The sequence below is a fragment of the Rattus rattus genome, chromosome 3 (assembly GCF_011064425.1).
Source record: "Rattus rattus isolate New Zealand chromosome 3, Rrattus_CSIRO_v1, whole genome shotgun sequence".
Lineage (NCBI taxonomy): Eukaryota > Metazoa > Chordata > Mammalia > Rodentia > Muridae > Rattus > Rattus rattus.
This window is the reverse complement of record NC_046156.1, coordinates 37,366,067-37,437,635: the sequence shown is the minus strand read 5'-3', so window position 1 is coordinate 37,437,635 and position 71,569 is coordinate 37,366,067. Positions and strand designations below refer to the sequence as shown.

At 46.7% G+C, this 71,569-nt stretch overlaps 1 protein-coding gene across 1 annotated transcript; it reads left to right on the top strand.

Annotated features, from left to right (window-relative positions):
* Positions 1-17,161: 17,161 nt before the first annotated feature.
* On the top strand, positions 17,162-52,434 carry LOC116895753 (breast cancer anti-estrogen resistance protein 3-like). Its single transcript, XM_032896920.1, has 3 exons — positions 17,162-17,353; positions 24,144-24,470; positions 52,287-52,434. The coding sequence occupies exons 2-3, from the start codon at positions 24,154-24,156 to the stop codon at positions 52,432-52,434; spliced, it is 465 nt and encodes a 154-aa protein (XP_032752811.1). The 5' UTR covers positions 17,162-17,353; positions 24,144-24,153.
* The last annotated feature ends 19,135 nt before the right edge of the window (positions 52,435-71,569 follow it).

Sequence of the window (71,569 nt, the reverse complement as noted above, 5' to 3'; positions counted from 1 at the left end):
TGAGTGGCAGGAAAGCTTCTAGAAACCAGATTGTCCAAGTTCCTTCCCTTCACAAGGGGTGAAAGACCCCATATGAGTTTCACTCTCCTTTTATGTATTTATGTACACATGTGCATGCTGTGAGTGCCTGTGTCTGTGGGTGTGTAGTGTATGTCTGTGTGTAGTATGTGTCTGTATGTAGTATGTGTGTATAGTTTTTGTGTATATTTGCCTATGTGTGTATGTGTCTGTGTATAGTGTGTCTGTGTGTATGTGTCTGTGTGCAATGTGTCTGTATGTGTTTGTGTACTGTGTGTATAGTTTGTGTATGTGTAGTGTGTCTGTGTCTATGTGTGTACATATGTGTGTATAGTTTGTACATGTATATTTGCCTATGTGTGTATGTGTCTGTGTGTAGTATCTGTGTGTACAGTGTGTCTGTGTGTGTATGTCTATGTCTATGTGTATGTTTGTAAGCATGTGTGTACATGGTGTGTGTGTAGTTTTGTGTCTATGTATGTATGTGTAGTTTGTGTATGTGTATTTGCCTGTGTGTATGTGTCTATGTAAAGTGTGTCCGTGTGTGTAGTGTGTCTGTGTGTGTAGTGTGTCTGTATGTATATGTATGTGTGTATGTGGTATGTATGTAATTTTTGTGTGTGTTGTTTGTATGAGTATTTGTCTGTGTCTATGTGTGTATGTATGTGTGTGTAGTGGATATGGAGTTTGTGTATGTGTGTGTGTATGTGTGAATAGTGTGTCTGTGTATAGTGTGTCTGTGTCTGTGTGAATAGTGTGTCTGTGTGTATAGTGTGTCTCTGTCTGTGTCTATGTGAATAGTGTGTCTGTGTATATAGTGCGTATGTGTCTGTGTGTATAGTGTGTCTGTGTGTATAGTGTGTCTGTGTGTATAGTGTGCCTTATCTGTATGTGTGTTTAGTGTCTGTGTGTATCTTCGTGTACGGTGTGGTGTGGAATGTCTCTTAGGTAGTGTTTCACTATGATACAGCAAGCATTCAGTGAACATGGGCTATAATTTTGGCCCTTCCCACTCTCGCACATTATGACTACAGTGTAGATCTTGGCAGTCATTCTCATCAGGATGATGCTTTGAACAATGGACTGAGAAATTGGCTGGAGAAAAAGAAGATTCTTCCAGGGATTTAAAAATGGGGAAGGGAGGGCTAGGAAATTACTGAGGCCCGTATGTCATCTGTTCGTGAGCATCTTCTGCTGGCCCCGCGGAACCTCCCATGCTACATCTTCAGTGCAGTAACATTACCTGCATGGGAATTCTCAAGGAATGGAGAGAGGCAAGGAGTCTAATTTTCTACAGAACCTAGCTTCCCTGAAGTTGGCCCAAAGTGATCTTCAGGAGCGGAGAGATGGCAGGAAGAGTGGCTTCGGCTACTCAGGGGGAACTCCACGATGTTTTCTGCTCCTTTAAACTATTTTGTGTTTCTTCCTCCCAGAGAAGGTATTTTGCATGTGACACAGTGTGAGTGAAAGACAAGCAGACTGACAAACAAACAAATCAGCCAGAAACCATGTCCGAGACAGTCAACTTGGGATTTCAGATAGAAATTCCCTACAGCTCAAACTGGCCAAGGATGTCTCTTCACAGCAGGGTTCAGTGTAGTGAGACGTCCTCTCAGGGGTGTTGTGGGACTGAGGGTTCCCCCACATACAGCACAGCACAGGCCTCCCCTTCATGCTAGAGACAGCACTCTGCTTCCCTGCCTGCATTCTGTACCCGGCCAAAAGGCAGGAACAAGGATTCCTCCTGTTAGATAAACCTCTTTCAGAGGTTCAGCTTGGCTGTAATCTTCCTAGAGGTTTGGGGCAGGTTAGAACCCCTGGTCTGTCATCAGCACTGACGCTTCTGAAGAGAAACTCTAAAGAGGGAAGAACCCAAAGAAAAAACGCAATAGTCCCTTCTCACCTGCTCTTCTGCCACAACGTGGTTCATAAGGTCTTGGCTAGGGAATAAACAGCAGGGGCGTTCGCTGGCGGGCTGAGGATGACTCTGTATCCTCATCTGAGAATCTGCTGATCCAGCGTATCTTCCGCCCTGTTCAGAGAAGGGAGCCCCAGTTGCCCCCTTGGCTGGGCACCCTCATAACCATCGGGCCACTCTGCCTCCCACTCTGTTTACTGATCACTCTGTTCTTGAGTTACCTCTCCTGAGTTCATTACTCCTGACCCCTCTGAGGCCTTTCCTCTCTGCAGGGTCAGCTTTATAGTTTGGAAAGATAGCTCAACACTGTTCACTTCCAAGGCCGCTTTTGAAGTGGCTGGTGACCCAGTCCAGGAGTTGGGCATCGGCAGGGCCCCACAGAATGTAGCTCAATTGCTCAACAAGATCTTTCTAACATCAGTCACTACTCCAGAGCAGGTAAAGGGCTATTTGGTCTCCCATAGGAAGACATTTACGGGAGTCCCCTCTCTTACCCAGAGACTGAGGGCAGCATCTTCGCCATTGTAGGTAGAGGGGGCATCCTAGAGTCATGGAGGTGCTCCTACCCATCCTGGGCTGTTCATCTTTTCACCCAGAGCTTTTTAGGTGGTTTGTAACATGTCCCTTGAAGGCCTGTTCAGATGCCTCAGGACTCCCAAGGTGGGTGGCTAAGCAGATTACTGTCCACCCCCCCCAACTGCTCCTCCACTCATGCCGACCTGACTCCTGGGGCACAGGGTGGTCCGAGAGCACAGCATTTCTCTGATTCCGTCTCTTCCCCTTTTGAAGCTCACAGTTCCTGTCAGAGTATCTGGACCACCTGTTTAGACGTGAATGATTTGAAGCCAAGTTTCTGGTAGCTTTGCCAATAACCAGGAGGGCCACTCCCCCAGGGAACATAGCTAGAGCTGCACTGATTCCTGGGTGGTCCTAAGGCTTCACCGTGAGAGGCCCAGGGAGTAGGGGTTGGTGTCAGGCACCATCTTCCCAGGAGCCAGTTCTAGACACTGATGATAACCAGGACTGAAGGAAGATACAACAATGAAAAAAATCCACAGACCCTCAGTTCACGCTGAATTCATCCTTACAACCCAGTCATCGAAGGTAGTTACAAAAATACCTTTGAGGATCACAAACTTAGGTAGATAGAGCCAGAGAACTGGTGTGTGTGTGTGTGTGTGTGAGTGTGTGTGTGTGTGTGTGTGTGTCTGTGTTGTGTGTGTGTGTGTGTGTATCTGGTGTGTGTGTGTGTGTATCTGGTGTGTGTGTGTATCTGGTGTGTGTGTGTGTGTGTGTGTCTGTATCTGGTGTGTGTGTGTGTGTGTGTGTGAATCTGGTGTGTGTGTGTGTCTGGTGTGTGTGTATCTGGTGTGTGTGTGTGTGTCTGGTGTGTGTGTGTGTGTGTATCTGGGGTGTGTGTGTGTATCTGGTGTGTGTGTATCTGGTGTGTGTGTTTGTGTATCTGGGGTGTGTGTGTGTGTGTGTGTGTGTGTGTGTGTGTGTATCTCTTGTATATATGGGTATGTGGTGTGTGTGTATCTGGTGTGTGTGTATCTGGTGTGTGTGTGTGTATCTGGTGTGTGTGTGTGTGTGTGTGTCTGGTATGTGTGTGTCTCTGGTGTGTGTGTGTGTGTGTGTGTGTCTGGTGTGTGTGTGTGTGTGTGTGTGTGTGTGTGTGACTGTGTGACTGTGTGTCTTTGTGTGATGCCAGAGTTCGGAAGAGGGATAGAAGCAACAGTGGCACTAGAACAATGAGTGCTGAGTTCAAGGGGCCACTCTAAGGTGTTTGAGTTTCAGCCTGTGGGACAAGAAGCACTTGAAAAGCTTTACCTAGCAGAAAGGTGGAAACTGGGCTTGCACTTTAGAAACATTGCTCAGGTAACTGAACGAAAGATAGATTGAAGATGAGCGGGACAGGAGAGGAGTCTAGTTGGGAAGTCACAGATAGCCTAGGGTGACAGGGGATGAATGATTGTCCTGGAAGAGATATAAGAACAGGGGAAGAGGCCCAGTTTTTTGAGGACTAATTAGGGATAAAAATACTCAGGCCCTCAGTGAACAATTTAAGGGAGGAGAATGTGGTGTGTGTGTGTGTGTGTGTGGGAGGTGGAGAGGGTGGCTGAGGGGTATATATATGTAAGGGAGTGGTGTGTGTGTGTGTGTGTGTGTGTGTGTGTGCATGCGTGTTTGAACACAGAGATGGAGTGAAAGCAGGATTTAGAGGAATCAGTCAGGAGTTCCAGTTTGGAATCAGCTGGATGGAGGATCCATCCTGGCACAGGGAAACACATCTAGTTTTGGGTGAGTTGGGTTTAAGATGTGCCAATTTTGAACTGTCTGTGCCATAATCAACATCTCCCAGACCATTTGAATATTAAAAACTAAACCTCAGAAAGCAATTTTCATTACCAATACGGCCATGTATGTGGTGACCAGAGACATTGGACCGAGTTCAGGACCAGATATGCTCACTTGCAAAATGGTTGGGGGAAAAGAACCCACAAGGAAAATGAACTGGAAACTCATGAGCCTCCTGAGGAAACCGTGTCTCAGAGGTCACAAGACTAAGAAGATTCACAAGGGAGGAAGTGAGTAGCAGTGTTCAGTGAAGCAGACAGACCAGGTGGCCCAGTTCTGCACTGCACAAATAACTCACCGGGTGATTCTACAGGGCTGAAAGTTTCAGAGCCTGTATCAGAAAAAAGAAGACAGGAAAGAGAAATGGTAGACAGAGGGGGACAGTGACCAAAGCAAGACATCTAGGGTACAGGAAGCATGCCGGCATACATGGCCAAGCTGGGCTAGCTAGCCAAGGAGAAGAAATCATAGACACAGAAGTCAGAGAGGGGGTTGGAGGCTGCTAGGGTGAGATAGGACATATTGATGCACATCAGGAGTGAGGCCTGGTCCTCTCAGGTGGGAGGAGCATGTGGTAAGGATCACTGTGCTGTTGGGTCTACTGCGGGGGGAAAAGAGGATGAAGAGTTGAAGGCTTGCTGGACTCAACAGCTAGATCAAGTAGGGTTCAGCTAAGGTTGTAGATCTTGGATTTGTGGTAGACTAAGCTTGCAGGATTGTGAAGCATTTCCAAAGATCTTAGTTCTGGAGAAGATGAAGGAATCTGAGACCATTGGAGAAATATAGCAGAAAGATATGGATGAATTCAGACTGGCAAAAAGACTAGCTCATATGATCGATCAACCGTGAGTTCTGAATGCCCAGGAAAGGCACAAAGAAAGCTCAGGAAGAGACTGATAGACCATGAAGATGTCTGCTCGTGGAGGAACAGCATGTAGGGGTAGGGAATGCAAATGCTAGGGAGGGGGGCATGGAGGCAAAAGGAGGTGATTGGAATGCGTTGTCAGAGCCAGGTGATAGCAAGGTCCAAGTGGCACCATGTAAGGAACACAGGCATAGGTTGCTGACTCGGGAGTGAGTTTATACTAAGTCTGGTGCTTTGGGAGATATTGTTACAGGCTGAAAGGAGACGGCTTTGAAGAGTACAGCCACCTCCAGGTGGGAGAGTAGTAGCGGTTATTCCTTGAGTAGCAGCAGATCAGTCCAGCAGTCCACAAATGTGGGATCTTGTCACCTGTAGGCTCTGCGGTTGAAGCTCTCAGTTTAGTTAGATAAGTAGGAGAGGAGCCTGGGAATGTGCATATTCAAGCTTCCCATTGGCTTTCATGACCAGGCAAGTTGGAGACTAAAGCTATGAGAAAGAGGAAAGCTTCCACGGAAGGACAATTGGGCTGGGCAGAAGAATAGATGGAGAAGGATGGAAACGTAGGAAGAAGAGAACAGGAGCGGCATGGGTAGGTTAGAGAGGGCATCCATGCCCTTAGGATGGGAGCAAGGATATCAGAGGTAAGACTCTGGGGCCATGATTGGGCTATGGCCAGGCGCCAATGATGACGGAGACACCATCAGTCCCTGGGGAGTTCTGTTGTACAAAATAGCAGCCAACTCAATTGCATGGTGTTCTCATGGGCAGGCTGACTGTGTGTCCTTGAACAAGTAAGGTTGAGTTATTTGTGGCTTTGGGTCCTTTGTTCTCTGAAGAGCTGTCTCACGTGTGAGTAGGGTAGTTAATACTTAGTCAAACTCCATTCCCGAGGTTTCTTTGAGCACCTTCTTTTTCTGTGCCCTCACGCTCCTGGTTCAAACGAACAAATGGCCAGTACCCCATTGTCCCAGTCTTCAGTCTTGCCTTTCAGCAACTCATGAGATTCAGGAATGTAGACCTGGCACTAGGCAGACACTTATGTGGAGTGGGGAGTGATCAGGGTGATGGGACGTTCACGAACCAGGGAAACCCTACCTGTTCCTGTACTCTCCGCATGCATTTCTTACCTAAATCCCAGAGTTGAAACAATTGAGCATCAGGGGATAGACCTGCACTGGAGGATCTGTGTCAGATCTGCGTCCTGACCAACACTGTTCAGACCCACACAGTCTCAGAGCTTCAGCTCTCTTGTCCATGAGATAGAGATAATGACACCTGGCTCGAGCTGTCTCAAGGGTTTAGGAGGCAAAGCAACGGGATTCCTGTGATCTGTGCTGAAGCAATGGGCGGAACCATGATCATGGGGTCAACATCATCTGCACTCTGCACTGGGAGACTGGGATAAATGGGGTTAGTAGGAGAGGTTAGGGTCCTGGAGCTGCTGTTGAATTCTTTCCCCAGAGTTAACACACTCACAGCATCGGTGTGCACAGAGGCACCTTACCTGTCTTACGTTTCGATTTTGTAAGCAGTGTGGTGACAGTGAATTTTTGTACGGAGTGATTCAAGGTCAGAGACCTAGACACAGGGAGACACTACCAAGTGTTTGTGAGTCGGATACTCAGAGCTAAGAAACAGAAACTAGAAATTTAATCATCCGACTCACAGTCCACTGTGAGTCACTGCAGAATGTGTGGGGATTGTTCACTGACTTCCTTCCATTGGGCACTGAGGAAGTAGGCTCTCACTCCCTCCATGTTCACGAACCTGAGACATACAAGGTCACATGGAGATCACACAGGGGTCAGTCTTCCTGGAAATGCTGACAACTGAGAAGTCTGCCTCCCACACCCACCGGGACAAGTTCTTTGAGGGGGCAGAAGCCTGGGTAGAGGTACTTTTAGTCCCCAAGTGCAGGAAGAAGGACTTTCCCTCACAACGCCTGAGGGGATCACTGGGACATTCCTTCACAGAACAGAACATTGCCAAGCCTTGGCAGTGCCACTGAACACAACTCACCTGGGACATTGCTGACGTGAGGGTTCTTGGGCAGTGCCCTTGGGTGGGGCTGGGCTTTGGCATTTCTGACAAATGCCTGGGTGATGGAGGTTGACTGCAATTGAGCTGCTTTGTTGCTCTTGGGGGAAGAACAGGCCGGAGAATCACCTCTGTGAGCCATCTATGTGCTATGTGGTGTTTACCACGGAGGAGGCTTGGGTGAGGTTCTGACCATTAGATTCAACGCTCTCCCCACCTCACCCCACCCACCCCACCCCCATCCTCCTGTCTAAAACCCCTTTGAAAAGTTCCATTCACAAATATTACTGAGTCCTTCCCTGACATCGTCCACTTTGTGAATGATCTCTGTACCTGACTTACTTCAGTTTCAGTGCAGGGGTTGAACCTCAGCGCTGTGTGAAAGGGGCCCACGTTCCTTCACTGAGCCCTATCCTCATTCTGCTAGACTCTTTGAAGATTCACTTTGCCATTCCCCATGCTACTCAGGCAGTTTGAACAGAACTTCTCTGCTCCCTCTGAAGAGCAAGGACTCACACAGAGAGATGGTGAAGGGCACGGTGTCAGGCACTGCAGTTTGGGGACCTCTGATCTCAGCTATGCTGTGACTGGTCACTCGGCCTTTTTGTGCCTGTATCTTCCCAGCTTTGAAACAGGCTTCACAACTCCTCCTTCGCACCCCTCTGGATATCTGGAGAGACGGATGAAATGGTACGTGCTAAGGTCTGAGCTCACTGATGGTAAACATAGCTGTTATTCACAAATCAGTCTGTTTTTTCCCCCTCAGGACATTCTATGCTCTGTTCCTTGTCACACACATGTAGAGCGTGACATTCTGAGGATTACACTCTTTGCATCTGACTCTGTCAGCCTTTGAAAACTTTAGTATTGTCCAAATGGCCACAACCTAAGAGGAATGTCCCACACGAACCTGAGTGCACATGCACACTCACTCACACACACTTGGGATGAGAGGGGAGGGGCTCCTATGGAGAAACCAGAGAGGAAACGATCAAACTGGCAACCTTGCCCAGGCTGTCCCAGTTGTATTTGCGCTGGCATTTTGGCACTTACCACAAGGGGCTCCAGGTTAAAATTCATTATTCTTTGAGAATTTCATACATGCATGCAATGAAAACTTACTTTAAGAAATGAATCAGCAGACACAGCATTGTCTCCATCCCGATGCCATTTTGCTCACTTGTCTTCCAAAGGACTTTTTAAACGTTTGTGTTAACTGTTCACTGTGGTGTCTTCAAAGCTTATTCAAAAAAGAGCACAACAAACTTTTTATCCCAGGAGGATTTTATTTTATTTATGTGCATGGGTGTTTTGACTGCATGTAAGTCTGTGCAACATGGATACTTAGTGCCTGCAGAGGCCAGAAGAGAGCACTGTAGCCCCTGGAACTAGAGTTATGGATGGCTGTGAGCCACTATGTGGATACTGGGAGGAACTGAACTCAGGTCCTCTGAAAGGGCAGTAAATGCTCGTAAGCACGAAGCCCTTCTTTCCAGGTCCCTAGAATGACTTTAAATGTCATGAGGTATCACTGTACTACCTTAACCAGACTGGTTTCAGACAAAACTGTGGAATGAGATCATTGACATTTCTACTTTCTTGGTCATATCACTATTTCCCAAAGCAGTCTTTGTGAGTTTACCTCTTTAAGTATTTCAAACACAGTGTGTGTTAGGGTGAGAGTGGGTACCTCAGGTATCCACATACGCTAACACTTGCTCCATCATAGGACACCACAGAGATGTTCATAGGTGTGACCTTTAGGGTATTAAGAGTCAATGACCGAGGTGTAGGATGCTCTCTGTGACCTTGGATTGTATCCTGTGGCACTTACATCAGAGTTAATACATCAGAGGTACAATATTCATGCTTTATTGGAAAAAAGAACTGAAGACTCTGGGACTCACAGACCCCAGCAGATGCGTTAATTCTGTGGCTCCCATTTTCTCATCACGTCATTGCTTTCCCCACTCCCCGTTTCCACTCATGCTTGAAGCACCAGGTGCTGTTGGGATATCTATCAAAAAAAAATAGCCAATGAAATGAATGTGTCAAAGAGGTAATAGTTCAATTCAAATGGAGAAAACGGATTGTCGAATGCTCACTAACTAGCATTGAAGATGTCATGCATAGTTGTCACAGAGTGTCACAAAGGATATGACTATGGTCATCAAGTTACAGGTAGAGAAACTGAGAAGAAGTAAGGAAGTCACTAAGAATTTCACAGTTAAGTAGCAGATACTCAGATTCAAAACCAGATGTGTCCAGTTTTGAAAGTATGTCATTATTTATCTTGAGACCTTACAACCTAGTCAGTTAAAGAGCACAAAGTCTGGGTCCCATTGTTTCTGTTCAAAGTTCAATCCCTTTACCTTCTGCTCTCCTACCTGGACAGAAACTGTCCTCGGCTCTGAGAAGGAGACAAGAATACTTCTGCCTTGCCAGGCTTGGTGGTTCAGGCTAGCAATTCCAGATACTTAGGAGGCTGAGGCAGGAGGATCACAAATTCAAGGTCTGCTCCAGTTACAGAGCAAGTTCATGGTCAGCAAAATACCTTGGATGAGATCCTCCATCATAAAAATGGGGAGAGGGCTCTGTACATAAGTGAGAGGTGAAGCACTGGGGTAGCCAACTCAGAGGGATATTTTCATAATCCAAAGAGTTAGTTTATGTAAGGTTCTTAGAGCCGTATCTGTGCAAGGTGTGTTGTGTGCATTGTGTTTAACTATGAGAGCTTGGTATCCGTTGTGGGGAGGAATCAAATGGCCTAGAAAAACATGAAGGGAATAGGAAAGTCCCTTTCGCTTTCTCAGACTCTCTGATGGAAGATTTCTCAGGCTATCTGAATATCTAGATGCACTTTACACACTCCCACTCAAGTGCACACCCATACGGAAAATTGATCTTTAGATATTAAAAAGGTGTTAAGAAAAATAAGACAGAGTCTTGTTATATTCCTGAGGTGCACTGCAAAATGCTGGGTTCAAGTTAGTATCCTGCCTCTGCCTGCCATGTAGAGGGAATTACAGATATGTGCTGGGTAGCCCTGGATAGCCCTAGATAGCCCTGGATAGCCCTGGATAGCCCCTGGTCTAAGAGGGCAGTGCCTTTCTGTCTTCTTTGCTTTTCGTTTCATACTGCATGACGGACTCTCCTCAGAGCACTCTCGTCAGCTGCAGTCCGCTCGAGCCATAGTGTGGATGAACTGTAATTTAATTGTTGCAGACACCCTGCAAATGAAGCTGCTGCAAATCTCTTCACATTTAAACCTCAGTATGCTCAGGTAAGTGAAAAATACTTCAACTTCGCTCTTGAGAATTGCTTAGCACCTCTACACAGGTCAGGCACTAAGGCTGTCCGCCTGGCATTTCTGTATTTGGGGAGAAGTTGGCTGCATTTCCCCCGGCTACCCATATTCCTTGTGTCTCAGAACTGAGCAGTTCATCTCACTCCCACACACCCTGTCTCTCCATGGGGTAACTTGGCTTAAACTGAGTCCTTTCCGGTCAGATGGTCAAGAGCGTCACAGAGTTTACCTACGTTAATTCCTCTGGTTTTCCATAGTTACGTGGATATGTACGTGTGTATTATATGCATATCTGAAATTCCATCCTCTCCTTCATTTTCATGAGCATCACCGGTCATGACTGGTTTGACCATAGTCTCTAAGCCCCACAGTACAGTGATCCTCTGCTAGAGCCCCTTTTCTTGCTCGCTGAGGATCTGCACTGCTTCTAGATAGGAAGTCCTAGTAACTGTGTTCACCTTCCTACCTCCCAGATTCAAAATGCTTCCCAATGGAATACAAATAACGAATTTGCTTCTTAAGTAATGTTTCAATAAAAATGCTTACTAGAAGAGAAAAAAAATTAAAAAGGGAGGGCTATATAAAAGAAAAGGTTTAAGGCATTTAGAATTCCATAATTACCCAGAGACAGTTTTATTTTATTTCCCTTCCAAATGTTGAATTAGTTAAGAAGCAAATTAAAGAGAAGAGAGTAAAAAGACCAAGACAGTAAATGACAACCCTGTATGGGGGCAAGGTCTCATAACCCCAGCACTCAGGAGGCCAAGGCAGGAAGAGCATATTTAGGCCAGCCTGGGCTACACAGCAAGATTGTATCTCAAAACCAACAGCAGTGAGAAAGAGAGGAAGAGAGGGAGAAGGAGGAGGAGGAGGGGAAGAGGGGAAGAGAGAAGGGAAGGGGAAGAGAAGGAGGGAGGGAGAGGGAGAGATGGAGGGAGGGAGGGAAAGAGAAGGAGCGGGGGAGAGGGAGAGAGGAAGGGAAATTGGAGAGGCAGAGGGAGAGAGGGAGGGGGAGGGAGGGGAAGAGAAAGGGGGAGAGGGAGGAGAGGGGAAGAGGGAGAGGGAGACGGAGAGGGAGAGGGAGAGGGAGAGAGGGAGAGGGAGAGGGAGAGGGAAATAGGATGCAGACTTTGGTGATGAGGACAAGTCCTGAAGCGACCGATCGGGTCAAATACGGACAAGCAGGTTTAAATGGACCTTTAATAGAAAACGAGCCGGTGTTGCTAGGCACATTTCTTTCACCCCCTCACTATTCAGCAAGTACTGAGCGGGGCCCATTAAACCATAGCCCTCATGCCATGAATTCTCTAGCCAATGTGGCAATGAGTAAACAGCTGTTCTGCCAGCCTCTTGGAAGCAGACTGACGGACTGCCCGGCTTACTAGCCAGGATTGCCATGACACCAACTCCATGGCAGGAACCTAGAGGGGAATGTTCTGGAAAACACTGCGAGCCTTCCTGCCATGGTCTGCCTCAGAGCTGATATGCCTGTGTCGCCGATTTATTGTACCTTAAGTTCAGGGACCTATGAAGTATTATGCACTTCAGGGACTTTTAGGACTCTGCTATTGCTGCAGCTGCGCATGCCCAGGTTGTCTGGTTGGGCCCCGTCGTCACAGCTGTGTGCCGCACTTGTTTCTTGGTTGGGACTCTGCAAACCTGGAACTTCAGGGATCCTTTTAGCTTAATGTGCAGTTCGCCCAGCGCCTGCTGCAGCTGCCGTCAACACATGATGTCACAGGACAGGACTCAACAAATTCCTTTGCGGATCCACAAAGTTGTGGATCAACTCCTGGCTGAGTACTCCCCGACCGAGTTTTCTGCTCAGCTCTGAAGTCATTAGAGCGCTGTCCTTTCATACCTTTGCTCAACCAAGTCAGCTGAGGGCTTCCCTGTCTAAAACTGCAAGCAAAGGCTAGCAGCACACGGCCTGAAGAAGTAGGAATCTGAAGACTGTTTATGGTACAACCAACATAGCATTCCAATTATTTAGCCTGCAGGGAGCTTTGGATTGGGGAATAAGGATAAAAGGACAAAGGACCTGGAGGTCTGGAGTTCATTTATTCGTTTAGTAAGCACTGGGTAATAATTCTACACCAGGCCCCTTACTAAGAACAAAACAAAGCCCAATCCAGACAAGGCACACATTCTACAGAGCAATAAATATTAAACGCCAATAACAAAAACAAACGTGTGATTAGCAACAGCAGCAAATACAAGAGGAGCGGGGAGCTCTTGTGTATAAGTGGGGACCCGGACCCACGGGAAGAGCAAAGGCAGGCTTTCTGAAGAGCAGGATATCTGAGCTGAGACCTGCTACTTAATCTGCTTTCACCTCAGCAACAAGGGGGCAACGACGCCCCCTTGGGCCCATAGAAATGTAGGGAGAAACAAACTTTGTGGCTCATGGAACGAACTTTGAAAAACACCCAGCGTTCCTAAAACTAAGCACATGTCTCTATGGCCAGAGGCAGCTGTTCCCAGGCGTCTGCATCTGTCATCAGGCTCGGAGTTACTCACGTGGACTGAAGACTTTGATCACATTCCCTTCCCCTGCCAGGAGCTGGGGTTGGGCAGATGAGGCGTTAGCCTCATTCCACCATGTACCTCTCACTTCACTGCTTAAAGTAACCTTTCTGCAATCCCAAATGGATCCGGGTTAGGACCGGATCTGGGTTCAACGCTTCTGAAGCACTCAGAACAGGATTTGGGTGTCGTCACCCCTAGACCCATTGTAGCTGTGACCATTACAGATTCTGGATGCTTGTCCGTTTATCTCTTGGTAATAACTTTGGCCCTTCACTCTTCTTTCCACTGCCACCAGCCAAGTGAAAGCCCTTATCATGTGACAGTAAGACTATTGCTTCCTGATCAGCATCTACACGGAGACCCCAGAGGCTTTAGCTGCCAGTGTGAGCTTCTAAGAGAACCGTGCTCTGTTTGCATCCCGTCCGTAAAAGGTTCTCATAGAAAACATCATTTACAGCTCATACCATGAAAGCCAAACTTCCCTATATGGAAAGAGACCCTAGAAAATGGGTAGGGAAAGACCTCACAGATGGAATTTTTAATGGAAATCTAAGGATCTGGAGAATTGTTGGTTTGGCTGCTAAAAGCACTTGTTGCTCCTGCAGAGGACCTGGGTTCAATTCCCAGCACACTCATCATGGCTTTTAACTCCAGTTCCAGGGGATCTAACCACCCTCTTCTGACCTCCGTGGGCACCAGGCCAGCACATGTGCACAGACAAACACTCAATACACATAAAGTAAAATAACTCTTTAAAAAAAAAAAGGAAATATAAACTCAAACAGAAAAACAAGATTAGAAAACATGAAAATGCAAGCAGCCTCATTTCTTATAAGAGAAATGCAAATTAGAAACGACCTAAATTCATATTTTACTTGATAAGTTAATGAAAATCCCAGAGTTAAATAACATCTTCTGACCAGGCTGGGTGAAATCAGGTTGGCCTTTTTTCTGTCATTTATAAATTGACATAATTCCTACAGACAACAAATTGTCATTATTTATCACAATTAAGAACGTATATACTCTTTACATCAGTAATTTTCAATTGTGGAAATTTGTTGCATGGAATAAACTTGCAGATTTTATTCATTGCAGTATTCTTTGTACCAGGTAAGACTTGAAAACAGATAAATGTCCAGAAAATCCAGGGCCTTCTTCTTATATAGCAGAGCATCAGACATAAAACACATACAGGCAGGCAAAGGCTTCATATACATAAAAATAAATACATTTAAATTTTAAGGAAAAAATGCCTCTGGGTGAGTTAAGGATGTGCTGACTTGGGAGAGTTCTTGCTCGAAGCCCTGCACTCAATTCCCAGCCCTGCATAAACCAGGCGTGGTGATGCACACCTGCGATCCCAGCGCTGACTGGAGGCAGGACACACATAGCAAATTCCAAGCGGGCCTGGACTACGTGAGACCCCGACTTTAGGAAAAAGCATCTGTAGTTGGGAAGTAGGAGGGACCAGTGGGAAGTAAAGGGTTAAAGGGGGAGGTGAATGTGATTATTATATTCACATATGAAAATGTCATAATGAAGCTCGTTATTTTATATAATTAATATGTGCTAATAAAATAGATGAGACTGTGTCCTTATTCTCGTAGCAATACAACTTAAGTGTATGCAAAACATTCGCATTATATTAGATATAGGAGCTAGAGAGGATTTGCAGCACACGGATATATGTAAATACCACACCATTTTCTATAGGGGACTTGAGCGTCTATGGATTCGGTGTTTGTGTGTTTTCTCAGAGTGTTTCTCACGTGGGAAGTGAAGAACATCTTTGTGTGTGCGTGTGTGTGAGTAAGTGAGAGAGAGAGAGAGAGACAGAAAGAGAGAGAGAGAGAGAGAGAGAGAGAGAGAGAGAGAGAGAGAGAGAGAGAGAGAGACACGCACAGTTTTATTTTGTGGCTTAGGTGAATAGCACCCAACCAAATATTATATTACTTTTTCATTCCATTAAATTGCACTTGTATTAATTCCTATTACCATGTGGTAATCCACACATACTCACAATAAGATGAATGGGAAGCATCTGATCAATAAAATGTTCTTATAGCTTGAAGGGAAAAGAAAACTTAGTAAAGGTATATGTAAGGTCTTATGAAATAGTATTTACATCTTTGAGGCCAGTCACTTGACACTTAGCCAGACAGTTATCATTTGAATCTACTGTTTGTCAGAAAACAGTAAACAAAACAGAAGGTCCCTGCTCTGGTGGAGCTCAGAGCCCAGCAGAGCTGAGCGGGTTCCTGTGGTCCTGGTCAGCTGACAGTGCAGGTGACTGCTACAGCTTGTGGTCTTGGGAGAGTTTAATCTCAACTCTGTTGTCATATGTGGTAGTTTACAAAGTTTTACCCACAGACATGGCCAGAGCTTCTGAATATTGTGCGATAACAACGTCTTCTGCCGACTTGGACTCAAAATCTACTGGAAGAAACTTAATGTTCTGGAACCAGGTCACCTTTTAAAGGCAACTTCAAAGCAAAACTAAACCAGTGGCTCTTTCCACGGTGACACTGGGGAGGGGTTAAGCGGGGTTATTGTGAAGGTAACGCGTTTACAAGTACAGGTCAAGGCTCTGCTTTTAAAGCTTGACCATGAGGGAGCTTGTAGATGTACTTAATCCCTTAATGTTCTCTGGGCTCCACGGTTTAGGATGCTCCTGTCTCAGTCCAGATTCAGGACATTTTCTTCCCGTCTTTCTCTGCTCTTCCCAGAGTACCCATAATGCAAACGTATTGGCTCATTGATAATTATGAATATAGATACAGGATATCTGATATGTGACCTCTCTGAAAGAGTTCTCAGATCCACCCAAGGGGGTCGTAACCCACAGGTAGAGAACCACTGACCTAGAGTCACCTGGGAAGGGGGAACCTATCACCTTCATCAGATAGGCCTGTGGGCATGTGGGAGAGGTATTTTCTTGATTAATGATTGATGTGGGAGGGCTCAACCCACTGTGGGAGGTGCCACCCCGGGGCAGGTGGGCCTGGATTACATAAAGAAGCTGAGGAAACCTTGGAGAGCAAACCAGTGAGCCCTGTTCCTTCACTGGCTCTGTTTCTGGTTCATCCAATGATGGACCTTAACTTGTAAGCCAAATAAACACTTCCCAAAGTTGCTCTTGGTCATCACAGCAACAGAGAAGCAAACCAGGACACCGTGTAAATAAAAATACTTGGCCTGTTCCCAGGGGACCCTTCTGTCTTGCCCATCTGATCTAAAGGTGCTCCCTATATAGTCCCTATACGCTTGCTTCCTTTATTGGGTGCAAGGATTGCTTATGTTCTGTCTGCTTTGCGTTTTCGTTCATGGTATGGGAGCTCTTAATGCCAGTTATGTGAGTGAGCGGGTTTCCTTTGGCGATAGTACTTCATGTATTTAAGCAAAATTTCTTGTGGTTTTATTTGTTTGTTGTTTGTTTTTGTTTGATAATTTCTTTAGCGTTAAACTGTTTTACCTTTTATATTTAGATCTGAAGTCCACCAGGATTTGATTTGGGGTGTGGTGTGGGGTAGGCATGGTGGCTCCACGATTTAGTATATCATTTACTGTTCCCCTCCCCCACCCCCTGGTGTACCACAGCACTCTTTGGCATAAAGCAAGTCACCAGACAGTGCAGAGGTGACTTGATAACTAGGTTTTGATAACTGCTAGCATGTGTAGGCTCACGGAGCCATTAGTTCAGCGTGCACGTCCACCCACTTGGCTCTCCATGCGCACGTGTGAGAGTCATTGATTTGCCTGCTCCCTGGCTGGTTCGCGCTGTGGTTACCTAGGTCTTTGTCCCATCAAAGCCTTTTAAATTGAAAGCCAGCCAGGTGTCTGCAGAGCCGCGGGTCTGCTGCGTAATTAAATAACCCCGGGAAGGGGGAGGAGTGGATTAAGGCGCTGCTGTCCGGTTGAGTGAGGCTCAGTGAGGAAGAGGTTGAGCTACACTTGAAGTCTAGCTTTTTGGGGGAGATAAGGGGGAGTCAAAACTCTCAAATCCGGGAGATCCAGACGAGGTCACCGAATGTAAATGTCGCAGGGGTTCGGCTCAGCCCGCGAATCGGCTGAGCGGGGTGGGGCCGCGAAGCCGCAAATCACCAGTTGAGGGCCAGAGAGCGCGCCGCCGGCTCAGAGCTGAGCCTGCGGCGGCCGGGCCAAGCAGCAGCCGGAGTGGGACAGCCGCGCGCACTGACCGACCGCCCCGGCCTCTCGGCGGACGCCCGCACACCATGAGCCGCCCGAGCTCCCGGAGCAGTGCGGTGCGGGCAGCCCGGCGCTGAACCGCAAATCCGGACCCCGAGCGCGGCGCAGGGAGGTGAGTGTGCCCGGTGCGTTCCGGCTCAGGCTCCTGGGCTCCCTCGGTAGTAGCGAGACAGGACTGAGAAGTTCTGTAAAGAAAAGTTAGGCACGGGGGAAGAGCGCAGCCTGAGTGTGTTTGTACCTCCTGAACCCAGGCAGACTAGACGTGGGAGGGGGTTGGTCCAAGTGTGTGTGTGTGTGTGTGTGTGTGTGTGTGTGTGTGTGTGTGTGTGTGTGTGTGTGTGTGTGTGTGTGTGTGTGTGTGGGGTTGGGGGGATGAGATTTGTGACCTGGTGGGGGATCATCGGATACCGGACTCCCCAGTGTGAAGCTTGGTGATGTGCCTCGAGCATCCCTACCTACTCTCGGGGTCCGGGGTGGTATCTTTCCGGGTGCTCCGAACCCTCTTCTAGTCCAGTCCGGTTTTGCCCGAGTCTGGTCTAAGCTGGGGAGACGAGATGGCCCAGACGCCTCTGCTGGAAGCCCGAGGCTTTCTCCACTAATCTCTTGGGAAGTTTGCAAAGAAAGTGAAGGAGCCTGCCCAGTAACTGTTGACAACATCTCCCTCCCCTCGCCTTCCCTTTGTTGAGAAAGAATGAATAGTTGGTTGTGTGCTTCCCCCCTGAGTCGGGGAGGGGAAGGCAAAAGGAAGGAGGGACCGGTCGCAGCCCATCTTCCTCTACTCTCTTAGTCTACGGCCGCTTAAAAACTTGTGTAGACACTCTTTAGAGGGCGCCTGGCAAAGGGAGCGGGTGCTGTGGTGCAGCGCGTCCCAGGACTAAGGTTTAACAGTTGTTTGAAGCAAGGTGAAGAGGGGAGTAGCCCCAGTGTGTGTGTGTGTGTGTGTGTGTGTGTGTGTGTGTGTGTGTGTGTGTGTGTGTGTGTGTGTGTGTGGTGTGTGTGGTGTGTGTGTGTGTGTGTGGGGTGTGTGTGTGTGTGTGTGTTGTGTGTGTGTTGTGTGTGTGTGTGTTTAATTTTCCTACAGCAGTTAGGGATGGAAACTCTAGCCCTGAGTTCAGAGAGTCTTTTCAACCTTGACTGTTATCCCCCAAGGTTCCACAGACCTCTCTATGGCAAGTACACTGGCTCAGGGAAGGCCAGTCTGGAAGCGGATTACCTAATTCTGTCCCCGCCCCCCTCCTCCTATGGAGGTGAGATCCTGAGGGGGCCTCCATAAGGCTGAGTGGGAAGGGGCCTCTCAGTTATCCGGAAGCCCACTGGTTAAGCTGGTTGCCCATCTGCGAGTGTGCCAGGAAGCCTACCCAGTATAACGAAAACAGTTTACCATGCCAAACACCAACTCACTCACAAGTGCTGTGAAAAAGCCTGACATTTCCAAGATGAGTAACCAAGATTTCAGTTCCTATTGATAAGAAAGAACTGCTTTGTCAGATGGGTACTGATCTTAAGAACCTTGCCCTGTAAATCCTTCACTGTATTGCTTGAAATACAATCCATGGAAGAATTATTCATACTTCAATCGGTTGGCTAGACTTCATAAGGTTACTTCAAAAACAAAAGGACACCCTCGATGCCTAAAGCCGAGCCCAAGTTCTAAGTGGAGAAGCCAATTTTATCTGTGGAGTCGTTCCATCCGCCCTCACTGTCTGACTTTGCAAAGAAGATGACAGAACTACATACAGATTTGAATTGCAAATTCTGTCGGGGCCAAAGTAAGGGCAGCTGAGGTAGTGGCATTTCCAGTTTGAAATATACAAGTTCTTAAGGCCCTTCCATCGGATTGCCCTGTGTGAGTGTAATTAGAAAATATCCCATTTCAGAAAACAGAAAAAATGAAGCAAGTGGGGCAGTCGGTCTGTCTCTGCCTCAGCTTGCAAGGTCATCAGTTTTTATAGCATTTATTGTTTGTCATCTTTATAGAAGAAGTGAGTTGGACAGAGGTCCTAAACTTTTCAAAGCTCAGCGGCTAACTAGGAAGGCAGGCTGCAAGGCTGCTGGAGTTCATCGTGAGTGAGGCTCACTCCTACCCTCAGAGTTCCAGACTCTCCAACTCTCCTATCAGTGGATCATCTGACCTTTGTATGTATTTGAGGATCTGACAGTACAGGCAGAGGGTCAAAGTCTTCACTGGTGTCTGTTTGAAAGCACGAGTATGGTTCACTTGGAGTCTGTGCCCTTTTTGTGCCTATGTCCTCTGGGCTTGCTGTGTTTACATCTGTTGTAGGTTGAAACGTCTCCCTCCTCAGCTGCCAAGGTTTCACTTGTGAACCCCCACTTCCGTGGGGACACAGTAAATTAGCTCTGCAGACATGGCTCCCTCATGGCTTGAGGAGATCCTCTCGCTTGCTGTGTGTCAGAGACTTGTGAGCACGATCACATTTAATTTCCACAACAATCCAGGAAGACTTTAACACCTTTAACAAATGACCCGCTGACTGTCAGAGTGTGGTGTGGCTTGTCCCAGACCTTATAGCTACTATGCCAGAGGCAGGGCGGAGGTTGGAGGTGGTAAATACTGGCTCCAGGACCCTGGTTCTGAGTCAGACCTTTTTTTTAAAAGACCAAATGGTACATAAGAAATGTTTAATGACAAGTGGCATTGTCACAGAAACATCTGCATGTGAGGAATGAATACCCGGGAGCCAGAGTTTAGAAGCTCTGTACAGTTGCTTGAGCCACTTACTCCCAGGTGGGACTGAAATCCTTCCCCTGACCGGAACTGCCTTCAGATCTCTTCTTGCCCTGTCCCTTATCCCTTGCGCCTTTGGATCTCATGTCATCGTAAGTCCTTCAGAAAGACCCTCCCAGACCAGCGTATCACAAAGTTATCTTTTTCTCCAGCCAGCACCTTTTATTATTTCACTTGTTCTGTTTTGGACTCTTTGAGGGTACTTATGACTGGGGTGTTGCCTGGTTTGTTGTTGTGTTTATGTGGTTCTGTTGGACTCCCTATCCCTCAGGTTTCTTGAGAGCGGAGCCTTGTTATAGCTCCCAGTTTTAGTGCGCTGTGAGCCCTCACTGAAAGTACGTCAAGTGAATGAACATTATTCCTCTGAACTGGGAAAATAAAATTGGACTACCAACATTTACTCTTCTGGGTTTTTTTTTAAAGAATTATTTTTTTAAATTTTATGTGTGTTGCTTGCATATATGCCTGAATGAAGGTGTCAGATTCCTTGGAACTGGAGTTACAGACAGTCATGATCTACCATGGAGGTGCCTGGAATTGAATCCAAGTCTTCTGGAAGAGCAACTAGTGCTCTTAATTACTGAGCCATCCCTCCAGCCCCCTAACATTTACTCTTACTGTAAACTTCCTCTATAAAATATTAACCTGGTAAGGTCTAGGTCACCGCATATTGCTTGGTTTTGTTTTTGTTTTGAAGACCTAGTACAGTGTCAGCCATATCTGAGGGCCTGGACTATTTGATTCTGTTACCCAGGTAGACAATTTATGTGAAAGATGCTCTCTACCTAAGAGAATCCCCAATGCTGTCTTCTTAATCCTGGTTCCAGACTGGGCAGTGCCATAGAGCTTTAAAAAGGCTGATGAGTGTCCTGCCCACAGAGATTCTGATTTTAGAATCTGGTCTGTGGTTGAGCAACACTGTAAACAATCCCTATAAGATTCTTACACAAAACCAGACTGAAGGTGTGTGTGTGTGTGTGTTTGTGTGTGTGTGTGTGTGTGTGTGTGTGTGTGTGTGTGTGTGTTTTCAGAACGTATTCTCTACTTTGGTCCCAACAGGCTTGAGGCAGCCATGGTGAGAGGCAGGGGCAAAGTTCATGTTTTGTTGATAGTTCCTGGTAGCGTGGGAGATACTTTCGTATCCGCTAACATAGGCGGTAACTACTGAGTGTTCTGGCTTATGCCCTCGTGTGGATGGCTCCTTCTGGAGCCTGTCTCACATAACGGACTCTAACCTCTGTCTACACTGAACTGTCCCCTGGTGCCTCACACACAGTTCCAGTTGGTGAGCTTATCTTCTTCCTGCCTGGATCCCTTCTGAGGCCTCTTGTTGAGAATAGCATCATGCTGTCTTCCCATGGCCCTGCCTTCCTTCCTTCCAACATGGGACCTTGAGCCCCTAATGACTCTACACTCTGTCCTGTCCTTCCTCTTGGCCACGTCCTGAGGTCGAAGTTCTTCATTGTTCTTCATAGTTTACTGCCATCTGTCCAAGTGATGCCCCTGGCTTCCCTTTCCAGAATTACCAGAGCCACTTAACAAGTTACAGACCAGATCTCTCTCATACAGGTCTTCTCTGGCACTCCCCACACGTCCAGACACTTTGCAGAGCCTTTAAGACTCCTCGCCTAAGCTATAGGTCTTTCAGGAAACGTTTCTCGACTTCTCCACTCAAGCCACAAGCCATGGCCTGAAATGTGCTTGGTGTGTGGGGATGCTTTCATACTTTTATGGCTCTGGTGTTACAGTGTCCTCATAGAGGACTTTTCCTGATACGTTCAATATTTATCTGTCTCTTGTCTTCTCTCCAATCTCTGGGAGTACGTCTGTCAAAATTGACTGTTATTCCTTCCAACATGGTTGCTGTTTATGAGTTCTAGGTTGGAGCTCTCTGCACTATACCCAGTGGTACTTAAATGTTTATCAAATTAAAAACAGGAAAAGAAGACTTTAACAGGCTTTCTTATCAGAATAAATTGAGATTAAGGGTATTCGAGAGGGGCAACTTAGAGTCTTATTAGTGCAATCTCAAACTTAACTCAAACTTGGATGTGCAGAGAAGTCAAAGTCATTTTGGCTGAAGTCACTTTTGTTCCTCTTGGCTCCTGGAATAAACTTGATCAACAGCATGGCCTTTACACATGGAGATGTTTTGTATGGTACTAATGGTGCATGCTGCGTCTCTCTCCCTACCTCTTTGAGATGGTGCAGGCCTGTGAATGAGGAAGGAGGGCGACGAAAGCTCGAACAGAGGCAGTTCACAGCTGAGTGGATGGGTGGTGGGTGGGAGTCGGGTTGGGGACTGCTAGTTCGTTTGCATCACCGGTGGTCAGGTAGAGGGCTAGGAAATTTTGATTTTTTTTTTCCTTTTTAAATAACAATGATTAACATTGAGTAAGTGCTGACAGAGTGCCAGGAACTGGCCAGGACGGGAGGGCCCCTCCCAGGACTCACCACCCTGTTTTTCTACATCCCTTGTGAGCCAAGCTTTCTATGTGGTCTCACGTGCAGCAGACAAGCTTCTGGGTTATCAAGTCTGGCAAAGAGCAGAGGGCAGGGTTAGGACTATATTCGTGAGTATATTCTGCCCAGTTCCCAGCACTCCTACACGTAGTCTCTCTGACCCGTGTAGCAGTAGATTTGTGTGGCTTCGCATACAAAGTATGTTTCTTTTGCAAACTCTTTATTCCATTGCTGCCTCTGTGAGCTCACAGAGTGGTGGCTATGCCAAGCCCATAATGCCTGTGTAGAGCCAATTCTGCAGGGCTGCTATCCCTTCAAGGTCTTTCCCCCTGACCATTGCAATGGAAAGGCCGGTGAGGAATGGGCTCTGTGAGCTTGAGAACTGGCTGTGGACTTCAGCTGCTCCATGGTGATGTGCAGACCCTAGTTGGATCTCATAGGCACTGTAGGACATCCTCTGGGACTTTGGGTATCCAGGGAATTGTTACTTTTTTTTGTTTTAACTAGAGCTCCTGTTTGATGCGTGTGTTGGCCTTGATGGGTCTTATATAATGCGTGAAACTGTAGTTTAGTTTGGAGATGAAGCATTGTTCCAGGCAAATGACTGCCAGCCATCCCTGCATCCCTGGGAACAGTTGTAGGAGCTGCTGCTGCTACCTCGACCGCCATTTTCCTCTATGGCTTTGTCCCGCCCCCACTTTCTTATTCTTTCCCCCCTAACCTTTTTCTTCTTCTCTGATTTTACATCTACCTGTGGGCACTGCTCACCTGTGCCGCTGGCTGGCAGGCTCCAGTCTCCTCTTGAAAAATAGTCTACAGGGTGTTAACACCCGATGGCTTCTTGCTGCAACTGAGCTTGCTGATGCGTGGAAGAGAGGGCCATCCTGACCCCTGACCCTGCCTCGGTTAATTGGAATACAGAGATTTATTTATAAGCCTCAAGCCTTTGCCAGAGAAGCTGCCCTATCATTGTGGGTAGCACGATTTTGGTCTGGCACTGCAGAAACTCCAGCAGCTGAAGAATTCCAATCATCCCTGACCGTTTTCTCATTTGCTGGGAGGTGCATCAGTGTAGCCATCATCAGACGGCTTACAGTGTTTTTACTGGTGTTTATTGCCAGTCCTTCGGATAACAGTCTTTTCCCCTTAATTGTGTCCTCCCCTTCCGTAATGATAAAATGGCTCCCATGCCTCTAACAACCTGGGGTTGTGTTCATCTATTTGGATTTGCTGCCCATCCAGCTGAATTTCTCTACAGAATCCTGAAGGAAAGAGAGAAAGAGGGAGAGAGAGACAGAGAGAGACAGAGAGAGAGACAGAGACAGAGAGAGAGACAGAGAGAGAGAGGAGAGAAGAGAGAGAGGAGAAGAGAGAGAAGAGAGAGACAGAGAGGAGAGAAGAGAGAGAGAAGAGAGAGAGAAAGAGAGAGAAAGAGAGAAGAGAGAAGAGAGAGAAAGAGAGAGGAGAGAAGAGAGAAAAGAGAGAGAAAAGAGAGAGAAAGAGAGAGGAGAGAAAAGAGAGAAGAGAGAAAGAAGAGAGAGAGAAGAGAGAGAGAAGAGAAGAGAAGAGCAAACTCTATTCAAGGTTCTACTAGTGATGTCTTTAGACAGTGTCTGCCTTTTGCTGTCTCATGACTTTTTCCAGTTTCTTGTATCTGTCTTACTTTTACCTTTCCCTCTCTTTCCCTCCTTAGATTAAGAATCATGGCTGCGGGAAAATTTGCAAGCCTTCCCAGACACATGCCTGTGAATCACCAGTTCCCTTTGGCCTCGTCCATGGACCTCCTGAGCAGCAAGTCCCCTCTCGCTGAGCACCGCACAGAGGCCTATCCAGACGTGTCCATACACGGCACTCTTCCACGGAAGAAAAAAGGCCCTCCTCCCATACGGTCCTGTGACAGTGCCAGTCACATGGGCACCCTCCCTCACTCCAAGTCCCCACGACAGAGCTCACCTCTGACCCAGGACCTCATCCTGGAAAAACCACTGCCAGACTGGAAAGGGGACAGCTTCGCCTTCAGGTAACGCCTGTCACTTCCTGAGTGAACATCGTCTTCCTCAAGGGCTTTATGTTAAGTGTACGCAAAGCTGTATGAGTCCCATCTGCCCTTTCTCTCTTCCCTCTGTCTGTCCTTCCTTCTGGCGTATGTGAAGTTCAGCATCCTTGACACCAGAAAGAAGGATAGACAGAAGGACCCTGGGCTTTACATATGTGAGGCAAGTACTCGGCCTGTGAACTGCATCCGTAGCCCAAGAGACTAGCGTGGCTTCGGTAAAGCCATCACTGCACCTCAGCAGTTACCAGCGGATCCAGTCAGCTTTCACCTTTGTTTCTCCCTCTCTTCCCTCCTTTAGTATTAGTGAAACGAGCCGCAAGTCTCATTTTCTCATAAACTTATTTTATCTAAACATTTTCACATGGGCCTTTTAAGGGTTAGGATTCTGATTTAAACTGTATGTAACCACAGCATACGTATGTTTTTTTTTTAATAATTTCTTACCATCTAATATTTGAGATTTAAAAATATATAACTTGCTGCAATAAGACCCTTCAAAGAAAACACATCAAAAAAAAATAATCATAGTATTGAATTCTGAACTGCATCCATTTAACTCTGTAGCAATGCCAAGGCATATGTAAGTTAGGATCCATTATTTCCTTTAGCTGTCCATATGCCAAAATAAAATTTTTGTGTGGTCGCATTACCAAATCAGCTTCATGGTATTGCTGGGGAAGGATTGGTTTCTCCCTGCTGAAGGCCAGGGCTCTGGGTCTGTAGGCCTCACCGCTGCAAATGCTGCAGGGTTCATCATGGCGGGGCTGTGATTGGCTTCTGCCTGTGAGAGCCAGTTTGGGAACCGTGCTTCTTTCCCTGTAGATCGGAGCATGTGATGGTGTCAGGCAAAGAACTGGGCTGTTTCTGCCCTTAGAGCAAAGAAAGCTACTCTAACCCTGGCTCACTTTTTTGGCTCTATCTGTACACTGAACACCTATGTTCATTATTGATTTTTATAGGCCCCAGGGGTTCAGTGGCACAGTCCTCCCTAGTCCTCTTGAGTACTTATAGGGTTGGTCCAGCATGGAGAATACCCTAGCAGCCAAAGCATTACAGCAATCTGCTTTCGTCCTTCTGCATCTGAAGCAACTCCTTTTCCCAACTCCATTTCAGTGAGAGATCAGATACAAGTAATTACATAAGATGACTGACTACTAAACACTGAGATAGATGGACATGGGGGCATGGGGGTTATTGTTTTGTATCTGTAACGGTCTTTAAAGAAGTGGTCATTTTGGACCTCAGACAACTACTTAATGAGCATAGATTCTCTAAAATCAAAGAGCTGGAGCCGAGAGCAGGTTTGGTGTGTCTGCACCCCCCAGAGAAAGCTGGTGTGGCCTGCAACTGGGGTGGGTTGAGAAGCGAACGGTAGGTTAATTGGGGGCAGGAGTTAGGCAGACAAGAGTGAAGCATCGACTTGAGTTGCACAATAAGAGACTGAGAGGGAAACAGGTGAAACCCAGATACTGTCCGTGCACAGTGTTTAGAGAACCCCGAGGTGTTTCTAATGTCAGCTCTCAGATGCTTGTCCTGGGGACTGGAAAACCCAGATGTGTACTTCCTAGCATAAAGAGCCATCAGGCAGCCTCCTGCTGAAATGAACGGAGAGAGAGTTGGGGGAGGGGGGTTGTTTTGTTACTATGGCATCACTGGCATCCAATAGGCAAGGGTGAGGACGGTGACTGCCAGAAGCAAGCACCAATCAGTGTCAGGCTGCAAGATGCAGATAAACTGGCTGTTATGGTTGGCTTGTTGGGTAGCACATTTTCTTAACTAATCTCTTCTTGAGCTAGCTATCTACCGGGTACCAGACACAGACAGTTCACAGAGCCACACCTTAAAGCTGTGAGGTCCTCCCTGACCAAATGCCAGTGTACACAGGGGAGGACTGTAGAGCGGGGTTGCTGGGCTGGAGGTAGCAGTGGAGTCTCCTTCTGTCTCTAGGAAATTCTTCATAAACACCCATAGTCCAAACGCTAACCTGCAGGCAGTTCCAAGCTTTTTTTATTGGAGAATTGACGTGAACAGAGGTCAAGCTCCAGAAGAGATCATATCAGAGGGTGGGTGCGAGGCCTCAGTTTGAAGTCCTAGCTGCAGAAGAATTAACAAGTCCTGTTGATCTCGGGCTTGTTTATTGTTCATGGCCTCACTAATCTAAATTCATATTTTTTCTTCACTCAAAAACTCATTTAAGAGAAATACAGGAAGTACCAAATGAATATCCTGCACAAGTCATGCAGAGCGGGAAGGCTGTAGGTGGTATGCCAAAGGCTTATGAAGTCCCGTTTAGACTCATTATCAACAGATTAATTTTCCAACATGTTTTCTTTTTTAAGCCAAAAACTCTCAATTTTTGAGATTTTGGGTACATGACTTTTTATTTTTCTCCTTTAAAAAAATATTCCAGTAAGGTAATGAGCTGCCTCAATTCACTTTTGAAATAAACCATGATATGAGGGAAGAGTTTGTACAGGAGAGGTTAGAGCTGAGGAGCAGCAATGAGAACCCAAGGTTCTGCAGAGAGAGGCTTTACCAGAAGTGTCACAATGGCTACAATGAGTGGTAGAACCTCTACAGCGGATACAGCTTGGAGTGGAAGGGAGCGAGGCACATCTCCACCACCCACCGATCATTTCAGTCCATGGCAACCTGGTCAGATGCAGACTATGAGAACTTTCTGGTCTCCTCACACTTGTTGTCGTGGCAATGGTAGGTCCTCGAGGACATCCTAAACTACCTGTTCCTGTGTACCCCACCTACCCATAGAAGGCAATGATTCGACAAATGCCTTTGTGTCTTGTAGATCCTTTACCTGAACTTTTGCTCTCTGGAGTTTCAGTTACCCACTTCCAGCTGTTAGCTTGAAAAATGGAACATTCTAGAAATAACTCATGAGTTGTCAGTGTAAGCCATTGAGTAGCATGAGGGAACCTCACTATGTTCTGTTCTGTCCTACTCAGAATCGTGTCCTGGTGTCATATACCCAAACTGTATATGCTACCCTCCCTGCCCCCAGAATTAGTCTCTTAGAAGTCATTTTGACTGCTATGGTCTGGCATATGTATGTGTTCAGGTAGCCATCGCTTGACTTCTTAATGGCGCCAAAACATAAGGAGTAGTGATGTTGGCAACTCTGAGATGCCAAAGAGCAGCTCTAAAGAGCTTTGTAAAAGTGAGGACTGAAAGTTTCTAATAAACAAGTTGCATGCTGAAGTTGCCAAGATATGCCCTATATTATTGTGGTTGTTATGATTTGGTATTGCTGTCATTCTCTTACTGTGCCTGATGTATAAATTATACTTTACCAAAACTGCGTCTAGGACAAAACAGCACATGCAGGGTCCAGTACCAACTGTGACTTCAAACACCGTTCGGAGATAAGGGAACTACTGTATTCCTGAATTGTCCCAGATTTGCCATTTTTACAGAGAACATGCCTAGCTTATTAATCATTAAACTGTGACTTTTACTGTAATTGAAAATTATTTGAACAGCTGTCCCATGAGAGGCCTTGAACAAAGTAGACAGAGTCTCCCTTGAGACCCAAAAGTTTACAGTTCTTAAGCTGACATACCTACGTATATCATATCCTCCCTTTTATGAATAAGGGTGTTATTTATAGCTCTTACATTTTTATAGCTTTAAGATATCTTAAAGGACTTGGTGGTATAGCAGGTGGATCTCTGAGTTTGAGGCCGGCCTCATGTACAGAGTGAGTTCCAAGACAGCCAGAGCTACACAGAGAAATCATGTCTCAAAAATGAAAACAAAAACCAAAAAAAAAAAAAATAATCTTAAAGCATTTATCCATATTCTTATTGGAACATCAAAACCCTGTATAAGGCATGGCAAATCTCTTCTTCCTCTTGCTCTTTTTCCTCCCCTTCTTCTCAACATCACCATCATCATCAATTGAGGTAATGGCTTGAGAGTTACGGAAGCACCTAAGCATATACCCTAGTGGATTACTGAGTTTGGGGAGAAGGGATGGTGTTTGCTGGCCATTCCCCAGACACTGTGCTCCACGGCCTCCATGACATCGGTGCAGCTGTTGGCACCCCTGAACTGTCTGCTTGAGTGAAAGAGGGGAGTCTCCCGTCTAACACCCTAACACCTCAGACATCAGCTTTGGGGAGAATAGATCCTCAGTTGCCAAGAGTCCGAAGGCCAGCCTGGAAAAGGAAGTTGCTCTTCTCTTCCGTAGACCATATCTCTCAGCTTTCTCCCTGTCTTGGCTGCCCTTGGGTGTACTTGTGGTTTTGAAAAGTGGCCAAAGCCAGAAGCCAGAGAGTCCTTAAGCCTGCTGCTTGATGTCACAGGAGAGCCTTTGTTCCAGATGCACAGCCAGGCTTCTCCAAGAGGCCTGCAGACAGGATTTCCTTTGACATTAGTGTCATTAGGTTGCTGTCCCTTTGGTTCATTCGCCTTCACGGATGGATTTGGATTTGAATCTAGAACTCTCCATGAGCTGAAGGCAGCCCGGTTTCTGTGGGGATGTCTGTGTTGCCAGGATCGCTTAGAGATCAGGGCCTGGGCCCTTTTCCTGCCTGTGGGTATGTGGAGGCACACATTCCTGGGAACAGCTGTGTGGGACTAATTCCTTCCTCATCTTGTGCTGTGGGCACATGTGGCAGGACAATGTGGGGTTTCATGAGTCTGCACCAAGGACTGTGACTGACTGGGCACAAGTGTTGTCACTGACAGTGGCCGCGAAATCTGCACCATTATTCCTGGTGAAAACCAGCTTGCTTTCCCAAGCAGCAGTTAACCCCCTGCCTCCACATCAGATCTTTGGAGAGGTGGTGGTGGTGTTGGGGGAGGGAGGAGGCGAGGCAATCAAGCCCAGGATCCATGCATATTTTTCTCTGAAAATCAAAGGCTTGACTTGGTCTGTCAGTGCCCTTGTCTGAAATATTCTCCAACTATGGCTTTCTCCTCAATGAAGCAAGATGCTGTCCCAGACAAGCCAGTAAACCAGGCTTTCCTTTCCAAGACCGGAACCGGAAGACCTGCAGTGCAAGGGACCACATGTGGCGCCCATGGTTTGCACGTGTCACACCTGCAGGTTGCAGACTTTCCCTATGCAGAAGGAAAATGGTCTTTTGAGTTTTAAGAATATATTTAGTAGATTAATAGATGCTATTTAATGAAAGGTCCTTTCATTCGATGACTAGGGTAATGCTGACTTCTTAACGGCTCTAAGCATAAGAATGTCTCTAGAAAGGGACAGCCAGTGGGTTGAGTTTTACCAACGTTTGGTGGTGCCTCCTTGATGTGGGTCAATGCCGCTGTTGTGGATGGACTACTGATATCCCAGACAGGGGACATAGCCTGGCTCTGGTCGTCCCTGATGTGCTGTGGCTAGGAGCAGCTGGGTCAGAGCTGGTGAGCCTGGTCCCCTATCTTATACGCTTCTATCTTGAAGGAGACCAGAATGAACTGTCTGGAGGTCTACCAGCTGCCCGCTGCTAGTCCTAAATTCTGTCCTGACAAGAAACTGAGGGGCTGGGATCTGTGCATTCCCAGCTGTTCTGGGAGAAAGGAAAGGGTTTTTTTGTTTTAACTGATTGTAAACCCCAACTAAGAAAATATCCAGAGAGTGACACAATGCGGTCCTTGTCTAGTGGGGCTTCTTAGGTCTCACCCCCTCCCCCAAGGCAGACCTGCTCTAATTCAGTCTTTCTCTACCCATGCTACTTGGGAAGGACCAGGCTTTAAATCTTAGTTTGTTTACTTCCCACAGTATCTGCTAAGGCATATTGTAAATAGACCCACAGCTATAAGCAAATCTGCCAGCCATCCCAGCCTGGCCAGGATATGCACACCAGAGAATTCCTAACTGCTCTTGTTCTTTGGGGGAGAGAAGTTGTCTTCCAGGGACCTGGACTGGGTGACCTGCACACCTTGGGGTCACAGCCACTCCACAGGTTGTAACAGTCATCACCCTGTCTAGCCTATAGGATTGGAAGCAAAATATCAAACTCTCTCTAGGTGCCCCAAGGACAAGCTCATATTGCCTTGTTGAAGGGCTGTGTTTACAGGGAGGACTGAGGAACCTTCTAGCCTGTGAGATCCGTAGTTGCAGATTTCCCTGCAAATAGATATGAGATCAGAATGACTTTGTAGTCAGAATAACCCCCAATAGGGATGAGCTCTGTTCAGATCCCCTCTTTTGCAACATAGTAGCCACGTGACTGGAAATTGATTTGAAAATAATCCACCCTGGGGCATGCTGGGATGGCTAATTGGTTGCAAACCATGTCCTTAAACATCAGCATTCTAGTTTTCACAGTGAAGCGTGAGCCACCACTCCCTTGGCACCTGCTTTGAGTAGGTCACAGGTTTGCTCTTAGCTCTCACCTTGTCACTAGTTGTCAATTCCTGGGGACACCTGGTCCTGAGGATCACTGGGAAGTTCATGTTACCCTGACTATCCGAGCTGCCAGGGATCTCATAAATCCCAGCACCCAGATCTGGTAACCTCAGGATCTTGGGTCCACTAGTGTACTCTTCTGAATTACCTCATTCTTATTGGGTAGCTCAAACGGGCATGGAGGAGGAGGGGCTCAGGCTGGTTGATTTCCTTCCTTCCTTCAGGAAGGCAGAGCAGGGAGGCTCCTAATCCCTGCTGTGTAACCAGAGATCACATCCCTCGCCTGCAGCTATAGCAGGAGAAAGTTTCCCACGAATTATTGCTGGTGCCTGCTAGGACTCCATTATCTGGGTCTGACACAGCAACAGGTTTCAGCCTTGCTCACTGTTTGAGGGTACAACAGTCATACGGGGTGGTAGAATAGAAGCTCACCCTTGCACTCATACCCTAATCAGGGCCTGGCTGTCTCCAGTGGACTGAAGCAGTTCCTGCTTCATTGTTCTTACACTTAATGCTCATCTGCTGTTCATTTGTCCGTGCATTTTTATTAAGCTGGTTTTATTTGAGGTATTGTGTTGGGGGCCAGTGCCCAGTGGAGAGTGACATAGATGTGGCCCCTGTCCTTAGGGAGCACCCAGTTTAGGGGTCCTGGGACAAATGCATTGATACAAGAAGTACTAAAAGACGTTGTATCAGGAATATGCCATCAGAGGACCCTGGCTTAGATGGGTGGTGAGTGACAGTTTCTCGGGGGGCAGGAACACGTGGAGGTTAAAAACTTAAAGAAAACATAAAGTACTTTACTGGTAGTTTTTATGTTACCGTGTACTGAAAGGTAACATCTTTGAAATGGGCTAAATGAAAATACAACTAAAATTAATTCTACTTGTTGATCTTCTATTTTAAAAACTTGTTAGGAAACATTCGATTATTTACGTGATTCATGGGGTGTTTCCATGAGACAACACTGATCTAGACCTTGGCTAAAGAGTTTAGATTTCCTCTGCATGCAGAAGGGAACTTTTGAAAGGCACAACATGATCAGATTGGGGTTGTAGAAGATGCCTGCCCCCCCTCCCCCTCTCCCACCCCCACCCCCACCGCCATTTTGTGGAGGACTGACTTATGGGGAAGAGGGTTGGGAGGGGACAGGAGATAGTTCGGCTCTTGAATAACAAACGAGACAAAGAGGGTGGATTCAAGATACATTTTAGTCTGGAGAGCTAGTGTCTGTCTGTAATCCCAGCCCTTGGGAGTCTGAACCAGGAAGATCTTAACTTTAAAGCTGGTCTGGGTTAGATGGTAACATTTTATCTAAAATGAACAAACAAAAATACATTATGTGTATAGAGTCTGGCAAGTGTACGGAGAGCTGGGTGAGGTGGGGTGGGGTCAGGGGCACGGCTTTGGCAGTGGAAGGGTGTAGGTGGGGGTGGGAGATGGGCTCATTACTACCATGGGAGATGCAGGAGGGAAGGGTCCTTATTTTGGTTGGGTGTTTTCCTTTTGGGAAGGTGGTGGGCGATCTCTGAGCATGGAAACTTCTGTTTGGGGTGTGCCCTATCAGAGACACAGAGATACCGAGACTTCTCATCCTCAGGGAGCTGAGGTGTAGTCTAAAAATGTCCACATTGAATCAAAATCAAAGCCACAAGAGTAGATACTGCCACGGAAGGAAAGACTTCATAAGAGGGAAGGCCCTGGGATCCAGTCCAGAGGAACCACAGCTCTCTGGGATCAGCAAAGGAAGCTGAGTTTGTGGATAGAGAAATTAATTAGGATCTGGAGAGGGCAATTCAAAGGAAGACACCTCCCATCCCTGTCCCCTTAAGAAAAAAATTAGTAGGAAATGTTGATATTTTTTTTCTCTTATGTAGCTCTGGTTATCCTGGAACTTGCTGTGTGACTGTGACTCAGGCTGGCCTCAAACTCAGAGAGATCTGCCTGTCCCTGCCTCTGCTCGGATAATGGTGTGCATTACCGTGCCTGACTCAAAGATTCAACCTTAATAAGCTTTTGATAAAATAAAGTACACAATTTTAGTTGTTTTTTTTTTTCAGTAAACATTTTTTATTTGGTTAGAGCAGACGTACCCCCAGGGGTCACCACACGGGTGGACCTGTGTCTGTATCTCAGTGAGTTTTCTTGAATGGCCCTAGCTGCTCTAGATGACCACCCCAGATGACCCAGCTGTGTCTGTCCACGCCGCAGCTAAGGACAAGCCTGAGCGTGACCCAACGGAAAATCATAAACTTACGTAAAAACACGATGTCTGTTTGTTTTGATAACTAGATTGTTTGGTAATTGAGTGTCAGCTTTGCAGAGGACAGTATCGTGATGTCTTGTGGAAAGGTTAGCTCTGCCTGTGGTGGGGGCCAGGCGTTAGTAGGAAGAATGGCAGCTACTCTCCTGGGGACTAAATAGGCTGTCCCTTTGAGAAAGGTTGTCTGCTCTATAAGGCAGGTCTACCTCTGGTTAGACGGAACTCTTTTTCTGAAAGGCCTTGACATTAATTAAATTTTTTAGCACTTTTATTCTGCTTTTGGATTACTTAAAAGGAAACCTCAGCAAATGGACTCTTTTTGAAGGGTGTGGGGAAGAGGGAAGTGAGGTGGGGGGCAGGGCGAATGGGACAGGGAGGGAGGACAGAGAGATACCAGCCAGACGAAGCCTTTGCTTTCATCAAAGGTGCTGTGTTTGGGCTTTGATAGCTGACCAGTCCCCAATGCCAGACCTTGTGTGCCTGCCAAGAGACATACTGGCCTTGATACGGGTTTTTCGTTTTGTTTTGTTTTGGGTTTTTTCTTTTTTTCTTTTTTTTTGGCTTTTTTGTTTTGGTTTGGTTTGGTTCTTACTCTATTCAGTCTGGGGATCTCCAGTTTAAAATTTCAGCAGTGACCTTCAGCTTAGTGCTGTCACTGGGGCTCTGCTGGGCACAGGCTGACCCCAGCTGGGTGGCTCATCAGCCAGTGAGCACCTTATTCGTATCAGTCTTGGACTCTGGTGTCAGCTCACTATAGCGGAGGGCACAAGAGACACCGATGGTTGTTGGAGCTCGTTTTTTCTTACTCAGGCATTGCTACATTTTCTGACAAGCTAGAAATGGATGTAAGTAGAAATTGGCTCTTTGAGAGAAATATCCACTCCTCTCATCCTTCCAAGGAGGGATAGGTGCCCACGTCCCTAGCCTCTCTGGACCATAAAAAGAAAGATCCTCAAGGTTGAAGGTGATGGTAACCATGGTCCCATGGATACAGGAAACTGTTCGGCGAAACTAAAATAAAAGCCCTCTGGCCCAGAGAGAGTGAAGAGAGGCAAGTGATCTTCCAGGTGTCTCTGCCATCTAAGGGTTTATATAAAAGGTCACTTCCAGCCAGCACGTACTGGTTTAAAGGATTGCCCCCTTGCAAACACACACACACACACACACACAGAGAGAGAGAGAGAGAGAGAGAGAGAGAGAGAGAGAGAGAGAGAGAGAGAGAGAGTGAGTTGAACCAGACAGCCAGAGTCCCTTCATGCTTCCATTCATAGCTCACTGAACCACCATTGAGGACCAGGCTTTGTCCAGAGACTGGAGGTCCATAGAGAGGCCAGGTCTTTGTCCCAAGGAGCTCGTAGGTCACAGAGCAGTAGGTGCCACTCTTGTGCCATCTGACTCTCCCAGTGCTGTTCTCGCCATCTTCTTTGCTTGCTGACCTAACTTCCTGCCCACTAGAAGCCCTTTGTGTCACTCAGTTAATCCTTCCCATCTCTGACCCTAACATCTGTCCAGGCATCACACAAACACACCCCAACACGGTGTGGAGATAGTATTTAATAGACAACCTTTCCCTACGGGCCTGCCTCTTCTGTGTTACCGCTTGTGCCACGGCATCCCAACCTTGGACCTGGATCCCAGGACAGGTCAGGCCATGCGACCAAGGACCAGAGCAGAGGTGTCACTGGTTGGAAAGAAATGGAGTGTGGAGCAAGTGGGGCTGTGAAAAAGGCCACGGGCAACAAAGGAGCTTTCAGAAGTGACGTCTGGAACAGTGAGAGCACAGAGAGAGGGCCAAATAGTTGGCTTCTGTTCCACTCACTTGCAGGGTGGGTACAGAAAATAGCTGCTCTGATTGGGAAGCGGGGAGGGGATGTAAAGGCAGAATGGCTGTCCTGGAGTCCATGAGGCCAGAATAAAAGGTCCCTGGGAATCAAGGAGACGAATAGGGACTGAGGCCATCGCCTAAACACTGTTACTGCAGGGAATATTGGAATGACAAAAAATGGCAGGAAAGAACCGGTGGTGGTGGTTGTTATTATTATTATTGTTGTTGTTGTCATCATCATTATTATTACTAGTTGTTGTTGTTTGTCTTTTAAAGAAGGCAGGGAGTTAAAATTAGTATACAAAATGTGCTGAGGTTTTCATATGGTGAGGTGAGCGGGAGTCACATTCTAGGTGAGCTGGGAGGGAACCAATTACCGAGAGGGGGAAAGTGAGGACAGAAAAGGAGGAGTGTCCTTCGTCCTATTGGGAGATTTTTCCTTGGGGGACATGGTGGTGGCTAGGCTACGAGAATGAGCACTTAATGTCTGGGGTGTGACAAGTCGAAGACTATGTCTTAGGGGACTTCCTTTTACTAAAGTCAGCATGACTGCTTTATGCTTACTGAGCGGGTATGTGAAGCTATGTACTCTGTCCCGTTCTTATCAATTAAAGAAAGTCATTTAGACAATAATGTTGGCATAGCAAATACCCAGTGCCTGACACAGATTTTGGAGGCACGAGAAGGATGTCCAATGACAGATCTGAGATACAAGAAAGCACGTTCACATTCTGAAACAACACGCCAAATTTAATTGGCAAAAACTTTGTAGGGAAAGATGAAGACTTACACTGGAGGTCCCAAAACATTAATTATAAAGTAAATCACAAAGTAAAACCGTGGGGTTCAGATTAACTGCTTGCCCAGAAAAATATCCTAGGAGTTGGGTCACTGTGGCCTCAGAATGAGTCACTGTCATGTTCCGGTTGTCAAAGAACATTACTGTGATTTTTAGCAGCAAATTGAAGCTCAGTGTTCAGACCAAGGGAGGTCGTCACACAGGCCTGCCCAGATCTCATATGGTGAATGGTTTAACTCTGACCTCAGAAATGCAAGATGATTCCTTCACCCCAGAGCTTCCGGCCTTCCTTTCTGCAGTGAAGACCTGTGTATTTAGTTGTTAAGGAATAGACCTTAAGTCCTTTGGTATTGGCCATGAGGTAATTCTGGTGTCATGTGTTAACACGATGAGAATATAAACCGTCCTCACTTGAATCCTGTCAACAGCTGGTGATCCCCACAGCAGCACCATGAGTAAGCATGTTGAGATAGAGAAGAACCGGTCTCCTCTCGTTTGTTTTTGCAAGCTGATGTGACAAAGATATCTCTGTAAGTCCGTCCTCGTGCCAACAGCTGCATCTGTTTTGAAGTTTGCAAAGGCCGACTCCAATGATATTTCCTGGCACCATTATTGTTTCTCAGTATAATTAATCTCGGTATCAGAAGAATAGAATAGAAAAAAAAAAAAAACCAAACCCTTGTTAGTCTGGGCACACCTAATATTTCCTCCAAGTTGTCACTACCTCCCTCACCAGGTCAGTGTGAATTTTGCTCTTTGTTGAGAGAGTTGCTATATAGTCCCAAGGTGGCCTTGAACTCTCGATCCTCCCTTTCCAGCCTTCCAAATGCTGGGGTTACAAGTGCACATCACTGCACGCAGCATCTGCCTTCTGTGAAACAACTGTTTCTCCTTATTTTCCCAGTCAGCGGATGGGAATTATCCCATGGTAGACTCTGTCCTCTGGGTTATCACTCCGTGCTCCCAGATACTGGAGCTCAGTAGGAGCAGCCTGTCAACGTCACTTCAGAGGAATCTGCTCTATGGTGTAGGGAGGGAGGCAAGTCTCTGGACTTGGGGATGAGTGTTCTATTGCTGAAGGAGCTGTCTGAGGTCGTCACACCTCAGTCCCAGGCCTATGGCTCAATGATCTTAAGGAAGACGCTCCATGGACACTTCTATTTGATGTTCTCTTCCCCTTGGTGAACCTACTGCGTGTGGTGAAAGAGAAGGGTTGGGGTCCTGGTGCTCTGCACAGTGCAGGACACACACATGCACACTCCTGCAAACAAACCAACATTTATTGGGCAGTCCTGCCCTAGAGATGCAATGGTGGGGAGAGCATGGAGCCTGTGCTCAATGTTTTCATAGTCCAGTAAGAGAGACAGGGCACATGGGGTACATTAAATTATTCTTAAAGCTTCACGGTGTGGGGCTGGAGGATGACTCAATGGTTAATAGCTCTTGCTGCTCTTCTGGAGGACACATGTTTGATTCCCAGCACCCACATGGTGTCATAGAACCACTTGTAACTCCTGCTCCAGGATGCCCGCTTGTGACTTCTGTGCGCACCAAGTTTGAACATGCACATACATACATGAAGCAAACACTTATACACATAGAATAAATACAATTAGAAATTAGAAACTTCATAATTCATTAGAAAAGTGAACTGAGATGCTACTGATTCTTTGAGTTGCAGTTGTGACAGAGCAGTCACAAAAGTGGGGACACATACTCTGCTGTGCTTGCAGTTATGCCTAGCATAACTGTCATCAGAGACTTCACTCAGCAATTGATGGAAACAGATGCAGAGACCCACAGCCAAACATTGGGTGGAGCTTGGGGAATCCTGTGGAAGAGGGGGAGGAAGGATTATAGAAAGCAGAGGGGTCAAAGACACCAGAAGAAAAACTACAGAATCGACTAACCTGGGCCCATAGGGACCCACAGAAATGGAACCATCAACCAGGGAGCATTCAGGAAACTGACTTAAGCCCTCTGCACATATGTAACAGTCGTGTAGCTTAGTCTTCATATGAGATTCTTAATAGGGGAAGCAGGATTGTCTCTGACGCTATTGCCTGCCTTTGGTACCCTTTTTCCATTCTGGCTTCCTCTTCTAGCCTCAATAGGAGAGGATGAGCCTCTCTTACTGCAACTTGATGTATCCAGGCTGGTTGATATCCACGGGAGGCCTCCCCTTTTCTGAAAAGAAAGGGAAGAGGAGTGGATGGAAGGAAAGAATTGGAGGGAAAGTAGGAAGAGGAAACTGCGGTCAGGATGTAAAGTAAACAAATTGATTTTAGAAAAGAAGATAGTGAGGTAGGTTCAGAGAATTTGGATTTATTGGTGTTGTGAAAGAGATTAGGGTGGCAGGATGAACAGGAACTCGGGATCTCAGATAGCATCTAATGAAATAGAAAAGAAGACAATGGACTTTCCTATACATTAATGTCATCTAATTAAATGTTATAATGAAGTATGTTATATAGTTACACATACTGTACAATCCTATTGTAGTGGAAGGAAGACTAGTAGTTTATAGTCTGTTGCCCTCTTCCTTTCTCCCACCCTCTTCTTCCCAGGCGAGATTCAGAGAGGTCAGTGGAGCATCATGGTGGAGAACTAGAGATTCTAATTTCTAAGGCGCAGAAGCCAGCAGGTAGCCCGTGGAAAGCAGGCTTCATTCCAGTTGTTGGGTCCTTCCCCTGATTTTTGTGGCATACCCTGGTGGGAGAGTTGGGTCAGAAAGTACCTGGTGGACACCAGGTCTGAAGAATCTCTCCTTTTGGGGCCCATGAGCTTCAGTAAATAGACTCAGACCTCTGGCCACACTTAAGTCTTCTTGTACTACAATGCAACCCAGTGTTCTAGGGATGAGTTAATTTTTGTGGTTAATAAACCACCCACAAAGCAAGGACTTTATCTTGGGTTTATAAACCTTCTGGTTCCTGCCCTCGGGGAGTTTTAATTCTAAGATTTCATGATGTAGTGCTTTAATATGTAGATCCTTGCCCTACTTCCAAGATCTTTGTGGATTTCCTTTGGGTTCTGTGCAGACAGTAATATAGCACTTTTCTTGTAGTTGTCACAAAGTATTTGACCAATACTTTTAAGGGGAAAAGGTTATTATTGTCTCCTGATCCCAGACGTTGTCAGTCCACCAGGGTGGGGAAGCAGGATCCAGCACTCAGAACAGTGAGCACCTGTGGCTCTTGTGTTTTCGCACCATGGTGGACCGGGAGCCAAGGAAGTGTGACCTTCAAAGGCTCGCCTCTAGATACTTACTCTGCCAGCCGGGTCCCACCACCTAAAGATTCCACAACCTCCCAGGATTCAAACCATGAGCCCGAGGGGGAACTTTCCTATTCATATCCCAGCATCTTTTGTGAATTGTGACCATTTGAGTCCCCCTTTCCTGGGGTTTGTACCTTTATTTCTTTTGCTTAATTAGCTATACTGGTTAAGACCTGCAAGACAATGGCGGACAGAAGCAGTAACTGGGGGGTGTCTTCTCCTTGTTTTGGATTGGTTGGTGGGATGATTGACTGATTAATGCTTCCCATACTTTATAAGAAAGACTGATGCTTTCTCGTGGAGACCTTCCATCAGATAGTTCTAGTTTAAACCTTTTACCTCATGCAAAGATGATTTTTAAAAGTATATCCCCAATCAACTGGATGTCCCAAACTATTCAGTTCATGAATGTGGGAAGTTGTATCCTTAGACCCTCTCGTATTAAATTGACAATACCCCTGAAGCAAATCTAACTTGATTGTATTTTTTTCATTCACTTGTGGCTTTGGTCTATCAATAATGTGCTTAGACTTTTTCCCGGCAGGGTGTGAAATTTAACGTCTTTTTCCTTTTCCTGACTTTGCCATTGCGATCGAAGTCGTAGCATCCTCTCTGTCAGGTCCCCTGGGGAGTTTTTATAATTCTCAAAGAAGAAATCATTCAGTTTGGCAGAACTGGCTATGCAGTAAAAGCTGTCTAGTCCAGAGAAATCTTGCTGGGAGGTATTGAACCATGAGCTCTAGGTTTCAGACAGCCGGGGGAGTGGGGTGTTCCCTTTCTTCTCGGGGTCTGTTTTGCCCCCTGCACATTTGCTTGTGTTTATATTATACCCATTTCACTCCTGCCTCCCTCCCTCCCACTCTGTCCCTCAGGGTCTGTCCCAGCGTCTCTGTGAAGACCCAGGCTTGCTTGGATCCTTGTTTACTGATTAGTTTTGCTCAGCCTTTATCTCCCCTGTTGTAGTTTGTATTTATCCTGTTGCATTGACTTAAACCAACCTCCTAATTAATTCCCAGTCTCTCTTTCCAAAAACAGGCACTTAAGGGCGCACACTTCCTTCCAAACACCATGGTAACTGGGTCCTCCTTGTACCGTATCCTGTATTCTGAAATACGCCGTGTAATTGGGAGTTTGACTTCGTTACAGTGTCTGTGTTTTATAGGATAATGTGTTTATCCTTGCCTCTTATTCTTAGTCTAGAATTCTCGATCATTCGTGACCTGAAAAATGTGGCTTTTTGTTACTTCGTTTTGCATTTTTTAAAGAAATATTCGAAGGCTGAACATGTGGCACTGAGCTAGAGAGGAAAAGGCAGGAGGATCTGGGAGTTCTAGGTCAGCCAGAGCTACATAGTGAGACCCTGTCTCAAAAACCCAAAGTTAGTAAGGAAGGGAGTAAGCAAGTAAGTTCCCCTCCTGTTCGTGTAGGAGGCTACTTTTTAACACCTTTAGATTACAGCATGGAAATGCAGGAGGCAATGTCTCTGTCCTGAACCTTCAAATACCAACTCTGGTCACTTTCCTCTGGACATTTTTATCAGCATCAACCCATATTTTAGGAGCTTTTATTTGGAAAACTGTGTGAACATATACATGTTGCCATCAAGTTCACCACTTTTAATATACTATTAAATTTGTTTTAACTTACACATTAAAAACGTAAGAACTGTACATGGTAATTGGATAATGTGATTTTTTTATACATGTATACATACATTGTATAATGTTTGGTTCAGATTAAACACTTTGGGCTGTGGAGACGACCCTGTGGCTAAGATGCTTCCTGTGCATCTCCAACCTCAGTTTGAATCCCCAGCATCCATGTAAGAAAAGCCAGCTATGGCTGTAATCCGAGGAACTGCAGCATTGGGAAGGCAAGGACAGGTGGATTATGGGAGCTCAAGTGACAGTCAGCCAAGTGAAAATGGAGAGTTTCAAGTTCAGTGAGAGACAGTGCTTGGGGAATAAGGTGTATCACAATAAGGACACCAACACCTTCCACAGGTATACACACACCCCACACACACACATGCACACACATGCACACACATGCACACATATGCACACCCATGCTATCTTAGTTAGGGTTTTACTGCTGTGAACAGACACCATGACCAAGACAAGTTTTATAAGGACACCATTTAATTGAGGCTGGCTTATAGGTTCAGAGGTTCAGTCCATTATCATCAAGACAGGAACATGGCAGCATCCAGGCAGGGATGGTTCAGGAGGAGCTGAGAGTTCTACATCTCCATCTGAAGGCTGCTAGCAGAATACTCCCAGACAGCCAGGAGGAGGATCTTAAAGCCCACAAGGCCATACCTACTCTAACAGGGCCACACCTTCTAATAGCGACACTCCCTGGGCCGAGCATATACAAACCATCACACATGCATACCCATGCATACACCATACATGCAAACCATGTTAAATGTTGCTATCTGTACATTACCTTACAGTGAGAGTCTAAGGATTTAGAGTCTGGCCCTTTCAGCCTTCTGAAATACAGAGGAGGCTAGTTATCTGCGCTTTCCTCACTGCGTCTTGCTGCTGTTCTCAATTTGTTATTTAGAATTTATTCCTCAGCCTGTGCGAATCCTCTGCCCCAGCCTACTTGCCCAGCCTCTGGGAACCACTATTCTACTCTATGCACACAGTGCCCTCTTGATTCTAGGTGAGGTCAGAGGCAGTACATGTCTCTCTGTGGCTGACTTAATTCTCAGCCTGCAGTGTCATGCAGCCATTTCCCAGGGTTCTCTTCATCTTACAGAATGGATGGCTGCTCTGTACTCTTAACAATCCCTTCTTTCTTCCCCGTCCGAATGATAGCGTGGTTCTACGTCCCATCTCTCTGAATTTGCCAAACCTTGGTACCTCATGTAAGTAGATCATGTACGACTTGGCCTCCTGTTACTGGCTTATTTCACACAGCATGTTTTCAAGGTTTAGTCTTGCTGTGGCATACGTCAGAAATGCCTTCTTAAAGGCTGCATTATATTCCATTGGATGTGTATGCCTTTTTTTTTGCCGGCCTTGCCACTCATTGGTACTTAGGGGCATGTCCACACTTTGGCTTTTGTAAGTGATGCTCCTGTGAGCATGGACACACAAGTCTTTAACACCTTGCTTTCAGAGGCATTAACTGCTCTATATGGTAATTGAATGGGCCTTATAGGCCTTGTCATGATGTCACATAATGTAACACAATGTCACTTCAGCAACAGGATCCCTCATTTAGCTCTACTCTCAAGCCTCATCTGGCCCATCTGGCTCATGTCTATATTTTAAAGTAAACCAAATCAGTACCTTCATTCTGTCCTCAAAAATCCCTTCACAGGAGTGCCCAGATCTGTGCTTGATTGACTCGCTGTAGGACAGGCCTCCTGGTGGGAGGGGTGGGTGTCTTTGGGGGGAGATTGTTGAACTTCCTGGCATTGTTACAAACAGGTTCACAGGTCATGGGTGTGGTGCAGGGTTTTGCTTTGAGGTGGTACAGTCCCAGGATGCTGGGTGGGGAAGGATCTCTACTACTGTGTGGTGACAAGGTTGTGGGGAAGCTAGGGAGGTCACTGCTGGAGCCCAGCCAGATGAAGAGGTGCTCGTGGCAGGTGGAAGGCACGCCAACTCCTGAACAGCTTGCAGTTCCCCAGACATACCGTGTCATCTCCGACCCTTGCCTCCAGCACACGAGTCCTCTAGCCTGGAACATTCCGCACCGTCTGTGACCTCCTCATCAAACTTCTCAGGCCTCACATGCAGCCTGTGTGCTGTTACAGGGCTCCTCAGGGCATCGCCCCCCCCCCACACTCTCACCTACTGAAGCCGAGCTGGGCCTCTTGCTCCGTCCTCCCTGTTGGCTGGAGACCTCCCTGAAAGCCAGGATTTTGTGTGCGTTCCTTTGTGTGTGGCATTTGTGGGGTCAGTTCAGTGAAGACGCTGAGCGTGAGGCAGGCATGACATTCCTCTTGGGGACTGACCAGGCGCAGTTGGGGTGGGTGCACCCACATATATATCCATGTGAACGTCTGAACACTCCATGGCACGTGCAATAATGGGGTTCCAGCTCTGCAGATTTGGGGTACATGTGGAGTTATCTCAGTCTGGTATGATCTGATTTCGCACATTCTTCTCTCATATAAAATAATTATCCTAATAGAGGTGATTCATTCTGTTGTTACGTCTCACAAGATACCTGTTTGGTGACACTATTAGCTACTAATTATACATCATTAAAAAAAAAAAAAAGCTCAATCTTTAAGACATTTTATAAGCAGGCAGATCTCGGTCTACAATAGCAAGCTCCAGGCCAGCCCAGGTTACATAGTGAGACCCTGACTTAAAGCAGACATTCTGTGACTTAGAACAGAGAACTTCTCTAGTTGTATTCTAGGCACTCAAGAAAAGGGGCGGGGGAGGCCTCTTTCAGTGAAATACTGCTTAAGAGGTGTAACTCAGAACATCGAACACTCAGATCAAGTGTCCTTTTAGGGGAAGGAAATGATCAATCGGCCTCTAATGAGAAAGTGAATTGCAAGTGTATCATTTCCGTGACTCAGACATTCCTGAAGTTGAAACTTTAAAAGTGAGATGCTTCTTAGGTGACTCAGCTGAGTGGGCAGCGGTGGTATCTGAGATTTAATCAACTTAAAAATAAAATAATGCCAGGGTCTGGTTTCACCCTGCTGCCTTCCCTGCTGACCTGTGCCAGCCTGCCCACCCACCAGGAGGGGCCGCGCTGCCTGCCAGACGCCCCATTTGTAATCAGAGATGCCACATCATGAACCCACGGATCGGGGGTTCGAGATTAGCATACGCCAAAAATATTGTTTTTATCCCTGCCCCCTTCCTTTATAGTGCCAGGACCCTCTGTTTGTTTTCTAGTGATCTCTCTTGGAGAATACAAACCCGAGATCTGAGACTTCTTGCTACAGTCTGCTGTGAATACTTGGAGATTCTATTTCAAGTCAGAGGCAGGTCTCTAACTGCCATGGCCCATTGGGAAGGGTGTTTGTGTAGAAGAATAGTCGTTCCTTGCGGGTAAGCTGAGTTCAAGTGGCTGGCTCAGAAAGGAATAGACACAGCCTTCTGTATGTAAATAAGTGTCTTTAAACATTGTTTTAGTTGGCTTTGGAGTGTTGGTCTTTAATGTATTTTCATGGGGGCAAGAGGCTTGAACCCAGTGTCTCTTGCATATTGCCACTGAGCTGTAGTCTCAGCCCTAACCAGGTTGGTTGTCTCTGTCCTTAACCTTCTCTCCCATCTATGCCTAGTTAGGAGACTAGTTAGGGAGTCTTGATCCGTGACTGCTGGGCTCACCTCCCAGTACAGAATGTAAGGCTGTGCTGGGTTCATTCGAGGGTATGGCCAAGGGGGGACTTCGGTTCTATTCTCTTTGCTCTCAAGACCTTTCACGTGAGGAAAACAGAGTAACCTGAGAGACTGCCAGATTCTCCCCCACCTTCCAGAAGATCCTCCAAGCAGCTAACCAGGCTTTCCTTCCGTCCTACTCACTGTGTCTTCCAGCCCTTCCATGTGGAGAAGAGTGATCTGACGTCATCTGTGCTGCTGTCTTCCAAGAGCCAACTCAAGGCCGGGTTGACAAGGGCTTGGGGGATTTGCTCTGATGCCTGGACACCAAGTGTCTTTTCTTGGCCTCACCTCCTGTGGGAGAACCAGGGAAGCAAGCCTGGGTGTCACACAATGCTGACACATGCTTCTCTTGGCCTCCTCTGTCCAGACAGCTGCACAACTGAGTCTTGCAGCCACTGCCTCTGGAGTGGGGTCATACACAGACTCTCTGCTAGATTCCTCTTGATAGTATTGTCAGGTAGAGTTTCAAACAAAACCTTCCTCCTCCCCTTCCCCTCCCCCTCCTTCTCCCACTCCTCCTCCCCTCCCCCTTCCTGCTCCTCTTCTCCCTTCTCCTCCTCCCCCCTCCTCCCTAACTGCTGCTCTCTATTATCTGTAAGTTGTGGAAGGCTGGCTTCACAGCCTCACAGGAGTAAGCTTAAATATTATAATTCCTCCTCCCTCCCTCCCTCCCTCCCTCCTCCCTCCCTCCCTCCCTCCCTTTCTCTTTTTTGAAACAGGGTTTAGCTGCTGCTCTGTGTGGATGAGGTTAGCCTTAAATTCCCAGAGATCCGATTGCCTCTGCCTCCCAGAGTGCTGAAATTAAGGTGTGCGTCATCATGCCTGACTCCCTCGAAATATTTTAGCACAAGATAAATGCTTTGTTGTTTTATATAAAGCTGGTCTCCAGTCTCCTGCCCTTGCTTTTCTGCCTGGAAGAAACTGCCCAGCCCTCTGCTCTGACGAATGACCACCACCCTCTTCTCATGTGTCTTAGGAAGGTGTCTCTCCCCACCCCACCCCCATCTTAAGCTGGTCTTGCCGGTTGAAAGGCCCTTCCCCAAGGAAGGCTGACATCTTCCTATAGGTTCATCCCTCCCCCTTATTTAAACAGATATTTGCTTGTCCTTGCAAGGACACCTTGAGCTATGAGGTGACATTATTTTGTCCACTCTCTCTTCCAGCCGGTTCCTGACAGGCTAAATATCTCATTGGTCAAGGCCTTCCACTTTCTTCAGTGCTGGCTTTTCTGGCTGGCCTCAGTGAGCCAGCACTCTGGTTGTTACTGTCCTATCACCTCCAGAGCATTAGCGAACATCCCAGACATGATCTGGCGAGCAGCCCCTACCTCCCTTCTTCGCCTGCCATTTAACCTATCACCATAGCCTAGGATCCCTCCAGATCCTTAAGAGTCTCGTCTCTTGATCGCATGATCTAAATGTGGTCTTCTAAACCTGATGGTCGTAAAATTTCCATCGTTTCTACCATCTATGTTAGTACGGTTTTTAAAATTAGAAGTTAAAATTTTACCCATTCATTTTATTTGGTTATATTTCCATCTTTCACTTAAACTATTTGTGGAGAAGACAGGGGACCCAGTTAATGTTATCTGACCACCGCTCAGATTTCCACTGTACATGACTTCGTGAGTCAGTTTAAAACACTTTGATAAGTTAACCTTATCCTTGTTTGCTCTTCACCACTCCTCCGATCTAGGAGCTGTTAGGATTCCCATATTACAGACGAGAAAACTGAGACAAGGATTTGTCCACAGAGCAAACTGGGCCCAGGTTCTCATAGTTCTCAGCTTGCGTGTGGAACCCTTAGCGTGGTTGTCTGTCCCGTGAACTAGCTCTGCTGGGTTGCCTTCGTCTAGCACTGACAGGCCGCCATGTCAGTGTGCCTAGCATGGTGGCTGGGCTGGGGTGCTTCATCAGGCTCTTTCTAGGTAATCAGGGCTCACTCTGGTTTTAACGGGATGCTGTTGGTTACGTTTGAAGCTAAAGTACTGTACTGATTACCTGTAAGTTGTTTCGTCATGGCGGTATCATGCTCTCTCAGTTCCCTTGCTAAAATCCACATGTAACTTACCTGTTGTGTTCCCAGGCCAGCTCAGCTAGTTAGTGTATCACTCAGGGAAATGCAGCCATGTGCTGTGACTGGAGCTCTTTTGTTGGATGGAACTTACTGTTATCCAGAATCTGCCCTCCCCACCGTAACTGGGTATAAAATTCCTTTCTTTCCCCACTTGGCGCTGAAACATTCTTTTTTTTCCCCACAAACCTCAAATCCCTTTGGGAAAAAGGGCGCTTAACAGTTTTTCCTCTACCAGGTGCTGTGCCACTGTGGCTCCTGAGCCAGTGCCAGCTGCAGTGTCCCCAAAGAAATGTGGTCACCCAGGTGCTGGGTGGCTCCCTTCAGCCCAGCCTCGGTTAGAACGCCTCTTTAGCACAGCAGGGAGAACGCTGAGGCCCCCTAGAATGCCATGCAGCAATGGTGTGACCTGAGTCGCTGGAGGCCAGGCTCATCTAGGGCCTCTTCCCGGAGGAAGGACTCAGGTAGAGAAGGTTCTCAGATGAGCTCTGCCCGGGATGAGCAGGTCTTAGCCAGAGCAAGGACTAACTGTCTCAGGTAGGGGTTCCTTACATTATTCGGGGTTTCCAAATAGCTGGTGCTCAGTTCCAGGACACTGACTGGAACGCCAAAGAGGCTATGATGAATTAGGCATTCTAGTCACGAGTGTGAAGGAAATCAAAGTAAGCACTCACAGATTATGTCAGAGAGGAGAGGAAATCAAACCCCGGACTGGTTCAGCCAAGTCAGGGGAAATGGCTTGCATTTGCCCTCTCTTCGCCTCCTCCTCTACTTGAAGCCTTAGCTGTTTGAGAATAGCCTTTGGGATTCTGAACATTAAGGCTCCGGGAAGAGCACCCCTCTTCGGTCTTTCGTGTCGATCTTCCACTTGTTAAAAGCAGCTTTTAGGAACACGCTGAAGCATCTGGTCATGCTTTGCCCCCCTTCCCCTGTTCTAACTCTTGCTACTAGAACTGAACCCTGAACCTCAAAAGCCTTAAACTTTACTGCAGGCATTTGCAGGGAGTGGCTCTCCGGATGGCTCGGGCATGGTCTCTACTGAATCTAAATTGTCTGGGCCCTGCTATAGAATGTTCGAATGACTTGTGCTAGTTTTCGCATCTAAAATAGTTCACAGACAGAAAATATTTCAGGGCCTTGAGGAGATAATTTTAAAATTGATCTCTAAAACTAATACACAGGAACCTTGCACACTGCTGGCCCATGGCGTGTGGCGTCTGGGGAGATGCTACAAATAATTGTACCTCAAATTTCCATTGCTTATTTAGTCAGTAAATTGAGTCCGAGAGTATCTAAGGAAGTCTCTTTAGAAGACGGACGTGCTTCCATTTGGAAGTGTTTTGTAGAACGGCGCTCACTCACTGCAGTACAACTCGGGGATGGCAGAACTGATCTGTAATTGGGATGTACAGGACTGGAGTTGTTGACCGTACACTGCTATTGAGCATGTGGTCCATTGACTAACTTTAAATGGTCATAGGGAATAGTGACAACTGTATTGAACATCGAGGTGTTAGAAGGAACACATTGGGCTATAGTGTAGTTCTCTGGTAGAGCACTTGCCGGGCAAACAAACGCAAGGCCCCAAGCTCAGGCTCTAGTACCATAAAAGGAAGTGGTGGTAGGAGGTGGGGGCAGGGAGAGAGGGAGGGAGGGGGGGATCCTTCATGCTATAGATGAATTTAAGGGGTTGGAGACACGGTTGGTAGCTCAGAGCACTTCTAGAAGCGGATTTGATTCCTAGCACCGACACGATGTCTCACAACCATCTGCAACCCCGTTCCAGAGTATCCAGCGCCCTCTTCTGGCCTTCCTAGGCACTGCATGCACATAGCGCATATACATACACGCAGGGAAACATTCATAAGCAAAATAAAAAATAAGTCTTGCATAGGTAAATTTTATCTCCTAGAGAACAAGCCTTACTATGCATGGTGATGGCAAGTAGAGGTTGCATTTTTAAAGGTGTTTGGTGCTTTTATTGCCTAATTAAGATGTTAGCTTGTTAATCTAGAATGAGAAACATAGAAGACCTTTCATATAGGAACATCCCACTCAGGGTTGTTCTACTAAGCCCATGAATCTGTACCTGGCTTCATCCAGGGTCTGCTGAGGGCTTGGGTCTTGACCATCTATACTCTCTTCCATGATGTTTGTCTTTAACAGGTTACAGAGGCATGGGCAGGCTCCTCGGGGTGTTGAAGACGGTGTGTGATGTGTATCACAACTGATGAAAGTTGTATCAAGATAAAGGAAAGTAGAGAGGTAGTCATCCAGGTGGTGAGGAAATGCCGGATGCCGGAGCAGCAGCAAGGGTCTGAGGGAAAGACGGGATGTGTCTGCTCACTGCTACCCAGTAGGAGCTGAGGAAAACGGACAGGCACCAGAGGAGGGGGGTCTCCAAAGTACTGATTGTACTTTGTAAAAAGCCAGTGTTCTTGTACCCATCTAAGGCATGCAACGTGTTATTGTGGGGTACACACAGATAGTTAGAAGGTTACTACAATAAGGCCAAATAACCCTCTGTCATCTCATATACGCTTAACCTCAACTTCTTTCTTTGTTTTCAAGGGGAATCAGCAAACAGTCCCCTCATTCACTGTGGGTCCCTAATGCAGTCCAGTTGTATTTTCTTCATTATCTGAACTCAGTGTGAGAGTAGAGAAATCTAATTTTTGAGTGCTTGGCTGATATGTGCATATTTGTGTGTATGTGCATGCATGCGTGTGTGTGTGTGTGTGTGTGTGTGTGTGTGTGTGTGTGAATGCATGCCACATATGTGTGGTGTCATTGGGAGCTAGAAAAGGTTTTGTAAATCGCACAAAGCTAAAGCTGCAGGTGGTCGTGGGCTGTCCTGTGTGTGTGCTGTGACCCTGGGGCGAGCATCAAGGCCATTGCCCAGCCTCCAGGCCTCCGTTCATATTTACTATATTAAATCATCTTTTCATATTTACTGAAACAAGACAGGAAGCAGGTGACACAGCCCCTTCCAACAGAGGTGGAGGTTTAGCTCGAGAGCAGCTCTGAGTGAAGGGAGTTTTCATTGTACATCTCTAGAAAGAGGTGCTGCTGCTCTCAATGAGAAGGACATCACCACGGAGAGGTAAGAAGGGCAGAGAATTAGATGCAATTCTAAGTGAAATCATGAAGCGGACTGTGGCCCATAACATTTTATTGCCACAGCGCAGCTTGAGAAAAGTTAGAATCGCAAATCATGACATGATGGGCTTGGTATTCGACAGATATTTTCCTGAAAGTGAATGACAGCCAAGGAAAATGTTTGATTCTGCCAATGATGGGAGGAGGGAGAAAACAAAAACAAAAAAGGAAAATCCGTCTTTCAAGTGAAAACGAGGAGTTTTGAAAATTTGTGTCTTTCACCAGGAACTTGACAGTCCCTGGTACTTAACAACTTCTCCAGTGAGATTGGTGGTCATGTTAACAAAGAAATAGAGTGTGTGTGTGTGTGTGTGTGTGTGTGTGTGTGTGTGCGCACGCATGTTCATGTGCATGTATGTGCATGTGTGTACATGTGTATGTGTGTGCATGTGTGTGCTCATGTGCATGTATGTGCATGTGTGTACATGTGTGTGTGTATGCATGTGTGTGCATGTGTGTGTGCTCATGTTCATGTGTGTGCACCACTGTGCACATACACAGGTCGGAAGAAAGATTCAGAGCATCATTTCTCTCCTTCCACCTCTTATATGTTCCTAGCCTTGAACCCAGGTCTTTAGGCCTTTGCTGCAAACACCTTTACCCTTTAAGCCACCTCACTGGTCCTGTAATGGACTTTTTCTTCTCTTCTCTCTCTTCCTTCCTCCCTTCATCCCTCCCTTCCCCCCTCTGTCTCTCTCTCTGTCTCTCTTTCTTCCTTTCTTTCGTTCTTTCATTCTTTCTTCGTTCTTTCAACATTGTCTCTCTGTATAGCTCTGGCTGTCCTGGATGGACTTTCTCAATTTGATAGATATTTTAAAGTATCCCAGTTTTAATTTCTAATATCAATAATTAGTAGATATGACAGAAGCAAATACCAAGATCAAAAAGTTTGAAAGCCATCAATTTAGACAGCACACACCAGTACATTGTTTGTTTGCTTAATGCATGCTTTAGGGTGTGTGTGTGTATGTGTGTGAAATGAAATCTTAAATGTACATAAAATAGTATACAGAAGCAGAAAATCAGCATTGCAGTGGTTCTGACTCAGGGTTGGGCCTCCAGGCTTGTAAGCTCCAAATGGAAGCTTCCAATGAATGAAACCGAAGTTTTAAGATCTTAAATGGCGGAGTGCAAGCAAAATGCTCCTGACAGTTTTGGTCACTGCTGGGTGTTTTCATGGAACCAAGGCTTGATGACATGGCCACACTCCAGAGTGGGCCTAGCTCTGACTTCATAGAGACATGCAGAAGGATGTAACGATATCATAGCAGGGAGACTCAAGATGCCTGGCAAGAGAGCACCCTCCTACAACACCCCCAGCCCCTCAACCTTGGTAGACTGTGTTCCTTCTCCGCTGCAGGCTTTGAGAGGATTTGGTTCATACCCTTTCCAGTGGGAATACACTGACCCCCTTGGATTCTCTGACCCCCACAAAGGTCTCATGTCGGACCCTATTTGTCTGTCCTGCAGCATCCAGAATACCAGCCTGCGTCTGCTCCCAACACCCTAAGTCAGAAACAGTCGTCGCAGCAGTGTGAGGGTCACTTATGAGTAGGATCCATGTTCACAACAGGGTCATCATGTCCCTGATCTGTGGGATGGAACACTTTGTATCCCAAACAGTGGCTGAGCTAACATTACTCTCATGTCCTAGGCCTTGGAGATGAGCTCACCCTCCCCAGCCAGCAGCTGTCAGTGGGTTTCCCTGCCTTCCTATCTTTCCGTCTCCGTGCTAAGAAACCTGCCTACTCTTCAGAGACTGACCTTGCAGACTTCAGAGCCCTTCTGTTCTTTGTCCTATCTGTTGGAACGTGTTGCTCTTTTGAAGTTTAAGTCTGGACACAGCTGTCCTTTTCACCTCGTGTCTCACTAAAACTGTATGAGCTCAGAAAGCACTGGGTCCGATGTCTCCCCTTCCTTCTCCTTTTTCCCCTCTGTACTAAGTCACCTTCCCAGTGCCACCCTTACTGTCACTCCCAAGCATCTGGTCAGCCCTTGGAGGATGTTGGTAGACACAGAGTGTGCATTAGATCGAGAAACATATACTAGGGCACTAAAGGATATTTACCTGAGTCCCTGAGGTTTACACAAGTGGGAGGGAAGCATTGGTGATAAGAAGAAAAAGATGTGCTTGAGAAATGGCCGTGCACGAGGACTTGGGGGGCAGGCAGCTGGCCTGCCAGGAATTCTGTTTTCTTAGTGTCAAAGTGGGCATGCACAACGGCCTGCTGCGGCTGTCTGGACGTTTATACTGGAAAGGGCTGAATGTTTGACCGTCCCATGCTGCCCCTCTCCCGCCCTTGCTCCTTCAGAGTCCTGCTTTCAAACTTGAGGCTGGTTTTTAAAAATGTTTGTGTGCACTTAGATTAAGGACATATAAAATACTATAACCTCCCGAGGCCTGAATTTGGCTAGAAAGTATGACACGTCTGGACCCAGCTCATGGTTTGTACTCTCTCGTCATGAGAAGAATCTGGCTGCGTTCTGACTTCCTTACTTGTCTTTTGGGTATACTGTCTGGGGATCGGGGCAGCTCAGAAGTTAAATGGACAACGCTGACTGCATTTCACTACACATCAGAACTCATTGTCCCCCAACTGCCTCATGCCTCATGTTTGTCCTCTTTCCTCTTTTCAGGGATCCCTATCTTCTGGACCCAACTCTGGAGTACGTAAAGGTAAGAAAACAGGGCAGAGCATGGAGTTGTGACTTCCCAAACACGGCCCGCAGTCTCCCTCATGTAGAGAGCTGGCTGTGGCACCTGAAACAGCCAGTGGACATTTAGCTCACGTGGGCCTTTGGTGAGCTTGGTAAAGGTCTCAAACCACCCTGTTGGTGTCTATGGCCTTTTCCCCACGTCGACCAGATATGTTTTAAAGTTTGGAGTCACGGGTTTGTTTCTGTTTTTGTTTTGTAAGTTCTGGCTTACACACTATAATACCTCCAACGAAGTCTGGAGTCTGCACCGTATAATCAAACTCATTACTGTGACGCTGACATAGACTATTCACACCGGGTAAACAGAAAACAGAGGGCTATGTGCATCCAAGTCACAGGTTTTTTTTCTCTTTTTTTGCTACTGCGGTCATTCTGTTCTGTTGCTGAGTGAACTCTTTTTTGATCTCTTAGTTTTAAGGTTTGGGGGGATTTGGGCAGGGATTTCGAATAGGAGTTGTGGGCAGAGCTTTATCTTGGGTAGAAGGATGGAGGCTCTGGGGCTTTAAGAGCTGTCTTTTCCTTTCTCACGGCCCCCTCGGGGCCAGAGAAAGCCTGCAGCTCAGGGGGGCTCACAGTCAGTGCCGTTTAGCTGCTCAGCCTTCTGAACTGTCAGCCCTTTTTCCTTCCCTCTGCCCTCTTCCCACTTTGGGGTGTGGAATTTGCTTTACCGTATTTTACTTTTCAGCTATAATTGAATCAGGTCCCTCCCCGAGAAGAGCGGCAGAGCCTGTCACACTGGGATTTGTGACAATGGCTCTTGCTGCGTTTTACGAGGAGTCATGGCACGAGTTATGTTGTATGATCTCCCCCCTGAGGGCCCATGGCCTACCTTCCATATTCAAAGCGTATAGGCCCATTGCTTCTACGGAGAGGAGAAATCTAGTCTAATCACCGGTTCCTATGGAACATTGTAACGGAGTGTATGCTGATGGAGGTGGGAATTATTTCTTCCCCTTTCTTATTTCTGAATAGCGTGTGAACTATGGGAACTGTGTGGGGCAAGCCTGTGAGCCTAAGCCAGCAGGGCCACCATACCACATCTGGTCAGAGGTTTATAAACTGTGTCTGCACCACCCCTGTACGTGGCATATCTATTTTCACACGCGCTGTGCACTGCTAAGCCTTGATGATACTTAAAGGCTGTGGTCGGATTCAACTGTAGCAAGAAAACAGTGTGCGTTAGAATGACGTGATCCCTGCTTTAAACGTTACTCCATTCCAGGGTTCAGAGATTGGTTACCTCCTACCAGAGCCTCAGAGCCTCTGTTCACCAAGTATAACCCTGATCCTTGCTCCTGTAACTCATTTCCCTCATTTTATAAAATGCTAAACCCCTTGTACAAGAATTCCACGATGAATCTAGCTAAAGATAGGCCATTTTAGAATGGTCTGTTTTAGTACAGTAGCTTTCACATCTCTGGGGTTTTTACCTGTCTACAAAAAGACCAATATTCATAGATACTAAATGAAAGATTTCAGAAATAACCAGTTCATAACTTATGTGCGTTTCGGGGGAGCATCTTGAAATCTTGCTGGGTGCTGCCTTTCCGTTAGTCACACAGTAGTAGATGATTGCCACAGTGTTGCAGTGCTTGTGTTAAGTGATTGTCATAGTACTGCAGTGCTTGTGTTAAGTGATTGTCATAGTACCGCAGTGCTTGTGTTAAGTAGTCCTCACTTTCTATGGGTTCCAGAGCACAAGAGAGTGATGTAAAGACGGCACTGGGTGACACACAAATGACTAGATTGATTCTGTTCCCCTGAGCAGCCCTGCAGGGCACCTAGGGGAAGCAGTATCTATAGACTATGTTATTACCTATGATTTCAGTCACCCACTGAGCGTCTCGGAATATATCCCTGGGGATAAGGAAGGACTCTTTTATTATCTTGAGTCATTTCAACTCCTTCATATGAGTGCCAGTCACTGTGGGCTGAGCTGTTTAGTTTAAGAAGCCACTCAGTAGATTTCAGCATCTTCTACTTATCCTTGCCTTCCCCCCCAGCAAGATGGATGCCCTTCAGAGTCTAGAGAGTCTTTCCCCGATAAGATTTTGTTTTGTTTGAGGGGGAGGGAGGTCTGATGTTCAGTAATGTTGAGCTTTCTCCCTTCCCTGACTTGAATCCTGTCAGAGCTTTAAACAGTGCCTGCATCCTTCTTGACTGCTGAACAAAGCTTGGTGGGGTTGTTTTTTTGTTGTTGTTCCTGCCTGCCCCCCCGTGTGTGTGTGTGTGTGTGTGTGTGTGTGTGTGTGTGTGTGTGTGTGTGTGTGTGTGGTCTGAGGAGACCAGAAGTGAGCATCAGATCTCCTGGGACTAGAGGTGCAGATGGCTTGAACCAAAGCTGGATCCTCTGGGAGAGCAACAACCACTGAACGTCTCTACAGCTCTCAGCTTTTATCATTTTCTTACTCTTCCCTTGGTCTAAAGAGGTGGCTGAGAGGAAGGTTGAGCTAGCATGACTCTTTCATCATCTCAGGGGCCCAGAAACCTCCAAAAGAACATGGAGAGAGGCCTCGAGCACGAGGATCTCACCTGTCAACCTTGAGTCAGTTCTGCCCATCGCATCACCTCTGAGACCGTCCCTCAGAGACAGTCGGACGGCATCAGAAAGGCCTAGGTCGGAGTAACTGCTGCCTGTGAAGGGAGGTGACTGAAGAGAGATGGAGACCAAGCATAAGTGTGGACAAAGGGAGGCCTGGTTTGGCCCCTCAGCTTTGAGCTGTTCCTTTCCTACAATCTCCTGGTGCATTCAGTGTCTTTGGGGCATCTAGAAAAAAGAAATCCTACATTAAGCATGTTGTGTCTTGAAGGGCCCTTCTGATAGCTTCACCATTGGCCTAGTGAGCAGGAGCCAAGAAGGTCAGATGTTTAAGGGTTTAAAATTACTTTAGAACAAAAGTGGTCTTCTCAGCGGCCAAGCCTTATCTGAACAGAAGCATCCTTCTGTGGCAAGGCAGAGAGAGTCTGTCTGTCTTCCCCATCGTGAAGCTGCCCTCTGCCTCCCCAGCTTGAATCTGACCCCATAGCTGATGGCTGGTCTGCATTGTCAGGACAGACAGGGCTAAAGGGAGAGAGAATCCAAACGTGGGCTCTGTCCAGTTGTCTGTCCTCCTCACACCTGAGTGTCTGCAGCACATTAATGTGTCATGGAAGGGGGCCGACTCACTGATGCTTGGTGCCAAGGTTCTTTGTTTATGGAGTGGAAGGAAATCTACCTGGCTGAGAAGCCCCAGGGTGGGTGGGTGGTGGAGTTGCTCCTGGGCCCTCCCACCTATACCCTAGAGGCTGCATTTGATGTGTGGATGGGTCAGGAAAATAAATGGACGATCTGAAGTATCCCCCACCCCATGGGATGGAGGTGGTGTCTGCTTCCTCACCGATTTCGTGTCTCCTCTACCCTTGGAGAGTGTTGGATTTCCCCCTCTTTTCTACTCTCCTTGCCTCATGAATATTCTCCCCTCACATTTCCCCTCTTATAATAGCTCAGAAGGCTGTCATCCTGAAGGTTGGACCCATAGCTGTCTTATATAATCACAGAGCCTTTTCTGTAGTCAAATATAACTGCTTCTCACTACACCTCACTGAGATCGGAATGTAGACATCTCAGCAGCCCCACCTTTCCTGCTGCCTACCCTGTAAGTAACTGACCTGGTTAGGGCTGCACAGCTCTGGAATTTTCCTCTCTGTATCTGGCATACCTGATGCTAGATAAAAACCAACTTTTTTTTTTTTCTTTTAGTAAACAGCTTTTAGAGGCAGTAGCCCTGGGCATGGCTGTGGTAGAGTCTTGTGCCCATCGCTTTCATGCCTGATCTTGTCGTAGGCGTAGCCCCGTCAAGACATATTCACTGTGTCCGGTTTCTTGACATGTCAGGTGATTGCTTAGAACGTTTGGTCAAGTTTGTTAGTGACGCTAAAACCATTAGTAATAGTTGAGTGTGATGTCCTCCCAATGGGAACTGGGTGATTTGTAATGTTGGTCTCCCCACTGAGGGGAGTTCAGTCCATACTCGGGTTTTAATTAGTAGGGTAACCTTGAACTTATGTCCTCTCCATGGAGTCCATCTTCCCCAAAAATGAGATTGTTAGGAAAGATCATTTTAACATTTTAGGGATCTCCATGTCTATGAGAGACCAGAGAGAAGGACATCTTTTTTAGCAAGTGGTAGAGTTCTTATGTTGTCACTGTGGTTTATTGTTGTTTGAGGAAGATTATGTCATCAAGACTGGCTTCAAACTCACTATGTAGCCCAGGCTGGCTAGCTTGAAATTCGTAATCCTTTTGCCTCAGCCTCCTGAGAGCCCATGTTAGAGATGTGTGCCACCTCCTGCCAGCTCTGCTATCACTCTTGATTATAAAATTGCCATGTTGTTTGGACCACAAGAAGCATTCCAAGTTGTATCTCAGACACTAGGACCAAGGTTGTAATGGATACTGATCAGCTACTGCTTCTGTTCCTTCCAAAGCCTGGAGAGTTCCCTGCCATCTGCTTTACGATCCATTATGTTGCAGACACAAAAACCATTCCTGCTGTGCCTAGATGATCTATATTCGACTTATTTTGTGTGTGCACACGAATTCGTGGAAATCAGGAACACTTGCAGGAGTCAGTTCTCACCTTCCACGTTTCATAGGTCCCGGGGATAGAACTCAGGCTGTCAGGGTTGGCAGTAGTCACCTATGCTGCTGAGCCATCTCAGCGGCCCTTCTTGTAACCTCTTTATAAACTTACTCTTACACCCACTCTTGTGTGTCGATAGTCATCCCATCTCCATGCACTAAATTCCATAGGCTTATATTATTCCGTCTTCCTTCCTTCCTTCCTTCCTTCCTTCCTTCCTTCCTTCCTTCCTCTCTTTGTACAACTTCCTTTTATAATTAAATTTTTAAATAATATATAATTGCATTACTTCCTTTCTTCTCCTCTTTCCAACCCCTCCCATCTCTGCCCCAACTCCCTGCCAAACTGATGGCCTCCTTTTGATCATTATTACAAAATGTACATACATACACACACACACGCACACGCACACGCACACAAATATATAAATTACAGCCTGCTGGGTTTGTTCAGCACAGCTTGTGTGTACATGGTTTTAGGGCTGACCACGTTGTAGTAGATAACCAATTACAAGACTCATCCCTGGGAGAGGCTAATTCTCCCTCTCTTAGTAGTCATTAGCTGCCTGTAGTTCTATGTCTAGACATGGGTCTCCTGAGAGTCCCCCTCCCCCATTAATATGCTATTGATATCACTATTGTTCGAGTCCTATTCAGGCAGCCATATTGCAGAATTATCTTGGGTGCGTGTTCCTGTCATTTCTGAGAGACAGGATCTCACAGCCGACTTCCTGGTCCTCCGGTTCTTAGCAACCATTCCATCCCCTCCTCCAAGATGTCCCCTGAGCCTTAGCTTCTTCAGCCAGATGGCCCACTGCTACTTTAGTGAAATCCATTTCCTGGCCATGCTTTAAAGTTGAGTAGGGATGTGATTGGCCATGGCAAGGCTAGGTGATTTTCTTCTAGGGGAAAAAATGTTTATTATAAGTTTTCCATCTTGAAATAGATTACTTTTAAGACAGGTAAATTAGGAAGCCTGGTGCAGTCGAATATATGGGCCGCTGGCATTTTCAAGTTAGCAATGAAGAGGCAAGTCCCCCCCCTCCTCCCCCAGTGCTGTGAGCAGCACAACGTGGCCTGGAGACAAAGGCCTGCTCCCCGGGGACCACATAAGGAAGTGTCAGGACTGGATGCAGCCTTTGTTTATGGCTGAGTTCCTTGTCAGCCTTGGCCGAGTCTTGTTGCCCACTTGCGAGCCTTAATAAAACTTGCAATCTCCAAGCCTGCTTCACAGGTTAGAAGAAATGTCACAACACTGGAGCTGTTGTGCTGAACGGGTTCCTTCCATATCTTCCTCTGGAGCCTAGGGGAGCCCAGGGGAGCTCCGAGAGGCTCAGAAAGCCATCCTTTGTGGGGTTAATGCTTATTCCCACAGGGTCTTCTAAGTGTACAGACATTAGTCTGCGAAAGGCTCAGATCTCAGTGAGGCCATTTCCCCTAGTAGGCTTGGGATACCTCAGGTCACCCAGCAGATGAAAAGAGAACTAATAATGCAAATTCCAGCACCGAAAATAAGCGCCCGGCTGTGGGAGGCTTTGGCAGAAGAGGAGGCAGCAGGGCCTCAGCTCCCTTTTGTGCTCAACATGGCTGCAGCCATGGTCACGGCTAAATAGCTGTCTTTGAGGGAAGTCCTTTCTTCCAGCAGGAAAACAGGCGAGTCTGCTCTGAATTAGCCAGCTCACAAAGTCATGAAAGGGACTCACAGAAACAATGGCACGCTGTGCATTCCGTGAGATTTTAACAAGTTATACGAACCAGATAATGGCCCAATTGGCTGGCGCTGCAGGTTTTTGCCTGAGTGTGCACATCCGCAGAGCCCTCGCTGTCCCCTGTGGGACCAGATCAGACCGGGGGTGGGTTGGGGGAGGGGGGACAGCGGCGAATGCAAAACCTCGCAGGCCAACTCTGGGCCCACGTTCAACTTCGCCCACTCTGCCCACAATGTGCCCTGTCGCTATTCTTAGGAAGTTTAGTGTTACTTACGGTTTAGAACATTGCAGCCGCCCGGGTAGGAAGACAGACAAACAGGGAAGAAAACAGCCCCTCAGTGCAGCAGAATCTTATCCTCCGAGCTTACAGAAACATGGACACGTTTTTAGAGAAGTAAAGACTTATCACAAAACATATGCTCATATGCAAGTGTCTGCGTATGTGCTTATATAGGACATTATTTAACACCATTGATGAATCGGAAACAGTCCAAATATCTGCTTCAGCCATGAACAAACCATGGAGACCCACACGGTGGCGTACTCTTCAGAACGGAGCAGGCACACAAAGCCGTTAGTGCATTGAAAGCACAGTGTGCTTCGTGACAAGATGGTCTCAAACAGGGCTGGAGAGATGACTCCACAGTTAAGGCCATGTATAGCTCTTACAGGGGCCCTATAGTCCCACCCATGTTGGGTGGTTCACAATCACCCTGTAACTCCAGCTTCCGGGGGTCTGACACGTTTGGCCTTCCACAGGCCCCTGCATTCCCATGCACAGACCCCTACACAGACACATGCATGCACATAATTAAAGACAAACAACTTAAAAACAATCTTTCAAAGTCTACCAGCTATGATCACATCTATGGTGACAGAAATGAGTCCTCGGTTGAAAGGGGTAAGCAAGGGCGTCTTTAGAAGGGAACTTTGAGGGCATGACAGGGGGAAGGAATGTCTTTGATGGTAGAAATAATTACCCAACTGGTCATTTGTCAAAGCTCACAGAATTGTGCTAAAAAGGGTGACGAGTACTGAATGCAAATTAGCCTGGCCTTGAAATGGAAGCGAAAATCTCCTCTCTTGGCCTTTGGGGACTGCCACCTCAGTAGGGTAAGTTTCCAGTTTGAGATGTGGTGCTTCGGTGAGGGCCGACCTCCCAGCAGACGGAGACAGTGTTCTTAGAGGCTCCACGAAGCTCACTCAAGCAGCAGATGTTTCCCCAGTGTTAGTCAGGAGGGGTCAGGTGAGGGGAAACTGTCATGAGTGTTTACCTCAGAGAGTGGCAGTGGTCACGGGGAGGCCAGGTGTTGTCAGAGACCGTTTGGAGGGAGAATTACAAACCATTTTATTGAAGTAAGCCAGCAGATCCTGGCAGGTCTTGAATGGAGCAGGGCGAGGGAGAGGAAGCTGGGGGCAGCTCAAGTTCACATGAGGGCCTGGGATCTTGCCAGAAGCTGGTCAGTTGAGAAGGAAGGGGAGTCCCACGTAGAAACCTTGTTACCACCATTATAAATCAACCAAGGCGCAGTTGAGGGTATGTTTAGACAAGAGTGAGGAAACTCCCACTCAAGGCCAAGTCTGGCTCACCCTCCTCACCTCCCCTCACTCTATTTCCCTCCCCCCATTTTTCTTTGACTAAAAATGGCTTTATAGTTTCAAGAGTGTTTTCTCCTTAATTAAAAAAAAGAGTGGCAAAATTATACAAAATTCACATTTCGGTGTATTAACGTTTTATTAGGACCCAGCCAGACCTGTACTATGGAGGGAAGGCTTGCTGAGCCCTGCCTTAGACTGTGTATTCCTCCCTTCCTCCCTGCCTCTCTGATGAGGTGTTACAGGCTTCCAACAGAAAATTCTGTCAGCTCATGCTGACATTGCCATTGTGCAACTTCATGCCACTGGTTCACCTTTATCTCGCCTCATGGCCCAGCTGTGAGCGCCTGTGCAAGGCCTGCGGTCTCACAGATGCAATACGTTGCCACACATGAGGGACTCGGCTGCACCTTGTAGGGCAGACACACTGACTTCCAAGCAGCATAGCTTTGCTGATCCGGTCATCTGTGCTGGATAAAGAGATGTACGGGGACATCCAGGCGTTTGAGGCCTGACCGGATCTTATCTAGGTGATTCCACAGGTCAGACACTCCTCTGCCAGGGCAGCCCGAGGTCTGGTCTGACCAGTGACTAGAATAAAGCGAATATGAATTCCTTGGGAGTTTATAGTTGCAAGCTTCAGCCTTAAAGCTGAGGTGCAGTGTTCCCTGGCCCACAGTGGCTTTTCTGAAACTACTCAGATCAGCGGTTCCCAACCTTCCTCATTCTGTGACTCTTTAATTCAGTTTTTCATGTGGTAACCCCCAACCATAAAATTATTTTGATTGCTACTTCACAACTGTAACTTTGCTACTGTTATGGATTGTAACGTAAATTCCGGATCTAGGCAGGAGATCTGACATGCGACCCTGTGAAAAGGTCATAGGTGTTGTGACCCACGGACCTAGACACCGTAAGAGGTGGAGAAGTCACCAGAAAACTGACAGGCAAGCAAGAATAAGAACTGTGGCTTGTTTTAGAACCGGCCCCATGGTTGGGCCTAAAATCCCATGGCACCTGTCTGCTTCTAGCCTCATGTCCTTCTTACCATCTTTTGTAGTCTTTAAACTCCACCACTTTGTCCTTCCTTCTGTCCCCAGGACTGCACCTTCCCTTTGCCCTACAAGGTTTTTGAGATAGAAGAGCTGAATGGCTTGAAGCCAGTACTATGATTTCAATTTGGGTTAAACTGTGCTCACTGATAAAAATAAATTGAAAATGTAACTTCTAGTACCTGGGCATGTGACCTTAGTTATACATAAGGTTTTACAGATATAATCAAGTCAGGAGAAGATCTTCCAAAAATAGGTTGAAATTCTAACCTCGGTATTTGCGAGTGAAACCTTAGTTGGGGATTGTCTCCTTTTGCAGGTCAGTTGGCCAAATTGAGATGAGCTGTACAGGCGAGAGAGATGGCTCAGTCAGGAGAGTGCTTGCTACACCAGCATGAAGACCCCTAGCAGCCATTTAAAATGGGTACATCAAGCAGGTGCCTGTAATCTCAGCATTGGGGAGGCAGAGACAGGCTGACCCCTAGGGGTCACTGGCCACCAGTGCTACCTAATCAGTGAGCTCCGGGTACAGTGAGAGACCCTGCCTCAAAACTATGGCAGAGTACTTACCCAGTAGGGGTAGTCCGGTGACCAAGAGGGTGGTTTTCCCAGGGTGAGGCTCCATCACTGTACTTGGGATTTGCTGTCCCCCGCCCCACCTGTGACCACCCCAAATGCAGGACGTTACACTCCGTGAGCACTTCCCTGGGCATACAAAGAATGTGGAGAGGCTGACTTCAGTGAAGAGCCTGTTCTGTTCTTCACTCAAGCACCTGCTCTTAATGCTCCCTGGGAGCTTCAGGGACACCGTGGCCTTGAGGATCTCTAAAAACTATGAAAGAATGCTATTTAAAAAAAAAAAAAAAAAAGCAAGGTTTTGCTGTGTACCCAAGGCTAGCTTTGAACTCAATACGTAGCTGAGGCTAGCTTTGAACTTGCTGAGATCTTCCCCCTTCAGCTCCCAAGTGTTGGTATTATAAGAAGGCACCACCATACCTGACTTTATTTTAAAGCCACGGAGTATGCACTTATTGGTCACAGGAGTGCTGGTAAGCAAACATACACATGCCAAACTGGTTCATGCTAGCCACTTCTTAGGCATTGACTGAAATTCCTAAGGAGCCAAGTCTCCTTGCCAGTAAGTGGGGGAATCTGGGGTTAAATGAGTTAATACTTATAATGTTCTTAGTCCAGAACCTAGGATGTGATTGCTACCCGGCAAACAGAAGGTAGCAGCTACCGTTCCAGCTCCCTGTGTGCACACTGGGCTCACCTTGCCTCAGACTCACTGCCTTGGACCTTCCCTAGTTCCTGCAAGCAACCTTGAGGGTCACTCTTGGGTCACCATGTAAACACTCTCCTCATGGTTATGCGTTTTAAACAGCCCAGCTCTGAGGCTAGGGGACTCTGCGTGCTTTCTTAATAAATATTTGGTGCCTGAGTGATATGCAACTGGATACAAGGTGCATCTAAATGAGGGCCTTACCCATGGAGCCCAGCCTGCCTGAATCCATTATCCGAATTACAGGTGTGCTCCAAAGATCTTTATGTTCCCCAATGCAAGTAAGACTTACGTCGGTAAGGATGTCCCAGAATTTCCTCAGAGTATCAATTTCACGATGGTTGAGAGGTTCTTAAATGTAGCCTTGGTCTGTCTTCTCTTGCTAACCTGCTCTTCAAGACGAAAACTGGAGTCACTTTCTGTTGCCCTAAATATTCACATATTTGGGGGCTGGGGATTTAGCTCAGTGGTAGAGCGCTTACCTAGGAAGCGCAAGGCCCTGGGTTCGGTCCCCAGCTCCGAAAAAAAAAAGAACCAAAAAAAAAAAAAAATATTCACATATTTAGTAAGAGATGTCCTAAATTGTTAGAGATGTAAATCTGTAGAGTTTTAGAGATGTAGTTCTGGCATCGTCTGTGACTTAGAACTATCTACATAGGAGATCTTTTTCTCTCTATACCACTTAGACGCATACTCTCAAGACCTTAGCACTTAGATGCATCCAGGATTTTAGCCCTGGGAGTTTTTTGCTATTAAACTCTGCCCTCTAGTGGTCACTACATGTCACAACAACACAGCAGCATTTGGCGATAGCTGTTTCTAAACATTATGGGAGCTTTTAAGATGAAATGTAATATTCATAGGAGGAGATATGGAGGCAAAGTTTGGAGCAGAGACTGAAGGAACAGCCATTCAGAGCCTGCCATACATGTGGCCCATATATATACAGCCACCAAAACTAGATAAGATTGATGAAGCCAAGAAGTGCATGCTGACAGGAATCAGATATAGATGTCACTTGAGAGACACAGCCAGAGCATGTCAAATACAGAGGCGGATGCTAGAAGCAAACCATTGAACTGAGAACTGGATTCCTGTTGGAGGAATTAAAGAAAGGATTGAAAGAGCTGAAGGGGCTTGCAACCCCATAAGAACAACAATGCCAACCAACCAGAGTTCCCAGAGACTAAACACTACCGAAAGACTATACATGGACAGACCCATGGCTCCAACTGCCTGTGTAGCAGAAGATGGCCTTGTTGGGCACTAATGGAAGGAGAAGGCCTTGGCCCTGCCAAGGTTGGACCCCCGTGTAGGGGATTGTTGGCAGGGCAGGAAGGGGGGTGGATGGGGAGGGGAACGCCCTTATAGAAGAAAGGGAGGGGGAAGTAATAGGGGGCTTATGTCCGGGAAAGGGAATAACATTTGAAATGTAAATAAAAAATATCCAATAAGAGAGAAAAAAGATGAAATGTAATAGCATAGCATGCTAACATTCAACTTCAAAAAGAGGGGCTGTGTTGGCTCTGCTCAGGATAGCATGAAGTTATAAAGCCTTTTGTCACTAGAGTATTGTCTGCATTGTTTGGGTGGAAACGATTAGGTTTGGCCTGGAGTTTTACACACATTAAACTTTCCTTGGAAAGACTTGCATTTACATTGCGATCTGACAGCTGATAAGACTGACGTTTTGTCAGGAAGGGTGCTTGATTTAGCAAGGCAGAAAATAGCTCTCAGTACTTTGAAGACTGATAGAGTTTTCCACCCTTGTGGATTGTGTATCTGCCTAGCCTGGCAGATGCAGGAGAGAGAAGCTGGAAGCCACAGTTACGCTGAAATTCCTTGTGGGGGGAAGCTAAGGAAACCGCATTCTTGGGAAATTCTGAGAAGACGCTCACACAGAAGGAATTTTATTTATTTATTGTCAAAATAATATACCATCAAATAATTCTTTGTGACTTGTTTTGTTGGTTATACATTACTCTGTGTTAAATACATGAGCCCAGTCTTCCTTTGGTGCAGGGTAAGTGTCCGAGGGTGAATATCTGAAATCTAGCATAGGCTCCATAACCTGTGACTGTTTTGATCATCAACTTAAAGCCACAATAGGAGTGTCCGTACCATGCAACTTTGTTTCATAAGCAAAGTTATTAAATATTGCATAAATGATCGTCGGTCCATGCGTATGAAGTATATTTGAAGCATAAATTAATTTCATGTTTAAACTTTGATTGCGCTCCCAAGATCTCCCTCTCTCCATTTGTATTTGTATGCGTGTGCGCGCACGCGCAGATATTTTTTAAAAATCTGAACTCTAAAACATTCGAGTATTTCAGATTATCAGATACCCGACCTGGATTTCTTTATAAGAAAATGTCCTATGACATTTGGGCTTTCGCAGTCCCCTCTTGTTTAAAACCACTTTGCAGTTAGCACATAGTCATTTCATAGTCCGAGTTATCTGCTGCCACTTGTCAGCTTTCTGAGGGCTGGGGGTACAACACCGGACAAACGCTCGGACCTTCCGTTCTGGAGGTGGCAGACGGGGATGACCTAGGAAGGTAACTGTGTCAGACAGTGTTTTGTGCTAAGGGGGAAGAGGCTCAGCAGGGCTGGGAGCTGGGAGAGGTTAGTGTAAAGGAGCGGTGGGAGAGCAGGGAGGCCGCCAGGCCTGCCTTGAGCAGGGAGTCAGGGAGAGCGTGGGCCCAGCCACTGACGGGAGAGTGAGGTAAAGGTGAATGGGCAGGCTGCACGGCGCCTGCACCTCAGGGGAAGGACTAAAGTTTGTCCAGGAGACTGGACGCTGTCTGAGGCTCACTTTGGATTCCTTGTTGGTAGGGGACGGAAAGGGAAAGAAAGGGCAGGAAGGAGGAGTGCAGTTAGAGGCCATGCTAGTGTTCCGGTGACAGGGGCTGGGAGTTTAGATTGGGATTGGGAAATGGATGAGTAGCTCGAGGTAGAACTAGATTATCTGGTGGACTGGGTGTGAAGGTGTGGGGAGAGGGGTTGGGAATAGGGCCAGGAAAGCAATGTGGTCAACAGTTGAGAAGAATCGGGGTATAGTCTTCCGAGAATTTCAGGTAAGATAAAACCCTAGGGACTGGAGACACGGACCAGTGGTTAAGAGTACTCGTTGCAATGCCAAGCAACCAGAGCTTCCAGGGACTAAGCCACTACCTAAAGACTATACATGGACTGAACCTGGACTCTGACCTCATAGGTAGCAATGAATATCCTAGTAAGAGCACCAGTGGAAGGGGAAGCCCTGGGTCCTGCTAAGACTGAACCCCCAGTGAACTAGACAGTTGGGGGGAGGGCGGCAATAGGGGGGAGGGTGGGAGGGGGAACACCCATAAGGAAGGGAGGGGGGAGGGGATGTTTGCCCGAAACCGGAAAAGGAATAACACCGAAATGTATATAAGAAATATTCAAGTTAATAAAAAAAAAAAAAAAGTACTCGTTGCTCTCCCCAGAGGACCTGGGTTCTGTTCCCAGCACTCACTCTAGACAGCTCACAGCTGCCTATAAATACAGTTTCAGGGACTCTGATGCCCTCTTCTGATCTCCATGAACACCCCACATACCCACACACCCTGCACACCCCCCATACCCCCCCATCCCCCCACTCCCACACATCCTCCCACTCCCACACATCCTCCCACACCCACACACACCCCCACACTCACACACACACACACACATATCCCACACACACTCCCACACACTCCCATCCCCATACCCCCACAACCCCTCACATCCCCACACCCCCACATACTCCCACACACCCACACACATTCCCACACAGACCACATACACATAAATAAAAATAGATGTTAAAAAAGAATCTAATGGCAGAATGGCTGTTTGAGTAATATTTGGGTCAAAATAAATTCTCCTGGCAATTAAAGGGATGTTTCTGTTTTATTTTGCTTTTTGCTTTTCACATTTCTCTCAGTTTACACATTTTCTCTAGTATACATATAATACTCATGTATAAAATATAAAACACTCCCTCCACCCCTCTTTTATTTTTGGTTTTTAATGACAAGGCTTCTCTGTGTACCCCTGGCTGTCCTGTCACTCACTCTGTAGACTACACTGGCCTTGAACTTAGAGATCTGCCTGCCTCTGCCTCCCGAGTGCTGGGGTTAAAGGCCTGTATATCACCTGTATTGTCACCTCCATGCTAAAACACTCCCTCTTTTATACCATAGTTTACTCCATGAATACACTGAAAACTTGTGGGTTGGTCTAAATTATCTAAAACAAACAGTGTAAATATATTAGAGAAAAATTCCTAAACTCTAGTGTCAAGACCTTTTCACATTATTAAAAATCGAGAATCCTTTTTTAAAAAATCCTTCAGTTATATGAGTTATAACTATTAACAATCATTGTGCTGGAGATTAAAATAAAGAAATTATTTGTATATATGTGTGTGGTGTGCATGCATTTCCACATATGTGGGGTTCACATGTCTCTGTGTTCATTACTATGCATGTGGGTGCATGTGTGTGTGTGTGTGTGTGTGTGTGTGTGTGTGTGTGTGTGTGTGTGTGTTATATATGTGTGCATTTGTGGAGACTCAAGGTAAATGTCTTCCTAGATTTCCCTCCACATTATATACGGAGGCAGGGTCTCTTGGCGAACCGTGTTGGCCAGTCTGGCTAGCCAGTTTACCCCAGGGATTCCCAGTCTCTGCCATGCATGGCCAGCTTTTACATGGGTTCTGGAGTTAACCTCTGCTGTATCCCCCCAGGCAACAATGGGAGAATTTTTAGAATGTTTATTTTATTTTATTTTATGACATCTTATGTTTGCTTGGTGTACTCATTCAAAATGAACAATGTGTAAATATTAAGTGCATATTCGTATGAAAAGATATCCATTTTTCAAGGCAAAGCACACTCAGCGGTAAGGATGGCATCACTTTATGCTTTTGCAAGTCTCGTTATTGTCCGGCCCAAGGGAGCCCAGCTTCTCTTGTGTCTGCTCCTGGCGTTTTGGTTAGATGCTGAGGGAACCCAGTCTCACATAGGTATGTGGTTCAAAAGGGCAGAAGTACTTTGGTAAGCAACCCTTTAAGGTAATTACAGCTCTCCTGTGACGCTAACCTAGACCTTGGAGGGTGCCTCACCTGAGAGCCCAGACTCTGAAGCCTCACCCACCATCTCTTCTTCTACTCCGTTCTTTAAGGTCCATCTGTCTGCCTTGCAGTTTGAATAGTGCCATCCTGCCCAGGATAGTTGAAGAATGTTGGTTCAAGGAGTTAGATGAACCTCAATGTTCACGTCTCCTGATATCCAATCAAAATGAGTTAGCTGACAATTACCACTAATCCTCCCAGAAAAGTCATTAGCATGGAGATAAGCTATGGTTTCTTGGTGATGACTACAAGTCCTTCGAAATCCCAGTGTTCGCCTGACAGCTCAAATCTTTGCTTTGGTCACAAACACTATCAGTTGTTTTCCTTGAAGAAACAGACCACTCTGTTCATCCCTACCCCACCCCCGAAAATGTCTGCCAGTTAAGTCCTCGAGTGGGAATAACCGTAGTTTGTTAGATAGCCTTTGTGAGCCAAAGAGTGGCATTCCACAGCAGAGCGGCTCTTCAGAGGGTGATACCGACCACTGGTGTGCTTGTTCTAGGCAGTAACCATGCCCATATTCTCTAAGCCATGACTCAATAAAGAGAGCGGTCCTCACAGTGTCGTCTAAATCCTTTCTTACATAATGTGTGCCCAGGACGGTCAGGAGTGGAGACAGGATTGGTGTAGCTGGTCCCTCTGCCTTGCATCCTCTTAAGGAACCCGTTTTACTCAGCATAGACCCCATCCGTGTGACTGTTGATGCAGAGTACCAGGTGAAGAAAGTCTCAGTCCTTAAGAAAAGAAGCTTTAGTCTCTTGGACCTTGGACTAGGGGGTTAGCCTGGCACTTCAGAACTGTAGGAATTCTAAAATGCAAATAACCCTTTGCTATTTATCTAAGTGCATTGCCCCCCACCCCCATCTCAGCCTTAACTAACAGTTGCATTTATGTTTAAAGACTGATTATTAATATTGAGAAGACAGTAAATTTTATTTAAAATTAAAAATGAGAATATATTATGGAGGAAATAGCTCTCAGGCACGGGCCTGTTCCTCGAAATGGGGTGAACCGTGAACTCTGTATAACTCCAAACTGCTGAGCTAAGGCTTTAATCACTACGTCCTGCAAAGAGCCGGGCCAGAAGCAGCTGCTGTTCTGTAATTACTTCATATTGAAGCTGTGCAAACCCAAACTTAGATGAGGCCACGGCCTGCTTTACAACAATGATGCTATGCTTGGAGTAAAAGTGCAGGCAAGGGATAAATTCATTTAGGAGATGGATTTACTTGGGGCAAGCTGTGAAGCCACGTTCTCCTGACCCTTCAGTTTTTCTCCATTGCCCAAGCACTTGCTCACTCCGGGCCCCTGGTGTGGATGAGCTGGCCAGACTCCACCCCCTCCTCCCTGCGAATGAGATAAGGATGTGTCAGACCCTGGGAATGAGAACATACTGTTTGGCCCTCTGAGGCAATTGCCCAGTTCTCCCCAGATGGCATCTAATTGTTTCTTGAATGACCTCAGTGTCCAGGCTGCAGGAACCTGGTCCGAGAGGCCATTCCACATATTTATTAGCTTGCGGATGAGAACTTACTACATAAAGCCTCCATTCACCCTCTCCAAAGAGCTTTCTGTGCAGAAGAAGCCACGAAGCTGATGGACCGCTTCCTGTGCCCCGAGGCTCCAGCTGGGCTCTGGTTTTTCCCAGGCGCAGGTGGCTGTGTCAGGAGAGGGGTCTGTGTGCTCGGTTGAATCCATCCAGCGTGGACGTTCCTCTGCTTTGTGTCCCCATGGTCTTTATAGAAGGAGCCTAGACTTGAGCAGAGCCAAGATGGTGTGAGTTGAGAATTACCTTGTTTTGCCTCAACGCCTCCAAGTTTGGGATCCCAGGTTGCTTGTAGACTAAGGGCGCGAGAGGGTTATCTGGATTAAAGTGAGAAAGGTCTGCCTTGGTTTCCTGTCTGCTGTTGAGATAAAACACTCTTGACTAAAAGCAGCTTAGGGGAGAAAGGTTTCATTTGACTTACAGTTCCAGTTTATAGTCCGCTTATTCCAGGCATTCCAGGTAAGAATTTGAGGCAGCTGGTCACAACACGTCCAAGAACTCACGAAGAATAAATGCTCACACACTCACTTTCTCTACTCTTATTCAACACAAGACCCCAATCCAAGGAGTTGTACTGTCCACAGTAGGTTGGGCCTTCCACCTCAACTAATTTAAAATCCAGGCAGTCCCCTACAGGGATGGAGAGATGGCTCAGCTGTTAAGAGTGCTCGCTGCTCTTGGCAGAGACTCAGGTTCAGTTCCCACCACTCACACGGCCGTTCACAAGAGTCTTAACTCCAGTTCTAGGGGGTCTTACGTCATTTTCAGACTGCCATGATCACTACATGCATGTGGCGCATGTGCATACATGCAGACAGCACACCCACACTCATGAAAGAAAAGTAAATAAAACTCTAAAAATAGAAGAGAGACTCCCCATAGGCATGCCCTCAGAACAACCCAACATAGCCAAACCAGGTGACTTTAGACTGTATCAAGTTAATAATTAACACTGTCATGAGTCATAATCCAAACAGAATGACAAAGCTGGCTCATCTCTGTCTCTCTGTCTCTGTCTCTGTCTCTGTCTCTGTCTCTCTCTCTCTCTGTTGAGGTGGGTGTTGTTAGAACTCAGTGTGGTACGTCATTTCTCATGCCTGTGTGGGTAACTATTTGGGGAGCAGAGGATAGGTTCCCTACTTTTCTACATCTAAAAAGAATAAAAATCATGTCCCCAGAAATACAAGTGCACAGCTCTTATATATCCTTCTGCCAAGGTGCCTGTGGACTGCGGGTTGAGAGTCTCTACACAGTGCTCAGCGTTTCCTGGGCCCCTATTATATTTAGACGTCTATCTGAACGTTGCGATGACTATGAATAAGAGACGGTTTCAAAGCCATCAGTCATTCTAATGGAACGGCTTGGAAAGCAGGGTCAGGCTGGAGGCTCCTTGCTGATCATAAGGAAAGCACCAGCCATGGGAGGAAGAAGGAATCCCCCAAAGGCCATGTAGACTGAAAACCAGGGCTTCCAAGCCCTCTAACCCAGGCTAGAGAACAAATTGAAGGACTATTGGAGTGTGGGTGAGGATGGTGTACCTTTCAAGTCTTCAAGTTCTCCTCTTAGGTTTGACCATCAGAGGGGCTCCTGGCTTCTGGAAGGAAATGGCTTTGCAAGTTTTGCAAATAACCAAACGGGCCTTTAAACAATGTCCTCCAGATGGTTAAGATGGCAGATCACGCCGGGGCTTGCAAAGGGGAAGGTGCAAGATGTTAATTCATAGTTGCCCCTAGCCTGGGAGGATGCTGTGCGTGTCTCAACGGTCACACCCATACTCGGTGACACAGAACATCCCAGCTCCAAGAATCTTCTTCCCCTAAAGGCAAACCATGTCTTCTCTATCCCAGAGAACTCAGGACAGCTCAGTTCTTCCCTGTAAGTCGCCGTAGCAGACTGAAGAAGACCATTCATTTCTACCTGCTGCTGACGCACCAGCGGAGAGCCCTGTTATTAGCTGGGGAAATCATGCACAGCTTCATGCAGTGTCAGCCTTACATTGGCTTCTTCTGAGCATCTCTCAGAGGCAGAGATGGCGTACAAGACTGCAGCAAAGCCCAACATGGTGTGTTAGCCTATACCGTGAACTTAAGCTTGAGCTCATTGTCCTTGACGTTCCAAGAAGACGTTTTAGGAAAGCAAGTTTTAAGGACACAAATGAAAGTTACACCATCTCATTTCTCTTCCAAGTTTGATAAAGGGTCCTGTGTTTGGGTTAATCTCAAGTTTGAATCTCACGATAAGCGATCCTGT

Excerpts from the sequence above, each read along its gene's own strand:
- LOC116895753 (XM_032896920.1), top strand. The coding sequence starts at position 24,154 with ATGGCTGCGGGAAAATTTGCAAGCCTTCCCAGACACATGCCTGTGAAT. Across the intron at positions 24,471-52,286 it reads GGGGACAGCTTCGCCTTCAG|GGATCCCTATCTTCTGGACC; the intron begins GTAACGCCTGTC and ends TCCTCTTTTCAG.